Source organism: Zea mays, chromosome 4 (assembly GCF_902167145.1).
Source record: "Zea mays cultivar B73 chromosome 4, Zm-B73-REFERENCE-NAM-5.0, whole genome shotgun sequence".
NCBI lineage: Eukaryota > Viridiplantae > Streptophyta > Magnoliopsida > Poales > Poaceae > Zea > Zea mays.
This window is the reverse complement of record NC_050099.1, coordinates 90,458,576-90,530,382: the sequence shown is the minus strand read 5'-3', so window position 1 is coordinate 90,530,382 and position 71,807 is coordinate 90,458,576. Positions and strand designations below refer to the sequence as shown.

Sequence of the window (71,807 nt, the reverse complement as noted above, 5' to 3'; positions counted from 1 at the left end):
GCAGTCTTGGTTAGCCTATCCACAATGACCCAAATAGAATCATGGTGTCGGGAGGTGTTGGGCAATCCCACAGTGAAATCCATGTTGAGGTCCTCCCATTTCCAAGATGGTATGGGGAGAGGTTGTAAGGTACCTGCTACCTTCAAATGACTATCTTTGATTCTTTGGCAAGTGTCGCACTCAGATACATACTTAGCTATCTCCCTCTTTATCCTGGTCCACCAATACAACGATCTGAGGTCGTGATACATCTTGTTACTTCCGGGGTGCATGGAAAATTTGGAAATATGAGCTTTGTCCAAGATTTTCTTCCTGAGTTCTGCGTTTTTGGGAACGACGAGCCTATCCTCAAACCATAGAACACCCTTGCGGTCCTGACGAAAGCATTCATACTTAGCCACTTTTCGATTGAGCATTTCCTTAGTGACTTGAACACCCTTGTCACCAGTCTGTTCCATGACTATTTGTTCTTGTAAGGTTGACTTAACTGAGATATGGTCCAAGGTACCTGGGGAAACAACTTCCATGTTCAGCTTGCGCAATTCGTCACACAGAGCGGCGATCTTAGAGTCCATGGTTACACAATTGCACTGGGCTTTTCGACTTAAGGCATCCGCCACAACATTTGCCTTGCCAGAATGGTAATGTACCTCCAAATCATAATCCTTGATCAATTCCAACCATCTCCTCTGCCTCATATTAAGATCAGCCTGAGTGAAAATATACTTGAGACTCTTATGGTCAGTATAAATATTACAATGAGCTCCCATTAGGTAATGTCTCCATATCTTCAGAGCATGAACTACTGCTGCTAACTCCAGATAATGGGTGGGATAATTCTGCTCATGAGGCCTGAGTGCTCTGGATGCGTAGTCAATAACACGGTTGTCTTGCATCAAAACACAACCTAGTCTAGTACCCGAAGCATCGCAATATACATCAAATGATTTGGTGTTGTCACGTTGTGCTAGCATGGGTGCTGTTGTCAGATGCTGCCTCAATGCATGAAAGGCATCTTCACACTTCTAACTCCAATCAAATTTCACTCCTTTCTTCAGCAATTCTGTCATTGGTTTAGCAATCTTGGAGAAATCCAGAATGAATCACCGATAGTATCCTGCCAATCCCAGAAAACTCCGAATCTACCGCACGGTGGTAGGAGGCTTCCAATCCATCACTTCTTGTACTTTCTCAGGATCAACTGATATCCCATCTTGAGAAATGGTGTGACCCAAGAACTTGATCTCCTTTAGCCAGAACTCACATTTGGAGAGTTTGGCATACAAATGATGATCGCATAGCCGCTGAAGTACTGTGTGCAAATGCTTGGTATGTTCGTCTTCACTCTTTGAATATAACAGAATATCATCAATGAAGACCACCACGAATTTGTCCAACTCTAGCATAAATACTAAGTTCATCAAATACATGAAGTATGTCGGCGCATTGGTCAGCCCGAATGACATCACAAAGTACTCATAAAGTACGTATCTGGTGGAGAAAGTCGTCTTTGGAATATCACTGGCCCTGATCTTGATCTGGTGATATCCAGAGCGAAGGTCTATCTTGGAAAACACCTTGGCTCCGACCAACTGATCAAACAAAACATCAATACGAGGTAAAGGATACTTGTTTTTAATAGTCACCGCATTGAGAGGGCGGTAATCGACACATAGTCTCAAACTCTCATCCTTCTTCTTCATGAACAAGGCTGGACATCCCCATGGTGAAATACTTGGGCGAATGAACCCCTTGTCCAACAATTCTTGTATCTGCTTCTTCAGTTCTGCCAACTCTACTGGAGGCATCCTATAGGGTCTCTTGGATATAGGTGCAGTCCCAGGTTGTAGCTCTATGGCAAACTTTATGTCCCCGTCTGGTGGCATCCCTGGCAACTCGTCTGGGAAGACATCAAGGTACTCACAGACCACTGGAATCCTCTCTACGGGTGACTCTATCAGGGCGAGTGCACAAGAATGGGTACAACCTTGTTCAAGGAGGTACAAGGTGATTTCCCCACAAGTAGGTGAGTGTAATTCAATGGCTCTTGCTGCGATGTCAATCAAAGCATGATGTCGTGATAACCAGTCAGTTCCCAAGATGATATCCACGCTCTCCAATCCCATGATAAGGAGGGTGGTTTTAAATATAAGACTACCCAATTTTATGGGCACATGCCTGTTGAGTTGATAGGTGGCAACCTTGCCTCCCAGTGTTGCAATCATAATGCCCCCATTTGTGTGGTGAAAAGGTAGCTGACATTTGGCACTAAATTTTGTGCTGATGAAGCTGTGTGATGCACTAGAATAAAAAAGAATGATTGTAGGGTAATTCAAAACAGAAAATATACCAGTCATGACGGGTGCGCCCTCCGGAATGTCAGCCAATGTGGTGAAGTTCAGCCTGCCCTGCCTCACTTGCACCCTCTGCCTCTTGCCTTGGTTCTGATTTGCATTCTGCCCCTGCTTCTACTGGTTCCTAGGAAAATTCTTGGCATAGTGTCCGGTGTTGCCACAAGTGAAACACCTGTTGTCATTGCCCTGACGATACTGTTGTTGTGGCTGGTTGTTGTTCCTCTGAGCAGGAAACTGGGAGCGGTTGGGTGCCTGCTGCTGCTGTTGTGGTCAGATCACCCATCGCCCCTGCTGCCGTAGAAGTCCTCTGCTCTGAGTGTCAGACACAATCCTGAAGCGCTAGGGCTGTGCTGATGGTCCTGCCATAGGGGACTTTCTCTTCTTCTCTGCCTGACGGGCTGTGATACAATCCTCCTGAGAGATGGCCATGTTGACTAACTCATTATAGTTGTTGGCCTTGACTGTGTTGAGACGGTCATGGAGCATAGTACTGAGGCCCCTCCTAAATCTATCTCTCTTCTTCTCATCAGTGTCAACATGGTAGCCTGCGTACTGACACAGTTCATTGAAAGCTTGGGCGTACTGCAACACGGTACAACTTCCTTGAGTGAGTGCTAGAAACTCATTGAGCTTGCGATCCATGATGCCCGTTGGTATGTGATGCCCTCTGAATGCTGCCTTGAACTTTCCCCACTCAACCATGTGGTCCACCGGCTGCATAGCGAGGAAATGGTCCCACTAGGTCCGAGCGGGCCCACGAAGCTGCTGGGCGGCGAAACGAACCTTGGCCGCATCTGAACAATCTCCATTTAGTAGTGGGAATTTGGATTCCACCGCCCTGAGCCAAACGTCAGCATCGAGTGGATCTTCCGTCTGAGTGAACAACGGCGGCTGAGTACTGAGAAACTCCTGGTAGGTGGCCGCTACCGGGGCGTGCTGGTGATGATCACCACCCCCATAGTGCTGAGGCAGTGGCTGACGTTGAGTGAGCTGCCGCAGGATCTCATTCTGCTGAGCCATCAACTCCTGCATGGTAGGAGGGTGCGGTGGAGGGATGCGCTCATTCTATCCACGGCGCGCTCTCCCTGCCATCTGAAATTTAGGAGGTTCGTTTGTTAAACACCCCGGGCTTCAAGGGACAAAGATGGGTACATCTCATACATGCGCCAAAGAAGACAACATATATAATAATAGAGTGTATAGAGATAAATGTCATAATATAATCATAGTACTTATTACATAGCGGAAGTCTTACAAAATAAAAGATAAATATAAAACAAACTAAGGATCGTCCTTGGCGCCATAAAGTCAACTAGGAGACGCCACCTAGATCGAATCGAACTCCTCGTTGTGGCTCCTCATGAACCACCTGTTCTTCTCCTATGGGGGGTGTGAGACAGCAAGGGTGAGCTCACACATGTTCATCGCTCAACAAGTTGTGGGGAATAATGTGGCATGAACTCACCAAAGGTGGGAGTTCAAGTGACGTGTAAAGCTGAACAACAACAGGGGTTAAAGCTGAGCATTGCTTTTAATAAGTTGGTCAAAATTTTATTAGCAGTTACTAAATGTAAGTGAATACCAAACCATAATAAAATAGTAGAACAAAATTAATAACAAATCCCATGCAATGCATATGACAAATTGAGTTTAGGTTCCATAATTTAATCATGCGAGAGTCCTGAGCTGCTCTTGACCGTGAGCTCGGCTAGTATACCAGTTTTACACTCTGCAGAGGTTGTACCCTATACCCACAAGTCGTGTATCCCATGTCGCCAGGGTTTGCAAGGCCCTTAGACACTACCGAGGTCAATGGCTAGGGATCCAATACGAGGCCTTTACAAAGTTCTACCAGGTTCCGAAAACTCGCTACAGTTTATGGGAAGAGCACTTGCAAGAATCCCTCGTCTGACCGCCATCGCAGCAAAATCAACCCGAGAACCTCCTTGCATGCAACTCCCCTACTGTCCTTGCCCCTTTTGGGTAAGGTAGTCTTGCACTAGCTTTCCTAATTAGTTAGCCAAGGGCGTCCCATTCCACCCTTGTGGTGGCACATGTTTATCAAGTTAAGCTCCATGTTCCAATTAACATTAATGATCTTGACATGAACATAAATAGAATGACAAAATAATTGGAACATGGATATAATGAAATATTATCCTAAAACGATGTAAAGCAATAACATAACTACCCAATTGATTCAGGGGTAAACAAGGGAAAATGATAAACAGACTAGGGTGACCTATTGGGTCCCATCAAAATTAAACCTATGCATTGAATAGTGATAATAAAGAATATTATTGGGTAACAAAACTAGATCAAGGGCACAACTTTCCTGGTACTTGAGAATCCAGGTACTAGAATGATTCTTTAGATCCTCATGACCTCACACTAGTCGTAGCAATACAAACAAACATGGTATAGATAAAATTAACATCACACCAAACATAAGTATAAACTGAATAATAATGATCTACGTGTTGCTACGAGATCGTGGGAACGAGAATCACTAAGATAAGAGTTACGGTTACTGAGTTGTGATTTACGGGAGATCTATGTGATGAAGCAATTAAAACTAGATCTTGAGTTGATTTTATAAAGATAAGCTAATGAAATAATCAATTCATCTTTAATTTTAATCATAACTTTACTAAAGATTACATTTTAATAAACTTATAATCATAAGATCAGAATATTATATTAATATGTAGAAAAGTTAATCCAATAAACATAGATTGATCTGATTAGTTACTTAATTATAAAAGTATGGGACATCATATAATCAATAATGCTACTGCGTAGTAAATATTGATACGAGGCTAACACAACTTGAACGGGTTGAAATAGGGCTAAGATAAATTAGTTATGATTTTCTGAAGTCTGTATGTGCTTGATACAAAATTAATTAGGTGATCCAATTTAATATGGGTTTCATGTTAAAATAGTGGTACTAAATGATAAACAATATTAAAACAAAATTATAGGAACTGGAATGGGTCAATTTAGACAAAATATGAATTTTCTAAAGATTAAATAAGATTCTAGAATTGTTTTTATATAAAGTAATTCATTTTATAAATCATTTTCTCTAATTTTCCATTCCCCTAGACTGCGCGCAATATTATTAGGAAACTTGGGGTTCGGTCTGTAAAAATACAGGGCCTGGTCGTAATTATTGAACACGGTGCGCGGACGGCGGGTTAATTTGTAAGTACCACGGGGTCTCTTTAGCAATCCAGCCAAGGCGAAGGGGTATGGACCAAAGATATCCGTTGGATCGCCCACGGACGGCATAGATTAGATTGTTATTTAATCGAATAACTCTTTAGCACGACCCATCCGATCAAATATCTACGGTGGAGATTTTACGAGGGCTAATCCAGTATCGCCCGTCCAATCTAAACGGACGGTGATGAACTCCCAGATCAAAGCGTCAAGAACCGACCCAATCTTGGTCGTTCGTTGGCCAATCAACGATCCGAACTCTATCTCCTACCTTTGGCAGACTGGGCACGACAGCGCCCACACCCACCGCGGCCATGACCCGCCGAAGAAACGCCACCTAACGCGCCCGCAAATGAAACCCGGCTTTGACCAGAGCTACGCATAGAGGACGGTAAGGTGAACTTAGCAGGGGCTCACATACCGAGAGTCGAGTTGCGTAGCACCTAGGCTACCGAACACAGCACGAGTCTGTGGTGGCAAGCTTCACTTCCGCCACCCGCCACATCACCCACTGCCCCCGTCCGTAGAGGATGAAGACACCAACCATGCATTCTGGCGTGCCACGAGACTTTCTCTAACGCCTCGCTGAAGATATGGACGCACCACGATCCCTCATCCTGGTTCGCACTGTTCCCCGGCGACCATGGCTTCTCTCAATCCAGTGGCATGGTGAACATGGCGAGATGAGGCGAGGTGCGAAGGGCGGCTTTAGATATATATGGCCAGGGCTACGGCGAGCCATGGGTTTATGCGCCATGCGCGGAGTCCGTTCGATGGTGCCCAGCACGCAAGGTCAAGCGGATCTAGGCACGAGAATCTTGGGCAAATTCTGGTGGTACGAGCGATCCGGCCGCGGAGTATGCGCTGAATTCGGGAGAGGGTGGACCTGGCCATCAGGCCCCATTGGCTGAGAATGAACGCGGAGCTGCGCACGCAAAAACACCCCCAGCCGGATCCGCTGCGGCCATAACAGTCCACCCGAAGCCTTTGAAACAAGGAAGAGGAAGAGTAGTCGGGGTCCCACACGTCGGCCGCTAAAGAGTGCCTGCCGTTTCCGCGGGCGCACGTGATGAGGAGCGGTCCCGCGGGTCCACACGCCATTGTCCTAGAGAAAGAGAGAAGGGCGGGGCCAAGTTGGGCTGGAGTGGTGCGGCATTCTGGGACGAGACACGTGGACGAAAAAGAAAAGGAGTGGGCCGCGAGATGGTAAAGCCGCCTAGTACAGGTTTGGCCTTTTTTATTCCAGTTTTCCTTTATCTTTGTATTATCTTTAGTTTTCACATTCAAATCAGATTTTGCACTTCAATACATTTAGAATGAACAACCAAGCAAGACCCAATATGATGCAAAATAAAATTATTGCTTTGTTTATTTAATTATCATCTCATTTTGTCCATTATACAATTGCTTCCTGATATGTAATTTATATACCCAAAATATATGTTTTAAGAAAATACTTCTTACTACATATATTTTCAAAAGATAGGTTAACTAAGGGTGATTTTATATAAGTATCTTTTATTAGCAAACACTTTTATTTAAAGGTTTTCTGGACTATTTTAAAAGTATGTAATTTATGAGGAGAACAAATCAATGGAGTATCTTCTATTATTTATTTTCCCGAGTTTCAATTTTATGTGTTACATTTAAGAAGAAAATCTAGTCTAGATTTGAGTCATCCAAATTTAATGCACATTTAGACAAATGCTTATAGTGTATCATTTAATGAAATAAAGAACCATTTGGTCGAATAGAAAACCTTTCTATTACTTCCTTTCCAAATTAATTGTTGGTTTCAAAATTCAGTCCTCAAAATTCAAAGCTCAAGTATAATTTTAAGATTTTTTTCACTTTACTATTTTATTTCTTTTTTATTTTATTATTTTTCCCTTATACAAATTTTGGGCATTACAAATCCTACCCCCGTTAACAAAAATCTCGTCCTCGAGATTTATAAGAAAAGGGATATAGAAGGACTGGTTTGTAATTCATCTTTTAGTCTATAATTGGTTCAACAATCCAAAGTCTCTTTTTTATAGTCAATAGTGGGTGATTGGCAGAGCATAGGTATCTAGCTACATATTATGTAGGATATAAGCCGGACAGGTGGAGATAAGAAAGATTGTGGCAAGGAAAAGAATTTATCCAAAATGTTTAAGTCTTGATTTGTCACGAGATTCGCTTTGACTGTTATATCCTTCCTTGTCGATGTTGATCTTTTCTTCTCCGGTCTTGATCTCATTGATTCGATGTTAGTGTATATTATCGGAATTAGGGAATATGGGTGAGATAGACTACATGATATAGGTCAAAATTTTATTTGATGTTAGGTGGGGATAGACAGATTATGCAATCCATCATAACTCTATTGGTTGAGTTAGCTCTTTTGCTCATGGGTGAGTTGGCTTAATGTGCTAAGTTAAGTTAACATCTGGTTAGTAGGGTCCAAGTACCACTAATATCACTGCTCTGCTTAAGTAGACCACATTAGATTGGATCACATTAAATTATATAACCCCATTTAAGGATATCATTTAGTTGAGCATACCAAGCTGACTTTATCTTTATGAACTTCTAGTGTGTGTGTGTATATATATATATATATATATATATATATATATATATATATATATATTAAGTGGAACCTCCAATTAGTAATTTTTTTTATACACCTAAAATTCTTCATGTCATTAGCAGGTGTAACATAGAAAATAAGGGTACCCCAGGTTTTAGCTTTTAGGTGAGCGTAGACATAGAATGAGTATAGAGAAGATTTGGGGAATAAGGAAACATTAGGTAAGGGAGACTTTTATTCTGGATGGTGGATCTTGATTCATCGAAAGATCTGTTTCAACTCATATCCTTCATTGTCGAGGTTAACTTTCTTCTTGGGTCTATTTTAAGAACCATCGGTTGTGGTGTTAGATGTCATTATCTGAGTTGAGATAATAATGCTCGTACATGGGGTAGATAGGTTAAACAGAGTTTCACTTTGCTTTTGGGATAAATGGGTTGGACAACCTATAACATAGGCTAGGTCATGGTTTCACGAACAAGTTGGTTTAAGACACCAATTTAGATTTAAACCCATTTATAGGAATATGGTTTAGTTAATACTTGAGGTAGATCAGAATTTTCCGTTTAAATTAAAACAGAGGAGTTATGCAACCATCGGATGGTTAAGGTAGTTGCATAAGGTCGAGTTGGTCCGTTATTCTTAATTTAGTGCCGAGTGAATCACGTTAGAACAGGTGGATAGGGTCTAATCCATGTTACAAGTATTAACTAACCTGTTTGAGTGGGTCACATTGGGTTAGTTCAGATTAGATGGAAACTAGATTAGTTTAGCATAACTAGATTTGACTAAATAAGACCTAATTAATTTTGGATCAGTTTAGGTTGAATGAGGTCTAGGCATGACCAGATTAATCTAGATAAGATCTACTTATTTTATTTTAGAATAGATTATGTCGGTCACACCATTATGAGATGAGCAAAGTTGTGGAGATAAGTATGCTTATTAGGACAAGATGAGTCTCTAAGAATAAAATAGAATCTTTTGAGATTGGTTAGATCTATTGGGATAAGATGAGAATCCTTTCGAGAAGAGATGAGTCTAATAAAGTAAGAGAGTATCTTTTAAGATAGGATGGATCATTTTAAGATAAGAGAGAGTCTTTTAAGATAAGAGGGATCTCTACGAAATAGATACATTTTAATGCAGGATAATCTAAGTTGTTTAGTTATCTCGTGAATTTTATTTATTTGTATTTATGCCTATACGTATATGTAGATGTAATTGTGGATGTTACTCCACAGCTAATCACACTCAATCAAAGATCCAAATTAGGTAGGTATCATAAAAACAAACACTCAAGCGCGTGGATACCTATAAAAAATAGTTTTGTTTTTGTTCCTAAGATTAGGTCTCCTATTCCTAAAGTCACTTTAGGCACAGGATTTCAAAGTGTGAAATCCACATTTTTGTTTAGAAGGAAAAGGTAAGAATAATCAGAGTAAAGCGGAAATAGATGAGAAAAGGTTAAGATAAGTTGAGAAAAGAATCAGAGTAGAAGAGGTAAGGTTAATAATAGTAGAACAGTAGAAGATGAGACTGGATCAAGAAAAGTATAGAAAGAATCAGAGTAAGGTAAGTAGGTTACTGGCATTGTGATTTTTCCAAGTGCTACAATCTGCCTTCCTCCGAAGCCACAAAGGGGATGTGTGGCATCATGGATCTTGTCTTAGGGCTCTTGCATCTGTCTGAAGGCCTTAGCAAATATGATATCAGCTGCACTGCCTGTATCAACCAAAACATTATGGACCAGAAATCCTTTGATCACACAAGAGATAACCATAGCATCATTGTGTGGGTAATCCTTGAGCTGAAGATCCTCTTGAGAGAAGGTAATTGGAATGTGAGACCATCTTGACTTGATGAAGGGTCCTTGTACCCCTACATGTTGTACTCTTCTCTGTGCCTCCTTCTTCTGTTTCTTGTTAGCCGACTCTGAGCATGAACCGCTTGTTATTGGGACAATCAGCTTCGGAGCCGAAGCAGTTCCAGCTTGGTTCTTGAACGAAGCCATTGTCTCAGGAAAGTGGAAGTGAGTTCACCGGAGGTGGGCGCCAATGTTGGGGACTTGTTCTCAAATGCTTTTCCTTGACAGATAACAATTCCCGAGCAATGCGTTTGCAATTACAGGAATCCGTGAACAGTAAATGAATATTGTTCACTATTTATAGACACAAGACACAGCCTGTAAGGAATTACAATCATGCCCCTTATAAAAGTTTACAATAATGACTCAGACCCTTATGGGCTAAAAGGTCATTCTATCTTTAAGTTGGTTCGATCCTTCGTCTTCGGACATGCTATAACACCGAAGCTTCATGAGTGGTAGCTTCGGTCATCATGTATAAGCAGCTTTGCTGAAGCTGTTTCTTCCTGCGGGACCTTCGGCGACGAAGCATGGTCCCAACACTAACGCAACTTGAACGGGTTGAAACAGGGCTAAGATAAATTAGTTATGATTTTCTGAAGTCTGTATGTGCTTGATACAAAATTAATTTGGTGATCCAATTTAATATAGGTTTCATGTTAAAATAGTGGTACTAAATGATAAACAATATTAAAACAAAATTATAGGAACTGGAATGGGTCAATTTGGACAAAATGTGAATTTTCTAAAGATTAAATAAGATTCTGGAACTGTTTTTATATAAGAAATTCATTTTATAAATCATTTTCTCTGATTTTCCATTTTCCTGGACTGTGAGCAATATTAGGGCCTGTTCGTTTTTCTCTCAATCCATGTGGATTGAGTGGGATTGGATGGGTTTCAATCCCAAATAAGTCAAAACCTTTCACAATTTTTTTCCAATCCCATCCAATCCACATGGTATAGGAATAACCGAACAAGCCCTTATTGGGAAGCTTGGGGTTCGGTCTGTAAAAATCCACGGCCTGGTCGTAATTATTGAACACAGTGCGCGGACGGCGGGTTAATTTGTAAGTACCACGGGGTCTTTTTAGCAATCCAGCCACGGCGAAGGGGTATGGACAAAAGATATCCGTTGGATCGCCCACGGACGGCATCGATTAGATTGTTATTTAATCGAATAAGTCTTTAGCACGACCCGTCCGATCGAAGATCTACGGTGGAGATTTTACGAGGGCTAATACAGTATCGCTCGTTCGATCTAAACGGACGGTGGTTGTTGGGGACTCGTTCTCAAATGCTATGGATTAAGAACAAGGCAACATAAAATGTTAAATGTTAATGCCCTTCATCCAATGAAGCATTATTCCTTTAAGGATTAATGAACCTCGGACGAAGGTAAAAAAACAATACAATTACGAAGGTTAAATCTTCGTAATTGAACTCTAATAAATTATATAAAGTAATACGAAATATAAAGCATCAAAGATAAATAAATTATAAATGGACAACATTACTTTCATATTATATCAACTTAATGTATTCAAGTATTAGATACAATTATACCTCTGCCTTGGCAAAGATTGATTCCCGAATGATGTGATTGCAATTACAGGAATGCGTGAACAGTAAAGGAATACTGTTCACTATTTATAGGCACGGGACACAGCCTGTGAGGAATTAAAATTATGCCCCTCATAAAAGTTTACAACAACGACTCAAACATTTATGGACTAAAAGGTCATTCTACTTTTAAGTCGGTTTGTAATTCCGAAGCTTCATGAAGAGGAACCTTCGATCATCACATGCGGACAGCTTCAGCCGAAGCTGTTTCTTCCTGCAGGACCTTCGGCGACGAAGCATGGTCCCAACAGTAGCCCCTTCGCGGTGCTAGATCGTTTTTCGTAATGAGCTTGATCCGTGAAAAAGTCTCTTAGGCTTCAGGAAGCTGAAGGTCCGAAAAACACCTTCCCTGAGCTCGTTGTCGAGAAACGATTCAGTTTCCGAGCGCGTAGCGATCCCACCCTGTAGAGTTACTATTTGGTCTCTGCGGTCCACCGCGCAGCGGGTGCAAGCAACTGTTCGCCTGGTGTAAAAATCCTGACGATTCATCTTCTTACCTGCAGCACTATATAAACAGATGGGTAGGTGTGAAGTTACCACATCATTCATTGCTATTGCACTGTTTTGCTGCCAAAATTTTAACCATAGCCGAAGCTTGACTCTCGCAACCAGACGAAGCTCCAGCTTAAAACCTACTTCGTCAGAAGAAAAAGTTTCGGAAGAAAAAGTTTTTAGTTCCCAAAAAATTCAGAATTAAATGGCCAGAGTGCGCTCTACCGCTAGGGTTGAGCGTGAGGGAGGTGAAGCTGAAGGATCGGAGACTATTCCTATCTCCGAAGCGATGCAACGATCTGGACTGGTGACCTCGGAAGCAATCCGTACTGCCGAGACAGAGCAGACTGTTGTCGGGACAGAAGAAGTTGTTGTCGAAGCGGAAGAAGGAAATATTGAGGAAGCTGATCCCGATGACGATTACCATATTGTCGTGCCAAGCAAACCCAGCCAGTTGGACTTCGGAAAATCGACTGTCTCCAAGGCTGATCTCTCCAAGATGGTGAAGTCAGGTTATTTCAGTGAGAATGAGAAGAAGCTACTTCGCTTCGGGGGGGAAGAAACTACCCCGAAGCCAGAAAAGGATGAAATAGTCATCTTCAAGAGCTTCCTAAGGGCTGGGTTGAGATTTTCCTTGAATAGGATGATTTCTGATGTGCTGCAAAGATTTGGCATTTATTTTCACCAACTGACTCCCAACGCGATTGTCAGGCTCAGCGTCTATATCTGGGCTCTTCGAAGCCAGGCAGTGGAGCCATTTGCCGACAGCTTCTGTCGAGTTCACGAGCTGCATTACCAAACAAAAGCCAGAAAAGATGGATTGCATGAAAATTTTGGTTGCTATAACTTTGCTTATCGGAAAACCACGAAGTTTCCCGTGATCAGCTAACGAAGCAAATGGCCGGCAGGCTGGAAATCAGAATGGTTTTATGTCAAAATTGACGAAGATAAAGAGAAGCTGGTTCAGAGCCCTCTTGAACTAACCTTCGGAGAAACAAGACCCCGATGCAGAATGGAAGTAGAAGGTCCAACTTGGGCTGCACTGGGCGAATTCAAAATTATTGCATAACATATTGGCACTAGAGATTTAGTGCAAGAATTCCTGGCTTTCAGGGTTTTTCCGACTATGAAAGAGTGGACAATGCCGAAGCTTAAAGGGGAAAAGAAAAAGGGGGAACTCGTTCGACTGCCCTACCATTATAAGTTCAAGAAATACTTCAAAGTACCCTGCCAAGAATGGCTTGATACAATTGAGATAATGAGCAATGAAATTCTTGGGAATTACTCTAAAAAAGAGGACCAACTAATGACAGCGGCCTTCGGCACTCGGCCAAAACGAAGGCTAAACAGAGTACTTAATTCCATAGGATTTGAATATGCTGACTACGGCCGACTGGGTGGAGATACTGGGGGCCCAAAGCGAAAAAGGATTGCTAGTACTACTGACGAAGAAGTCGTCAAGGCAGCAAAAAAGAAAAAGAAAGATTCTGATAACATTAGCGCTGAAGAGTTAAATCCTGAGCCGAAGGTACCCATGGCAAAAAAGAGAAAAAGTGCATCCCCAGAGCCGGAAACGCCGGTCCAAGAAGAAGACACTCCTGCTTCTCCTTCTGCTATTGAAGTAGAAGAAATTATGAAGGTAATGACTGAACCTTTGCCCTTCAGGCTAAGTCCGCTGGCACTGGAACTGACGAAGTTTTTTCAGAAGGACAAGGCAGCTTCGGCAGTAGAAAGTCCCGTGAAGCCAAAAAAGCGAAGAATTATTCAAGTAACAGATGTGATCCATCAGACGCCGCCACCGGCAACGGTGTTAAAAACTGTTTTTGCTGAAACTGCCGAAGCCGAAGCTACTGAAATGAAAACTGCTGAAGCTGAATCCGGCGAAGCCGAAACTACCGGGGCCGAAGCCGGGGCCACCGAAGAGTTGAACCTGGAAACCACACTTGAGGTTATTGACAACATACTGCTGAAAATGGCTGAAGAGGAAGCTACCGTGGCTACAATGGATACGGCAACTGAGAAGGGGAAAGAACAAATTGATGAGATTTCAGAAGAAGATTTTAACTTCCAAGATTTGCTCGGACAAGAATTAACGGACGCCGAAAAAGAGGAGTTGAAAAAAATATGCCATATCTTGCGGATACAAATCAGGGGCTATGCTTTTTGGTGGGGTCAACGAAGGGAAATTAAGATGCCTTCGGAACCGCACCGAGGCCAAAATTGTTAGAACCCTTTCCAAAAGCATTGGCTTGCCGAAGCTGGAAGCGGACTTATGCCGTTACCAACGACAACACATCGCCGGAAGTTTGCTTTATGCTAACTTCAAGGTAACGAATATTTTTATTATTTTATTACTATTATTATTTAACTTTTTGGGTCGTGTTCTGACGAAGATCATTTCGACAGAGCATATTATTAAGCAAAGTTCTGAAGATGCAACAAGATCTGGAGGAAGAGAAAAACAAAACCGTCATTCAAGATTTGGCTGAAAAAGTTGAAAATCATGAAGCCAATCTGAAAAAGAAAGACTTCACAATTCAAGATCTTGAAATTATGGTCAAAGAGCACGAAGGTGCACTAGAAAAGAAGGATTTCATTATTCAGACCATGGAGGGCTCTTTGGCTGAAGTCCAAACTGAAAATGACAAATTAAAGAATGAATTGCTCCGTCAAGCAGAAAAATTCGAGCATGATAAGAAATATTTTGAAGCGAGCCTGAAGACTGAAGTGGATAAATACTCAAATTTGCAGAAATCCTTTACAGAACTTCAGGAGAAATGCTTAAGCTTCGGCATCCGATGTGTGCAGCGGCTGAAGGACGTGTTTCACTCTGTCGGAGCTAGCTCTTTGAAATTTACACCTTCAGCTGAAAACCTGCCAAGAACATTAGAACATATTGAAGGCGAAGTTGATGCCCTTGACGAAGTTATTGGTGCGCACGCTGACTTCTGCGCCCTGGTAGCTTCTCGGGGCACAGCTGCTGCTTTTTTGAAGGCTGGCTGCACACATGGGAACATTGTGAACAGACCAAACTTCAGCTTGTCAGCTTCAGATTTGTTAGATATCCCAAGCTTAGCCAGAAGCATCGGGAATAGATTTATGACCCAGATCTGGGTAAGTGGCGGGCGAAAAATGGCAGGCGACGAAGCTCGAAGCCATCTTAAGCCGGTAAAAAACTTATGTTTGTTACTTTTACCTTCTCCTTTAAAATTTGTATCTTTCTTACTGTGCTGTTTGATATGTACAGGATGACGAAGCTGAAGATTGACAATGCTGAAGTTTGACAAAACTTGAAAACAAAGCCTTAGCTGAAGCTTGAAATTGCTTATACTGTGCTTATCTGCAAAAATTCTTGGAGAAACTCTTGTAATATAGATATGGAATAACTTATGTAAATTTGTACATACCTTGTATAATATATTTTGTCTCCTTTAACCGTATCCAGTCTGCTTTGCTGTGGACGAAACTTGTCTTTTGAGCCGAAGGCGAAAAACACCTTCCCTTCTTTTCGTACACAACGAAGCATAGAAAAAATCTTTCCTTCGAATCTTTTCTGAAGTACCTATCTTTTTTGTGTAGCATGATGATGATTCTATATATGTCTAAATGGATGTTTATGAATGCAAATGACATGATGATATGTTACGTGCAAATGAATATTAAGACACTTTCAAAAAATCATAAGCACAGCCCTTCGTCCCCTCAAGAATGATAAAAATCTTTTTGCCGTTTACTTTTCGGCTTCACCGTTTACTTTTCGGTATATTAGCATTGACTTTTCGCTGTAAGCCTCCCTTAGGAGCTTCTTCGCCTTTTACTTTCAGCGGAATCAGCGTTTATTTTTCACTGTAAGCCTCCCTTAGGAGCTTCTTCGCCTTTTACTTTCAGCGGAATCAGCGTTTATTTTTCGCTGTAAGCTCTGCATTCCCTTAGGAACGACTTTTGAGCTTCTCCCTGTTTTCTTTTCTTTCTCTTTGCACTCGAGGGTGCGTTTTCAACTTTTACATTTACATTTTTGGGGGATATCACTCTTATAGAATTGAAATGAGGAAAAGAAAAATTACATGTTGTGGCCCCATTAAAAACCTTTCTCCCCCTTTGGAAAGGAAAAGGGTGCCACGAAAAAGAATATAAAAAATTACATCAAACTAAACATAATATCTCCGAAGCTCATCCGCATTCCACGATCTGGGAATGTCATTACCGTCCAAATCCTTCAACCTGTAGGAACCAGGTCTTGACGAAGATACTACCAAAAAGGGACCTTCCCACTTCAGCTGTAATTTGCCTACTATTTCAGGGTTAGCTATTCTTCGAAGTACCAAGTGCCCTGGTTCAATGTTCTTCAACTTGACCTTTCTATCTCGCCATTTTATTGTTTTAGCTTGATACTTATTGATGTTTTCCACAGCTTGGAGTCTGATCCCTTCAATAGCATCTTTTTCTATGGAGCAATCAGCTTCGTGTTCGCCCTCTGCCGAAGCTACTGTCCTTATTGATCCTGTTTTAGCCTCTTCTGGGGTTATTGCTTCATCACCAAACAATAGTTTAAAGGGTGTAAAGCCTGTTGATCTTGAGGTGGTTGTGTTATGACTCCACACCACTTTAATTAACTCGTCTGGCCAATTTCCCCTCGGCTGATTGAAGATTGACTTCATTATTCCTGTCATTATGATCCCATTGGCTCTTTCAACAAGTCCATTTGATTCTGGGTGTCGGACTGATGCAAAATGGATCTTCGTGCCGATTTGATTACAAAATTCTCTGAAGGCTTCAGAATCAAACTGTGTCCCGTTGTCCATTGTGATAGCCTTCGGCACTCCGAAGCGACAAACAATGCTTTGCCAGAAAAACTTTTGAATAGTAAATGAAGTTATTGTGGCTAAGGGCTTCGCCTCAATCCATTTGGAAAAATATTCCACTGCCACCACCACATATCTTAAGTTCCCCTGTGCTGGTGGTAATGGACCTAGCAAATCCAGACCCCATCTTTGCAATGGCCAAGTGGGTTGTATTAATTGAGTTAAAGACGAAGGTTGTTTTTGATCTCTTGCACATTTCTGACAACCTTCGCACTTTTGAACTAAATCCGCTGCATCCAAAGCTGCCTTTGGCCAATAAAATCCTTGGCGAAAAACTTTCCCAAGCAAGGGCCTAGATCCAATGTGAGATCCACACAGGCCTGCATGTATGTCCTTCATTAACTCTATACCTTCGGATCTGGATAAGCACTTGAGCAATGGGGAACAGACCCCGCGCTTGTATAACTCCCCTTCTATTATAACATATGGTCGAGCTCTTGCTTCTATTCTCCTGTTATAAGCTTCGTCATCTGAAAGGAAATTACCCTGAAGGAAAGAGATGATCTCAGTTCTCCAATCTTCACTATAAACATGGGATATATTAAGAATTGCTCTTTCAAGAAGCTCGACCGAAGGTGCTTTTATAGTTTCAAAAAATACTTCCGAAGGTATAGGTAGCCCCTGGGCTGCTGACTTAGCCAATAGATCAGCGTATTCATTTTCTCCACGAGGAATATTTTTGACAGAGAAACCTTCGAAGGAAGCCTCAATCCTTCAGACTGTATCTAGATACTTCTCAAGCTTCGGGTCTCTTGCTTTGTAACTTTTGTCAATATGGCCAGCAATAACTTGGGAATCAGTTTTAAGGATGGACCTTCTGATTCCCATTGCCTTTAATTTCCAAAGATCCAAAAGCAGAGCTTCATACTCGGCGATGTTATTTGTGCAACTAAAATCAAGTTTTGCCGCATAACAAGTTTTAACTTTGGAAGGTGAAACCAACACAGCAGCTGCTCCTGCTCCGAAGGTTCCCCAAGACCCATCGCAAAACACTGTCCATGCTTCGGCGTCTTTATTTGTTTCTTCCTCCTGAGCCCCTGGCGTCCAATCAGCAATGAAGTCTGCTAACGCCTGGGACTGAATCGAAGATCTATGAACATATTCAATACAAAATTCATTGAGCTCTGCAGCCCATTTTCCAATCCTTCCAGTAGCTTCTCGGTTCCTCATAATATCCTTCAAAGGGTGTGAAGAAGGAACAATTATGTTGTAAGCTTGAAAATAGTGCCGAAGCTTCCTGGAGGCCATCAAGACAGCATACAGTACCTTCTCCAACTCTGTATAATTTTTCTTTGACAAACTAAGAACCTCGGATACAAAATATATTGGAGCTTGCCTCTTAACTTGACCTTCAAGCTTCTCCTGAACAAGTGCTGCACTTACTGCTGACTGCGAAGCTGCCACATATAATAACAAAGGAGCCCCTCGCGTAGGTGGAGTTAGTGTTGTCAGATCTATCAAATACTGTTTCAGCTCTTCAAAAGCCTTCTGCTGGATTGGTCCCCATTGAAAGACTTCGGCTGACTTCAGCACTTCGAAGAATGGTAAGTTTCTTTCTGCTGATCTGGATATAAATCTATTGAGAGATGCCAGCCTTCCTGTCAATCTTTGAGCCCCCTTTTTTGTACTTGGAGGCTCCATTCGAAGTATAGCTTCGATTTTGCTTGGGTTGGCCTCAATTCCCTTTGTTGAAACTAAGCAACCAAGAAATTTCCCCTTCTTTACTCCGAAGACACATTTTTCTGGATTCAGCTTTAAACCAGCCTGTCTAAAATTAGCAAAGGTCTCTTGTAAATCAGCAATGTGGTTATCCTGCTTCGTGCTCTTTACAATGATATCATCAACATAAGTTAGTACATTCCTGCCTATCTGAGAATGGAGAACCTTTGCTGTCATTCTGCTGAAGCTTCCTCCAGCATTCTTAAGCCCTTCAGGCATCCGAAGGTAACAGTATGTCCCACTAGGGGTTATGAAGCTGGTTTTTGGTTCATCCTCCTTCTTCATCCAGATTTGATGATAACCTGAATAGCAATCTAGCAAACTCATAAGTTCTGATGAAGTTGCTGCATCGACCAGAGAATCTATCCTTGGCAATGGGAACTCATCCTTCGGACAGGCCTTATTGAGATCAGTAAAATCGATGCACATTCTCCATTTACCATTTGCCTTCTTCACCATAACAGTGTTAGCCAACCATTCTGGGTATTTTACCTCTCTAATAACTCCGGCACTGAGGAGTCGTTTCACTTCATTCCGAGCCCCTTCGGCCTTGTCATCAGACATCTTCCGAAGCCTCTGTTTCCTGGGTCTGAAGGATGGATCTACGTTGAGCGAGTGCTCAATAACATCCCTGTTAACTCCGCAAAGATCATTAGCTGACCAAGCAAAAACATCTTTTTTGTTGAACAAAAACCTTATCAAGGTTTTCTCCTGCTCTTCGGACAATTGAGATCCCAATAGCACCTTCTGTTCTGCTATATCCTCACATAAGAGCATGGGTTTCGGCTGGTCAGCCGAAGCAGCTTTTTCCCTTCTGAACTTGTATTGCTCACAAGCTTCAGTTCCATCTATATTATGGATGGCTTTTGAGTCTGTCCAATTTCCTTCGGCCCTTCTGGCGGCTTCTTGACTTCCATGAATAGCAATAGGCCCTTGGTCCGAAGGTATCTTCATGCAAAGATAAGCTGGATGCAGAATTGCTTCAAAGGCATTAAGAGTACCACGACCAATGATTGCATTGTAAGGGTACTCCATGTCAACAATATCGAACATAACTTGCTCAGTCCTTGTGTTGTTGATGAATCCGAAGGCCACTGACATTGAGATTTTGCCGAGTGCTACAATCTGCCTTCCTCCGAAGCCGCAAAGGGGATGTGTGGCATCAAGAATTTTATCTTCGGGCTCTTGCATCTGTCTGAAGGCCTTAGCAAATATGATATCAGCTGCACTGCCTGTATCAACCAAAACATTGTGGACCAGAAATCCTTTGATAACACAAGGATAACCATAGCATCATTGTGTGGGTAATCCTTGAGTTGAAGGTCCTCTTGGGAGAAGGTAATATGAATGTGAGACCATCTTGACTTGACGAAGGGTCCTTGCACCCAGACATGTTGTACCCTTCTCTGTGCTTCCTTCTTCTGTTTCTTGTTAGCTGGTTCTGAACATGAACCGCCTGTTATCGGAAGTACCAGCTTCGGAACCGAAGCAGCTCCAGCTCGAATATTGAACGAAGCCATCAGTTCAGAAAAGTGGAAGTGAGTTCACCGGAGGTGGGCGTCAATGTTGGGGACTCGTTCTCAAATGCTATGGATTAAGAACAAGGCAACATAAAATGTTAAATGTTAATGCCCTTCGTCCAATGAAGCATTATTCCTTTAAGGATTAATGAACCTCGGACGAAGGTAAAAAACAATACAATTATGAAGGTTAAATCTTCGTAATTGAACTCTAATAAATTATATAAAGTAATATGAAATATAAAGCATCAAAGATAAATAAATTATAAATGGACAACATTACTTTCATATTATATCAACTTAATGTATTCAAGTATTAGATACAATTATACCTCTCCCTTGGCAAAGATTGATTCCCGAATGATGTGATTGCAATTACAGGAATGCGTGAACAGTAAAGGAATATTGTTCACTATTTATAGGCACGGGACACAGCCTGTGAGGAATTACAATTATGCCCCTCATAAAAGTTTACAACAACGACTCAAACATTTATGGACTAAAAGGTCATTCTACTTTTAAGTCGGTTTGTAATTCCGAAGCTTCATGAAGAGGAACCTTCGGTCATCACATGCGGATAGCTTCAGCCGAAGCTGTTTCTTCCTGCAGGACCTTCGGCGACGAAGCATGGTCCCAACAGTGGTGAACTCCCAGACCAAAGCGTTAAGCACCGACCCAATCTTGGTCGTTCGTTGGCCAATAAACGATCCGAACTCTATCTCCTACCTTTGGCAGACTAGGCACGACAGCGCCCACACCCGCCACGGTCGTGACCCGCTGGAGCAACGCCACCCAACGTGCCCGCAAATGAAACTCGGCTTCGACCAGAGCAACACACAGAGGAAGGTAAGGCGAACTTAGCAGGGCTCACATACCAAGAGTCGAGTTGCGTAGCGCCTAGGCTACTGAACGCAACACGAGTCTGTGGTGGCAAGCTTCACTTCTGCCACCCGCCACATCACCCACTGCCACAACCTTCGCATTTTTGGACTAATTCCGCTGCATCCGAAGCTGCCTTTGGCCAATAAAATCCTTGACGAAAAACTTTTCCAAGCAAAGGCCTAGATCCAATGTGAGATCCACATAGGCCTGCATGTATTTCCTTCATCAATTCTATACCTTCGGCTCTGGATAAACACTTGAGTAACGGAGAACAGACCCCACGCTTGTATAGTTCCCCTTCTATTATAACATATGGTCGAGCTCTTGTCTCTATCCTCCTGTTATAAGCTTCGTCATCTGAAAGAAAGTTACCCTGAAGGAAAGAGATGATCTCAGTTCTCCAGTCTTCACTATAAACAGGGGATATGTTGAGGACTGCTCTTTCAAGAAGCTCAACCGAAGGTGCTTTTATTGTTTCGAAAAATACTTCCGAAGGTAATGGCAGCCCCTGTGCTGCTGACTTAGCTAATAAATCAGCATATTCATTTTCTCCACGAGGAATATTTTTAACAGAAAACCCTTCAAAGGAAGCCTCAATCCTTCGGACTGTGTCTAAATATTTTTCGAGCTTCGGATCTCTTGCTTTATAACTTTTGTCAATATGACCAGAAATAACCTGGGAATCAGTTTTAAGAACCGCCCTTCTGATTCCCATTGCTTTTAGCTTTCGAAGACCCAGGAATAAAGCTTCGTACTCAGCAATGTTATTTGTGCAACTGAAATCAAGTCTTGTTGCATAACAAGTTTTAACTTTGGAAGGTACGACCAACACAGCAGCTGCTCCTGCTCCGAAGGTTCCCCAAGATCCATCGCAAAATACTGTCCAAACTTCGGCATCTTTACTCGCTTCTTCTTCCTGAGCCCCTGGCGTCCAGTCAGCAATGAAGTCTGCCAATGCTTGGGATTGAATCGAAGATCTATGCACATAATCAATACAAAATTCATTGAGTTCTGCAGCCCATTTTCCAACCCTTCCAGTAGCTTCTCTATTTCTCATAATATCCTTCAACGGTTGTGAAGAAGGAACAACTATATTGTATGCCTGAAAATAGTGCCGAAGCTTCCTGGAGGCCATCAAAACAGCATACAACACCTTCTCCAATTCTGTATAATTTTTCTTTGATAAACTAAGAACTTCGGATACAAAGTATATTGGGGCTTGCTTTTTGACTTGGCCTTCAAGCTTCTCCTGGACAAGCGCTGCACTTACCGCTGAGTGCGAAGCTGCCACATATAACAACAGAGGAGCCCCTGGCGTTGGTGGAGTTAGTGTTGTTAGGTCTATCAAATATTGCTTCAGCTCTTCGAAGGCTTTCTGCTGAACTCGTCCCCATTGAAAAACTTTGGCTGATTTTAGCACTTCGAAAAATGGTAAATTTCTCTCTGCTGATCTAGATATAAATCTGTTGAGAGATGCTAGTCTTCCTGTCAATCTTTGAGCCCCCTTTTTTGTACTTGGTGGTTCCATTCGAAGGATAGCTTCGATTTTATTTGGATTAGCCTCAATCCCTTTTGTTGAAACTAGACAGCCAAGAAATTTCCCTTTCTTCACCCCGAAGACACATTTTTTTGGATTCAACTTTAAACCGGCATGTCTAAAATTAGCGAAGGTTTCCTGCAGATCAGCAATGTGATTATCTTGCTTCGTGCTTTTTACAATGATATCATCAATATAAGTTAGCACATTTCTGCCTATCTGACAATGAAGAACCTTTGTTGTCATTTCGCTGAAGCTTCCTCCAGCATTCTTGAGCCCCTCGGGCATCCGAAGGTAACAATATGTTCCACTAGGGGTTATGAAGCTGGTTTTTGGCTCATACTCCTTCTTCATCCAAATTTGATGATAGCCTGAATAACAATCCAGCAGACTCATAAGCTCTGATGAAGCTGTTGCATCAACTAGAGAATCTATCCTTGGCAATGGAAACTCGTCCTTCGGACAGGCCTTGTTGAGATCAGTAAAATCAATACACATTCTCCATTTACCATTGGCCTTTTTTACCATAACAGTGTTAGCCAGCCATTCTGGGTATTTTACCTCTCTGATAACTCCGGCACTGAGGAGCCTTTTCACTTCATTCCGAGCACCTTCGGCCTTATCATCAGACATCTTCCGAAGCCTCTGCTTTCTGGGTCTAAAGGATGGGTCAACATTGAGCGAGTGTTCAATAACATCCCTGTTGACTCCGCAAAGATCATTAGCTGACCATGCAAAAACATCTTTGTTGTTGAACAGAAATCTTATCAAGGTTTTCTCCTGTTCTTCAGACAGTTGGGATCCCAATAGCACCTTCTGCTCTGCTATGTCCTCACATAAAAGCATGGGATTCGGCTGATCGGCCGAAGCAGCTTTCTCCCTTCTAAACTTGTACTGCTCACAAGCTTCAGCTCCATCTATGTTATGGATTGCTTTTGAGTCTGTACAATTTCCTTCGGACCTTCTGGCAGCTTTCTGGCTTCCATGAATGCCAATAGGTCCTTGGTCCGAAGGTATCTTCATGCAAAGATATGCTGGATGAAGAATTGCTTCGAAGGCATTGAGAGTACCACGACCAATGATTGCATTGTAAGGGTATTCCATGTCAACAATATCAAACACAACTTGTTCAGTCCTTGTGTTGTTGATAAATCCGAAGGTTACTGGCATTGTGATTTTTCCAAGTGCTACAATCTGCCTTCCTCCGAATCCACAAAGGGGATGTGTGGCATCATGGATCTTGTCTTAGGGCTCTTGCATCTGTCTGAAGGCCTTAGCAAATATGATATCAGCTGCACTGCCTGTATCAACCAAAACATTATGGACCAGAAATCCTTTGATCACACAAGAGATAACCATAACGTCATTGTGTGGGTAATCCTTGAGCTGAAGATCCTCTTGAGAGAAGGTAATTGGAATGTGAGACCATCTTGACTTGATGAAGGGTCCTTGTACCCCTACATGTTGTACTCTTCTCTGTGCCTCCTTCTTCTGTTTCTTGTTAGCCGACTCTGAGCATGAACCGCCTGTTATCGGGAGAATCAGCTTCGGAGCCGAAGCAGTTCCAGGTTGGTTCTTGAACGAAGCCATTGTCTCAGGAAAGTGGAAGTGAGTTCACCGGAGGTGGGCACCAATGTTGGGGACTTGTTCTCAAATGCTTTTCCTTGACAGATAACAATTCCCGAGCAATGCGTTTGCAATTACAGGAATCCGTGAACAGTAAAGGGATACTGTTCACTATTTATAGACACAGGACACAACCTGTAAGGAATTACAATCATGCCCCTTATAAAAGTTTACAATAATGACTCAGACCCTTATGGGCTAAAAGGTCATTCTATCTTTAAGTCGGTTCGATCCTTCGTCTTCGGACATGCTATAACACCAAAGCTTCATGAGTGGTAGCTTCGGTCATCATGTATAAGCAGCTTTAGCCGAAGCTGTTTCTTCCTGCGGGACCTTCGGCGACGAAGCATGGTCCCAACACTAACGCAACTTGAAAGGGTTGAAACAGGGCTAAGATAAATTAGTTATGATTTTCTGAAGTCTGTATGTGCTTGATACAAAATTAATTTGGTGATCCAATTTAATATAGGTTTCATGTTAAAATAGTGGTACTAAATGATAAACAATATTAAAACAAAATTATAGGAACTGGAATGGGTCAATTTGGACAAAATGTGAATTTTCTAAAGATTAAATAAGATTCTGGAACTGTTTTTATATAAGAAATTCATTTTATAAATCATTTTCTCTGATTTTCCATTTTTCTGGACTGTGAGCAATATTAGGGCCTGTTCGTTTTTCTCTCAATCCATGTGGATTGAGTGGGATTGGATGGGTTTCAATCCCAAATAAGTCAAAACCTTTCACAATTTTTCCAATCCCATCGAATCCACATGGTATAGGAATAACCGAACAAGGCCTTATTGGGAAGCTTGGGGTTCGGTCTGTAAAAATCCACGGCCTGGTCGTAATTATTGAACACAGTGTGCGGACGACGGGTTAATTTGTAAGTACCACGGGGTCTTTTTAGCAATCCAGCCACGGCGAAGGGGTATGGACCAAAGATATCTGTTGGATCGCCCACGGACGACATCGATTAGATTTTTATTTAATCGAATAAGTCTTTAGCACGACCCGTCCGATCGAAGATCTACGATGGAGATTTTACGAGGGCTAATCCAGTATCGCTCGTCCGATCTAAACGGATGGTGATGAACTCCCAGGCCAAAGCGTCAAGCACCGACCCAATCTTGGTCGTTCGTTGGCCAATAAGGCCTAGTTTGGAAGCCCACTTTCCCGGGTGGATTCGGCCTTTTTCCCGGTGAGAAAACCCCGCGTGAGAATGGGCCACGAGTAATTTTGCCGGCCTGTTTGGAGCCCGGTTCCCCGGGTCAGTGTCTCCCACGAATTGCCAAAACACCAGGGGAACGCTCCCCCGAGCCGCGACCCCGGGCAGGTTTCCCCATGGACGGGGCATCCGACCGCGACGACCTCCCGCCGCCACCGCGACGAATCTCTGGCCTCCCACTGCCGCCGCGACGTCCAGCTTTGCTCTACTCCAAGGTCCAGCTCTGGCTTGCCGTCCTCCGCCCGTACTCCACGCTACTGGATCTCTAGCTTGCTCGTACGGGATCTCTACGGGATCTTTGTACTCCACGCTACTGGCTTGAGGTATTCAAACTTTGCGACACTACAGAGATTAAAGTGGCAGTATCTCTGTTTTATCTTTCCGGAAGCCTGCATGCGGTCAATCAAGTCAGTTCTTGCAAATCAAACTTTGCGACACTTCAGGCACTCCTCAAGCATTTCTATGTTGTTGCAAATGAAAACCAGCATAAGTAGTCAAATGATATGTTGCTTCTGTTCTGTGATTTACACCATTTTAAATGAAACTTCTGGACCTGTTGGGTTAATTGTCGCGAATTCCATTAGTATCCTTTGATTTACCACTGTCCAATCTACCTTCCTAATTTTTCTGAATGCATTTTCCCTGTGCAACTTGATTTATTCCTTGACTAACTATAAAGATATGTTGCTAAAAATAGGTATTCTGCAATATTTATAAAAGATTATTTCTAGCTACATAACTTTGTTCATATCTGACATTGGGATCTCTCACGTTGTCTGTTTTTTTAATGGAAGTTAGTAGCTGATAACATTCTTTACAGGGCTAATTCTCTTTTCCTAATTTCTAGTCTGACCACTGTTTTCTCTAAGAGGGTTTTCTTGAATGGAATGAGGTTCAAGCAGACTGCTCCCATTCAAATAGCGATTGGCATCTCGCCACTGGAGATGTAATCACCAGATCACTGCATAAATATGCGTTTGCTCTGTTTTTTTACTTGTGATAATCATTCTATTGTGACCTGTTTGAATAGATACCGTGGTGAAAACTGAGAAGGCAGTTCTTGAGTCGGATAATCATAACTTTGAAGCATTATGACAAAAGTCTATTTGAATAGATACCGTACTAGCAAACTTGCCCGTGCTGAAAGAAGATGTGTTATAATCATTCTTTTCAGTTGCATGTCTATTGCTTTGCTATGAGAGTTCAGACGATGTAATGTACAAGATATGCACTATGCAGTTTACATGGTAACTCGTACGAAACTTTTGCACTAACTGCTTGCTAACACTGTCTTGTGTTCTGTTATCATGCTTTTTGCTATGATTATGTGTTGCTTATGTAGTTTCTCAATTTCTCTAGATATGGGTTCTTAGGAAGAGCTAGCTAGGTAGCTTTTATTGGAGGAAGAAGAAGATGATGAGGAGTTTTTCTTTATTCTTCTCCCTGCTATACTTCCATTCCTCTTTGAAGAGAAAAGGTCTATCCATACCTCCTCTCTCTTTGGTGCCCAGAAGGTTAAGGAGATTCTTGAAGGGCATGAGAGTTGGTGCAAGTCTGAGTTTCGAATGGAGCCAGAAATATTTAGAGCCACATAAGATTTCCTTAGAAGAGAGGGTTTGTTACGTGATACACGAGGAGTTAACGTCGAAGAGCAGCTTGGGATGTTTATGTATATGATCTCCCACAATGCCAGTAACCAAATGCTTCAAAAGGCTTTCCAACATAGTGGAGAGACTATCCATCAAAAAATATCAGAAGTTTTCGATATAGTTCCCACTCTAACTCAGCGATTCGTGAAGCTTCCCAATTCTATCCAGACGCATCCAAAAATTATAACAGATTCTAGGTTCATGCCCTTTTTCCAGGTGACCTATCAATAGTAAACATGATTTCCTTAGTTTTTTCCCTTTAACATGCCCTAAACTTCCTCTCCTTTTATACATGTCGGGGACCATAATTAGGGGTACCCTCAAGACGCCTAATTCTCAGCTGGTAACCCCCATCAGCATAAAGCTGCAAAGGCCTGATGGGTGCGATTAAGTCAGGAATCAGTCCATACGAGTGACTCGATCACGCTTCGCCCGAGCCTAGCCTCGGACAAGGGCAGCCGACCTCGGGGGACTTCCGTCTCGCCCGAGGCCCCCCTTTTAACGGCGGACACATCTCCGGCTCGCCCGAGGCCTTGGCTTCGCTAAGAAGCAACCCTGACTAAATCGCCGCACCGACTGACCGAGTTGCAGGAGCATTTAACGCAAAGGTGGCCTGACACCTCTATCCTAACGCGTGCCCCCCGGCAGAGCCGAAGTGACCGCCGTCACTCCGCCGCTCCACAGACCGGTCTAACAGAAGGATAGCGCCGCCTGCGCCACTCCGACTGCAGTGCCGCTCGACAGAGTGAGTCTGACAGGCAGTCAGGCCTTGCCAAAGGCGCCATAGGAAGCTCCGCTCCGCCCGACCCCAGGGCTCGGACTCGGGCAAAGACCCGGAAGACGGTGAACTCCGCTCCGCCCGACCCTAGGGCTCGGACTCGGGCAAAGACCCGGAAGACGACGAACTCCGCTTCGCCCGACCCCAGGGCTCGGACTCCGCCCTGGCCTCTGCCGAACGACCTCCGCCTCGCCCGACCCAGGGGCTCGGGCTCGGCCTCGGCAACGGAAGATAGATTCGACCCCAGCTTCGGAGGAGCCCCCATGTCGCCCGGCCTCGGGCGCGGGCCCGCCACGTCAACAGGGAGCGCCATCATCACCCTACCCCGAGCCGACTCGGGCCGCAGAGAACAAGACCGGTGTCCCATCTGGCCAGCTCCGCCAGATAGGCAATGATGGCGCCCCGCGTGCCCTGTGACGACGGCGGCTCTCAGCTCCCTTACGGAAGCAGGGGGACGTCAGCAAAGACTCGACCACTCCGACAGCTGTCCCTCCGCCAAGCTCCGTTGCTCCTCCGACAGCCACGACATCACACCAGCAGGGTGCCAAGATCTCTCCGGCTGCCACATTGGCATGTACTTAGGGCGCTAGCTCTCCCTCCGCTAGACACGTAGCACTCTGCTACACCCCCATTGTACACCTGGATCCTCTCCTTACGCCTATAAAAGGGAGGACCAGGGCCTTCTTAGAGAAGGTTGGCCGCGCGGGACCGAGGACGGGACATGCGCTCTCTTGGGGCCGCTCGCTTCCCTCACCCGCGTGGACGCTTGTAACCCCCCTACTGCAAGCGCACCCGACCTGGGCGCGGGACGAACACGAAGGCCGTGGGATCTCCACCTCTCTCACGCCCGTCTCCGGCCACCTCGCCTTTCCCCCCTTCGCGCTCGCCCACGCGCTCGACCCATCTGGGCTGGGGCACGCGGCACACTCACTTGTCGGCTCAGGGACCCCCCGGTCTCGAAACGCCGACAGTTGGCGCGCCAGGTAGGGGCCTGCTGCGTGCTGACGAACAGCTTCCCGTCAAGCTCCAGATGGGCAGTCTCCAGCAACCTCTCCGGCCCGGGACGGTGCTCCGTTTCGGGAGTCTTGAGTTCATGTCTTTCGACGGCAGCTACGACATGATACTCCTTCCACCGCCGCGCGACAACGACAATGGCGGCTGACATCCCGACCGCCGGCGGAGGAACCGACGACATCTTCCCCGCGCGGTGGAAGAATAACATTCGAGCTCGCTCCGTCCTCTCCCCCGCCAACGGAGAAGGAGGCGGGGCAACCAAGGCCAAGCGGGAGGCCGCGCTTCGTCGGCCGTCGAGCGAATCGACGCCCCCGACGCCCCAACGGAAGGCACGCCGAGCGTCGACCTCGCGCTCGAGACGAAGGCAAGCGCCGTCCCCCCGCGACACGCTGATCCCGAGCAAGAAGACGACGCCAGCGCTCTCGCGGAGAGCTTGCAGGACGTCTCCCTCGTACCTGAGACGACGGTGCAACCAGTCCCCGATGTGACTACGTCGCCCCTCGTCGACCAAAAGGTACTGACTAACTCCCATCTTACGTCATTTCGACTCGGCCTCAACCCGCCTAGCAACCTTGCTTTGGCGGGCGCTCTCATTGAGGCGAGTGCAAACCCACTGGGGTTTCGTATGCGGTCGCCTTGGGACCGATTGACGAACGTCTCGACCTACGGGCCCTCTGGGTCCGAGGAAGATGACGATCCCAGCATCTGTTGGGATTTCTCTGGATTTGGCAACCCCAGTGCCATGCGGGACTTCATGACCGCATGTGACTACTGCCTCTCCGACTGTTCCGACGGTAGCCGCAGCCTTGACGACGAGGACTGCGGCCCAAGCCGCGAATGTTTCCACGTCGAGCTAGGGGATCCCTCCGAAGGCAACCATCTTGGCATGCCGGAGGACGGTGATCTTCCTAGGCCGGTGCCTCGTGCCGACATCCCGCGGGAGCTAGCTGTGGTCACCGTTCCGGCGGGGGGTCACGACCCACAGCTCGAGCAAGTCCGCGGGGCTCAGGCCAGGCTCGACGAGGGAGCAGGAGCGCTTGAGCCGATCCGTCGGGACGTCGGGCAGGTATGGGCGGGCCAACCCCCGGCCAGAGAAATACGTCACCTGCCCCAAGGTCTCCAGCACCGCGTCGCCAACGACGTCAGGGCCAGGCCGCCGCCCACATCCAGCGGGGTCGGTCAGAACCTAGCAGCCGCGGCGATGCTCCTCCGCGCGATGCCGGAGCCGTCAACCACCGAGGGTCGGCGAATCCAGGGAGAGCTCAAGAATCTCCTGGAAGGCGCTGCGGCCCGACGGGCAGAGAGCACTGCCTCCCGAAGGCAGGGATACCCCTCAGAACCTCATGCCGCGACTTCCCGATTCATGCGGGAAGCCTCGGTCTACACCGGGTGCACGCGCAACACCGCGCCTGCGGCCCCGGGCCACCTCGGCAACGAGCACCATCGTCGCGACCGTCGGGCTCACCTCGACGATAGGGTGCGCCGAGGCTACCAACCTAGGCGTGGGGGGCGCTACGACAGCGGGGAGGATCGGAGTCCCTTGCCCGAACCGCCCGGTCCGCAGGCCTTCAGTCGGGCCATCCGACGGGCGCCATTCCCGACCCGGTTCCGACCCCCGACTACTATCACGAAGTACTCGGGGGAAACGAGACCGGAACTGTGGCTCGCGGACTACCGCCTGGCCTGCCAACTGGGTGGAACGGACGACGACATCCTCATCATCCGTAACCTCCCCCTGTTCCTCTCCGACACCGCTCGCGCCTGGTTGGAGCACCTGCCTCCGGGGCAGATCTCCAACTGGGACGACTTGGTCCAAGCCTTCGCCGGCAATTTCCAGGGCACGTACGTGCGCCCCGGGAATTCCTGGGACCTTCGGAGCTGCCGGCAACAGCCGGGAGAGTCTCTCCGGGACTACATCCGGCGATTCTCGAAGCAGCGCACCGAGCTGCCCAACATCACCGACTCGGATGTCATCGGCGCGTTCCTTGCCGGCACCACCTGCCGCGACCTGGTGAGCAAGTTGGGTCGCAAGACCCCCACCAGGGCGAGCGAGCTGATGGACATCACCACCAAGTTCGCCTCTGGCCAGGAGGCGGTCGAGGCTATCTTCCGAAAGGACAAGCAGCCCCAGGGCCGCCCATCGGAAGAGGCTCCCGAGGCGTCTACTCCGCGCGGCGCCAAGAAGAAAGGCAAGAAGAAGTCGCAATCGAAACGCGACGCCGCCGACACGGACCTTGTCGCCGCCGCCGAGTACAAGAACCCTCGGAAGCCCCTCGGAGGTGCTAACCTCTTCGACAAGATGCTCAAGGACTCGTGCCCCTATCATCAGGGGCCCGTCAAGCACACCCTCGAGGAGTGCGTCATGCTTCGGCGCCACTTCCACAGGGCCGGGCCACCCGCAGAGGGTGGCAGGGCCCGCGACGACGACAAGAACGAAGATCACCAAGCAAGAGAGTTCCCCGAGGTCCGCGACTGCTTCATGATCTACGGTGGGCATACGGCGAATGCCTTGGCTCGGCATCGCAAGCAAGAGCGCCGGAGGGTCTGCTCGGTGAAGGTGGCGGCACCAGTCTACCTAGACTGGTCCGACAAGCCCATCACCTTCGACCAGGCCGACCACCCCGACCACGTGCCGAGGCCGGGGAAATACCCGCTCGTCGTCGACCCCATCATCGGCGACGTCAGGCTCACCAAGGTCCTGATGGATGGGGGCAGCTGCCTCAACATCATCTACGCCGAGACCCTCCGACTCCTGCGCGTCGATCTGTCCTCCGTCCGAGCAGGCGCTGCGCCCTTCCACGGGATCATCCCTGGGAAGCGCGTCCAGCCCCTCGGATGACTCGACCTCCCCGTCTGCTTCGGAACGCCCTCCAACTTCTGAAGGGAGACCTTGACGTTCGAGGTGGTCGGGTTCCGAGGAACCTACCACGCGGTACTGGGGAGGCCATGCTACGCAAAGTTCATGGCCGTCCCCAACTACACCTACCTGAAGCTCAAGATGCCGGACCCCAACGGGGTCATCACCGTCGGCCCCACGTACAAACACGCGTTCGAATGCGACGTGGAGTGCGTGGAGTACGTCGAGGCCCTCACCGAGTCCGAGGCCCTCATCGTCGACCTGGAGAACCTCTCCAAAGAGGTGCCAGATGTGAAGCGTCATGCCGGCAACTTCGAGCCAGCGGAGACGGTTAAGGCCGTCCCTCTCGACCCCAGTGGCGACACCTCCAAGCAGATCCGGATCGGTTCCGGGCTCGACCCCAAATAGGAAGCAGTGCTCGTCGACTTTCTCCGCGCAAACACCGACGTCTTTGCGTGGAGTCCCTCAGACATGCCCGGCATACCGAGGGATGTCGCCGAGCACTCGCTGGATATTCGGGCCGGAGCCCGACCCGTCAGACAGCCTCTGCGCCGATTCGACGAGGAGAAGCGCAGAGTGATAGGCGAGGAGATCCACAAGCTAATGGCAGCAGGGTTCATCAAAGAGGTATTCCATCCCGAATGGCTTGCCAACCCTGTGCTTGTGAGGAAGAAAGGGGGGAAATGGCGGATGTGTGTAGACTACACTGGTCTCAACAAAGCATGTCCGAAGGTTCCCTACCCTCTGCCTCGCATCGATCAAATCGTGGATTCCACTGCTGGGTGCGAAACCCTATCCTTCCTCGATGCCTACTCAGGGTATCACCAGATCCGGATGAAAGAGTCCGACCAGCTCGCGACTTCTTTCATCACGCCCTTCGGCATGTACTGCTATGTCACCATGCCGTTCGGTTTGAGGAATGCGGGCGCGACGTACCAGCGGTGCATGAACCATGTGTTCGGCGAACACGTCGGTCGCACAGTCGAGGCCTACGTCGATGACATCGTAGTCAAGACAAGGAAGGCTTCCGACCTCCTCTCCGACCTTGAAGTGACATTCCGATGTCTCAAGGCGAAAGGAGTCAAGCTCAATCCCGAGAAGTGTGTCTTCGGGGTGCCCCGAGGCATGCTCCTGGGGTTCATCGTCTCCGAGCGAGGCATCGAAGCCAACCCGGAGAAGATCGCAGCCATCACCAGCATGGGACCCATCAAGGACTTAAAAGGCGTACAGAGGGTCATGGGATGCCTCGCGGCCCTGAGCCGCTTCATCTCACGCCTCGGCGAAAGAGGTCTACCTTTGTACCGCCTCTTAAGGAAGGCCGAGAGTTTCGCTTGGACCCCCGAGGCCGAGGAAGCTCTCGGGAACCTGAAGGCGCTCCTTACAAAGGCGCCTATCTTGGTGCCCCCAGCTGATGGAGAAGCCCTCTTGGTCTACGTCGCCGCGACCACTCAGGTGGTTAGCGCCGCGATTGTGGTCGAGAGGCAAGAAGAAGGGCATGCATTGCCCGTTCAGAGGCCAGTCTACTTCGTCAGCGAGGTACTGTCCGAGACCAAGATCCGCTGCCCACAAGTTCAGAAGCTGCTGTATGCTGTGATCCTGACGAGGCAGAAGTTACGACATTACTTCGAGTCTCATCCGGTAACTGTGGTGTCATCCTTCCCCCTGGGGGAGATCATCCAGTGCCGAGAGGCCTCGGGCAGGATCACAAAGTGGGCGGTGGAAATCATGGGCGAAACAATCTCGTTCGCCCCTCGGAAGGCCATCAAGTCCCAGGTGTTGGCGGACTTCGTAGCCGAATGGGTCGACACCCAGCTGCCGACGGCTCCGATCTAACCGGAGCTCTGGACCATGTTTTTCGACGGGTCGCTGATGAAGACGGGAGCCGGCGCGGGCCTGCTCTTCATCTCGCCCCTCGGGAAGCACCTACGCTACGTGCTACGCCTCCATTTCCCGGCGTCCAACAATGTGGCTGAGTACGAGGCTCTGGTCAACGGGTTGCGGATCGCCATCGAGCTAGGGGTCAGACGCCTCGACGCCCGCGGTGACTCGCAGCTCGTTATCGACCAAGTCATGAAGAACTCCCACTGCCGCGACCCGAAGATGGAGGCCTACTGCGATAAGGTTCGACGCCTGGAAGACAAGTTCTACGGGCTCGAGCTCAACCACATCGCTCGGCGCTACAACGAGACTGCGGACGAGCTGGCTAAAATAGCCTCGGGGCGAACAACGGTTCCCCCGGACGTCTTCTCCCGGGATCTGCATCAACCCTTCGTCAAGATCGACGACGCTCCCGAGCCCGAGGCACCCTCGGTACAGCCCAAGGCACCCTCGGCACAGCCCGAGGCACCCTCGGCACAGCCCGAGCCGCCCTCGGCACAGCCCGAGGCGTCCGCGGTCCAGCCCGAGGTACCCTCGGCCCCCGAGGGCGAGGCACTGGACGTCGAGGAGGAGCAGAGCGGGGCCACGCCTGATCGAAACTGGCAGGCCCCGTACCTGCGATATCTCCGCCAGGGAGAGCTACCCCTCGACCAAGCCGAGGCTCGGCGGGTAGCACGACGCGCCAAATCGTTCGTCTAGCTGGGCGATGAGGAGGAGCTCTACCACCGGAGCCCCTCGGGCATCCTACAGCGATGCATCTCCATCGCCGAAGGTCAGGAACTCCTGCAAGAAATACACTCGGGGGCTTGCGGCCATCACGCAGCGCCTCGAGCCCTTGTCGGGAATGCCTTCCGGCAAGGCTTCTACTGGCCAAAGGCGGTGGCTGACGCCACTAGAATTGTCCGCACCTGCGAGGGGTGCCAATTCTATGCGAAGCAGACCCACCTGCCCGCTCAGGCTCTGCAGACGATACCCATCACCTGGCCCTTTGCTATATGGGGTCTGGACCTCGTCGGTCCCTTGCAGAAGGCGCCCGGGGGCTACACGAACCTGCTGGTCGCCATCGACAAATTCTCCAAGTGGATCGAGGTCCGACCCCTGAACAGCATCAGGTCCGAGCAGGCGGTGGCGTTCTTCACCAACATCATCCATCGCTTCGGGGTCCCAAACTCCATCATCACCGACAACGGTACCCAGTTCACCGGCAAAAAATTCTTGGATTTTTGCGAGGATCACCACATCCGGGTGGACTGGGCCGCCGTGGCCCATCCCATGTCGAATGGGCAAGTGGAGCGTGCCAACGGCATGATTCTGCAAGGGCTCAAGCCCCGGATCTACAACGGCCTCAACAAGTTCGGCAAGCGATGGATGAAGGAACTCCCCTCGGTGATCTGGAGCCTGAGGACAACGCCAAGCCGAGCCACGGGTTTCACGCCGTTCTTCCTGGTCTACGGGGCCGAGGCCATCTTGCCCACTGACCTGGAATACGGCTCCCCGAGGACGAGGGCCTACAACGATCAAAGCAACCAAGCTAGCCGAGAAGACTCACTGGACCAGCTGGAAGAGGCTCGGGACAAGGCCTTACTACACTCGGCGCGGTACCAGCAGTCCCTGCGACGCTACCACGCCCGAGGGGTCCGGTCCCGAGACCTCCAGGTGGGCGACCTGGTGCTTCGGCTGCGGCAAGACGCCCGAGGGAGGCACAAGCTCACGCCCCCCTGGGAGGGGCCATTCGTCATTGCCAAAGTTCTGAAGCCCGGAACATACAAGCTGGCCAACAATCAAGGCGAGGTCTACGGCAACGCTTGGAACATCAAACAGCTACGTCGCTTCTACCCTTAAGATGTTTTCAAGTTGTTCATATACCTCGCACCCACGCAAAGTTTAGTCATCAAGGAAGGGTCGGCCTCGCCTCGGCAAAGCCCGACCCTCCCTCGGGGGCTAAAAGGGGGGAGACCCCCTCTGCGTCGAATTTTTTCCTCGAAAAAAGATCTCTTTTTAGCAGAATTTCTTTCGTGCTTTTTGACTACTTCGAAAAGCGGATCCTGGAAACGACGGAGTACACGTAAGCAGCCAAGGCTGACCGAGCCGAGGGACTCCTACGCCTCCGGGATACGGATACCTCACTCATCACCTTCTGCGATAAGTAACTCGCGTTCGGATAAAGTGAATCCGTGGACCGGACAAGTCTTTACTTTCGGAAGCTCTTCTGCCGAAGCGGTCCTTCAAGCTTTCTCGACTGAGTCGGAGACAGGGCCTCATGGACGGGTGAAAATACGCGTAAGCGGCAAGGCCGACCGAGCCGAGGGACTCCTACGCCTCCGGGATACGGATACCTCACTCATCACGTTCCGCGAAAAGCAACTCTCGCCCGCACAAACATCCCTGTTACCGACGAAAAAGTCCAGATGCTCGGAATAAGAGGAAAAAAGGCGCAGCTTTACAGCGCAGCGAGGGTGTGTTTTCTGGCCTCAGCGGCCGCAGAAGGCACATGCTACAAGGCGATCTGATCCTGCAGGCTCGGGTCTTCACGCTGGAAGGGGGCTAGCACCCTCGGCATCGACGACACCTTCAGCGAAGATCCGACCAGGCCTCGGATGGCGACATGGTCCAGGGACTTCTCCGGGAATCCGGCCCGAGCAGGCGGCTCGGCCGGTTACCCCTGGGACCTCGGCCGACCATCTTCCAAGGGCGCCAGCCCGACCCGAGGCCTCGGCTGATCGACTCCGGCGTCGGCCCCGCTGACGGACAACCCGGCTAGGCTCCGGCCAACCAGGTTCCCATTTTCGAGCCAACTCCGCCTTTGTTCGAGCTGATATCGCTACCCCTGGCCTCGGCTCATCGAAGAGCGGCCGAGGGGTCTCTTTAACTAAGCTAGAGGAGCCTCAGACAACAAGGCCGATCGAGCCGAGGGACTCCTACGCCTCCGGGATACGGATACCTCACTCGTCACCTTGACACGGGGCGACTCATGCTCGGTGAAGCGGTTCAGATAATCAACAGGCGAGACTTAGCGCTCGAAAATGAGGAAAAAACACGGCTCCGTGCCGAAATTACATACATGTTCAGGCCTCGACAGCCACAATGAACAAAAACACTGGCATTCGAAGTGCCATTACAAACGGAACTCCGGTTCCCCCTCCGCAGGTACGAACAACCCCACTCCGAGGGGGAAGGCCTGCGGACCAACGGAAGGCCGACGAACGGCGCGCCGTCACCTGCTCCAGCAGCGGCGACGACGACGACTTCTGCTCCGGGGGGTCGAACAGCGGCAGCGCTGACCTCAGGGCAGATGTCGCTGCCAGGAAGCCCCCGCCCATGCCAAAACTTGTGAGGCAAGGGCGGGCAGAAGGCCGAGAAGTTGGAGGTCAGCCCGTGGTTGGCCCCGGCTATCGCGCCGGCGGAAGAACCTCTTCCGGCTGCCGTGGCAGACGCCGGCGCCGCGAGCGGCTCTGAAGCCACTCGCATCTGAAGACCGGGCACGCTGCAGCTGCCAGCGCCACGGACAACAACCGCTCCTCCCCCCATCACTGAGTGAAGGAGCGGGCCACCGCCCGCGCAGGGGCCGACCCCAACTCGGCACTCTCCCCTCCCCAGCCTTGGTGATGAAAATCCTTGAGGCTGAGGGAGGGGCAGAGGCCGCAGCCCGGCTCGTTTCCCCCACCATCAAGCTGGAGGTCACCATCTTGGGTGACCGCCGGTGGAGGGGTGCAGCCGGGCTGCATGATGAAAATCCTTGAAGCCGAACGATGGCTGAAAGGTACCAACTCCCACGGAGTTGCGTTCCTCCAACGAGGAGGCGGAAAGACGGCGGGTACCCCCCATCCGGGGGCTTGGAAGATGGAAAGACACGACGCATAAGGGAGGAAGAAGACATGGTTGCCTTCCGAAAGGGGTCGCCCTCCTTTTAAATGCAACTCTCCCTACGTGCGCCCCCAAACGCCACGGGCTGAGTCTTCTCCAACACGCTCCAAGGCCCTTCCCTGTGGCTCGGGGGCTGGGTCTCGCATGTCATGCAAACCGGCTCAGAGCAGAAGAAGCCAAACCGCCGCGCGTGGTGCACACAACCGCCCAGCGGTTACAAGCGACCCCCCCACTTTTGCCCAGACCAACGGGCGGAAGGGGCGGGCAGCCATGCAGGCGGCATGCAACTGCGCCAGGTGGACGCGCTTCTCCGACTTCTGACACGCCAGCTTGGAGGCCCAGGCCCATGCGTCACGCAACCGGCGCGCCGGATGCTGCATACAGGCAACTGCACCGCCACTTGCGCCACCGCCGCGCCTCTTCGGTTGCGGAACTGATGTCGCGACTCGAGGCGACCCAGCGGCGCCAGCCTGGCGTGACGGTCAATACGGCCGAAAGTGGGCCGGCAGTAATGACGGTGGCAGGCGGGCGGGAGCAGCGGTCGCGTCGTCAGCCAGGCTCACGTCCCATCAAGGGGCAGCAAGAGAGCCTCCTCTCACGGTATGAAGACGGCGCACCCGTGATCTGTCCCTCGAACGGCTCGCGCACGCGCAACGGCCGCCCCGCCAACCACTCGCCCCGTCGCATTAACTCCGCGGCGGAACAGGCGGCGTTTCTGGCAGGAGAAGCGGGCGACGCTTCGCCTTCGCCGTGATAACCGCGCCAAAAAAGGTACGCCACGTCGTTCGATTTCGTATCCTTTTCCTTTTTCCTCTTTCTCTATCTCTTGCAACACGAACCGGGAAAGGGGATACCCCGAAAAGGATCCTTCTCTGTGAAGGAACCGGGCTCCGAGCCCCCCCTACTGATCAGAGGTTCGAAGGCTGGCCCTCCGAAGGGTTCAACAGTCGCCTCAGATCACGTGGGCCCGACACCCACTACTGGTCAGGGGTTCGAAGGCTAGCCCCCCGAAGGGCTCCATGGCCGCCTCAGGCTACTCGGGCTCCGCGCCCATTACTGATCAGGGGTTCGAAGGCTGGCCCCCGAAGGGTTCACAGTCGCCTCAGACGCCGAGCGAGGGATGACCAGGGGTACGTTCGATACATAACCGAGGCTCGGGCTGCGCTCCCGAGGTACCCTAGGACATTTCCGAGACCAGCGGGAACGATCTTGTAACGGAATCCCATCGGAGGGAGGCATCGAGCCCTCGGACCCCGTCGCCAGGGGACCGGGTCCGGCAGATCACCCGCAGGTACTTTTGGGCGTGCCTCTGGGCCCCTAGCCGACCCCCAACGAACGGGGCACGGACGTCCACTCGGATTACCCGCTTGCAGCTCACCGGAGACACCATGTTCGGTGCCCATCGAGGGTAACATGGCACACTCCCCCCCTCCTCCTTGCGGAAAGGCGACGTAGGGGCGTATGCAAAAAGCCGAGTGTGTCCCCGATCGCCCTCTCGCCCTGTGCGGAGGCTCGGGGGCTGCTCTCGCAAACCCGGCTCCGGCCAGACCGTTGACAGCGTCAACATACCAGCCCGAGAGCTTGGGCCCCGACCGTGCACCCGGGCTACGGCCAGTTCGCATGAGGGAACAACCAGACCAGCCGAAGCATTACGCAAGGCATTAAGACCTCGAAGGAGTGAAACCACTCCTCCGAGGCCTCGGGGGCTACACCCGGCGGGTGCGCTCGTGCGCACCCACCGGAACAAAATGCAACCGAGAAAGGCTGGTCCCCTTGCAAAAAGTGCGACGAAAGCCTCCAAGCGAGTGCTAACACTCCCTTCGAGGCTTGGGGGCTACTGTCGGGGACCATAATTAGGGGTACCCTCAAGACGCCTAATTCTCAGCTGGTAACCCCCATCAGCATAAAGCTGCAAAGGCCTAATGGGTGCGATTAAGTCAGGAATCAGTCCATACGAGTGACTCGATCACGCTTCGCCCGAGCCTAGCCTCGGACAAGGGCAGCCGACCTCGGGGGACTTCCGTCTCGCCCGAGGCCCCCCTTTTAACGGCGGACACATCTCCGGCTCGCCCGAGGCCTTGGCTTCGCTAAGAAGCAACCCTGACTAAATCGCCGCACCGACTGACCGAGTTGCAGGAGCATTTAACGCAAAGGTGGCCTGACACCTCTATCCTAACGCGCGCCCCCCGGCAGAGCCGAAGTGACCGCCGTCACTCCGCCGCTCCACTGACCGGTCTGACAGAAGGACAGCGCCGCCTGCGCCACTCCGACTACAGTGCCGCTCGACAGAGTGAGTCTGACAGGCAGTCAGGCCTTGCCAAAGGCGCCATAGGAAGCTCCGCTCCGCCCGACCCCAGGGCTCGGACTCGGGCAAAGACCCGGAAGACGGCGAACTCCGCTCCGCCCAACCCTAGGGCTCGGACTCGGGCAAAGACCCGGAAGACGGCGAACTCCGCTCTGCCCGACCCCAGGGCTCGGACTCGGGCAAAGACCCGGAAGACGGCGAACTCCGCTCCGCCTGACCCCAGGGCTCGGACTCGGGCAAAGACCCGGAAGGCGGCGAACTCCGCTCCGCCCGACCCCAGGGCTCGGACTCGGGCTAAGACCCGGAAGACGGCGAACTCCGCTTCGCCCGACCCCAGGGCTCGGACTCGGGCTAAGACCCGGAAGACGACGAACTCCGCTTCGCCCGACCCCAGGGCTCGGACTCCGCCCTGGCCTCTGCCGAACGACCTCTGCCTCGCCCGACCCAGGGGCTCGGGCTCGGCCTCGGCAACGGAAGACAGATTCGACCCCAGCTTCGGAGGAGCCCCCACGTCGCCCGGCCTCGGGCGTGGGCCCGCCACGTCAACACGGAGCGCCATCATCACCCTACCTCGAGCCGACTCGGGCCGCAGAGAACAAGACCGGTGTCCCATCTGGCCAGCTCCGCCAGATAGGCAATGATGGCGCCCCGCGTGCCCTGTGACGACGGCGGCTCTCAGCTCCCTTACGGAAGCAGGGGGACGTCAGCAAAGACTCGACCGCTCCGACAGCTGTCCCTCCGCCAAGCTCCGTTGCTCCTCCGACAGCCACGACATCACACCAGCAGGGTGCCAAGATCTCTCCGGCTGCCACATTGGCATGTACTTAGGGCACTAGCTCTCCCTCCGCTAGACACGTAGCACTCTGCTACACCCCCATTGTACACCTGGATCCTTTCCTTACGCCTATAAAAGGGAGGACCAGGGCCTTCTTAGAGAAGGTTGGCCGCGCGGGACCGAGGACGGGACAGGCGCTCTCTTGGGGCCGCTCGCTTCCCTCACCCGCGTGGACGCTTGTAACCCCCCTACTGCAAGCGCACCCGACCTGGGCGCGGGACGAACACGAAGGCCGCGGGATCTCCACCTCTCTCACGCCCGTCTCCGGCCACCTCGCCTTTCCCCCCTTCGCGCTTGCCCACACGCTCGACCCATCTGGGCTGGGGCACGCGGCACACTCACTCGTCGGCTTAGGGACCCCCCGGTCTCGAAACACCGACAATACAGAATTGCATTGGAGCAATTGACGGAACCCGTGTACCTATCACCATTGCAGAAGATAAGGCTCCTCCTTACCGAAATAGGAAAGGGTCACTTTCACAAAACGTGATGTTGGCATGTGACTTCGATCTGAATTTTATATTTATTTCATGTGGGTGGGAAGGCTCGGCCTCAGATGCAGGGGTCCTTCGATCCACTATTATTAAAGGGTTCAGTGTGCCAGAAGGAAAAATTTATCTTGTAGATGGTGGGTATGCAAATACATCATCCTTTATTGCCCCATACCGAGGAGTTAGGTATCACCTCAGCGAGTTTAGAAGGCGCCGTTCATCACAAGCTAGTTATGTGAACTACAAAGAGCTATTCAACCATCGTCATGCCATTCTTCGCAACCACATTGAAAGAGCCATTGGTGTTCTGAAGAAAAGGTTTCCAATTCTCAAAGTAGGCACATTTCATCCTATCCAAAATCAAATCAAGATAGCAGCGGCAGCTGTTGATTTTCACAACATAATTAGAGGGCAAAATGGTGATGAAGGTTGGCTTGACCACCAACCAGATCATATATCTCCAAGCCAGTATGTTGAAGTCCCAGAGGGAGACAACAACTACCCCAATGATATAGACTCAAGTGATGGAAGCAACCTGAGAGATCAGATTGCTCTCCAAATGTGGGCTGCCTACAATAGTTAGTTTATGATCTCTTATATTTATTATATAGTAATAAGGACTTATGTTTTATTATGTAGTAGTAAAGTCTTATGTTTTATTATGTAGTAGTAAAGTCTTATATTTACTATGTTTTGTTGGGAAATATAGCCATGGCAAAGAATGTTTCTAGGGCATCTTGGAACACTGTGTATGAGAAAGGTCTGGTTGATGTGCTCCTTGAACATAAGGACAACCCAAAGTTCAAAAGTCAAAATGGTTGGACTGTTGAGGGATGGAACAATATCACAAACAAGTTCAATGAGAGGTATCCTCTTGCCCATTACTCCAAACAACAAATGCAAGACAAAGATAAGGAGCTTAAATCTCATTACAAGGCAGTAAGAGATTCAAGGAAAGAAAGTGGGGTGGGTTGGAATGATTCCCTATGTATGATAGTGGCTGAGCCAGAACTTTGGGAAAAGCTCATCCTTGTAAGTCATTTCCTCAATATTTAATATGTTTTCTTAATATTGCACATGTAAGCTCATTTTTTATTTCATCTTGCACATATAGGCTCACCCAAAGGTAGCGAAGTACCAAAAGAAGCCATTTCCATTGTACTACTCTTTGGAAGCCCTCCACGAAGGTATTTTAACTCATAACTTCTATCTTTTTACTACTTATCAGAATGTATTTTTACTCATCTTCTCTCTTTTTAGGTAGTGTGGCCACAGGAGATTTGAATTTCACATCCACTCAGCAAATGCCACCTCCTTCTTTCATTCCTGTTCGTCCTCTTAATGCCCCTCCTGGTGGCCCTCTTGCTGCCCCTCCTAGTGGCCCTCTTGCTACAGCTTTCGCTTCTGCTACTGCTCATTCGAACAGGAGTACCTCTGAACAAAGCCACTCTCCCTTGCACCCCAACAGAAACCCATTCTCCATGGATTTCCAAGAAATATCAAATGAAGCTCAATCAAGACATGTAGAAGGTGGAAATGGGAGAAAGCGCAAGCAAAGCCAAATTGGAGCAGCCATTGAAAGTTTTGTGGATTTTAAGAAGAGCGCCACATCCAAAACGCTTGAAGGTATTGAAGAAGTGTCTATGGAAAAGTGTCTAGACAAGTTGGATAGAATTGATGGGTTCACATATGAGGATAGATCATATGCAATGGAGGTCTTTGAATCTGCGATAAACCGAGAGGTGTTTATGAAGTCAAAAAACCACAATGCTAGATTACTTTGGTTGAAGAGGAAAATTAGGTAAGTTCTAGTTCTTAGTTTCTATGCAATTGAAGTTTGTTTATATAATTATTGCTGATTATTTTTCTCCACAGTGCTTGTAGAGCGCTCACTACTATCATGTGATGTGAGGTGAATGTGGCGATGAAGAGATAGGCTTACAGGTATTCACTGAATAAAACAATACGCTTGTTCTTGCACAAGAATGCCAATATGTTTCTTATCTTATTGTAATGAAAAGGTCGTTTTGATATTATTGAGCTGTTCAAGTTTTTGAAAAGGAACTGTATGAGCTTAAGAAATGATTGTCTAGGTTACATTGAAACATAGAACTGTATGGCTGGTACAAAGGAAATGTGTGGCTGGTACAAGTTTCTAAAGTCTTGTTCCTGGTGCTGACAAATTAATGAAGTATTTGCTATTTTTCTAAAGACTTGTTCCTGGTGCTGACAGATTATCCTGGTGCTGACAGATTAATGATATATTAATGAAGTCTTCTTCTTGAATTCTGTTTCAACTTTCATTAGTGGAACTAGAATAAAAGGAGGAGCCTTTGCTATTTTTCTGATTTTAGTGCATTAACACAAGTTTTTTTACATAATTTATTCAATGAATTTATTCAGTGGAAGCAACACATATGATATTCTAGTTTTTTCAGTGGAAGCAACACATATAGTTTTTTCTATGTTACTAGCATTGAACTATATAATTGTGTAACCATATAAACTAAAATGTGTGTCAATTGGTGTTACTTGCAGTGTGTTAAGTGGAAACAACACATGAAGCGGATATGGAGAAGGAAGCTGGCATGAAACTAAAACACATTAAGTTGACACGTGGCGTGCATGTTTTAGATGTCTTATTCTACTGCCAAACTTCCTAATACTCTATTTTTATATTATAATGTCTATCTGTACGTGTGAATGGAGATAATGATATTATGTGATGTGATGATGGATGAATTAGCTTCTTTGAATATTACATGATATTATGTGATGGTGATATTAAGTGGACATTGCAGTGTTGATACATGCTTCATATTTCTGGATTTTTAGTGATGTTTTATTGTTTATGAGTTTTCTAAATATTCCTTATTTTTGTTTGATTTTTTTCTGAATTTTTGATGTATTTTTGCTTAAGAGGGGTATTTAGCCCCTTACTTCCCAAACAACGCCAAAAAAGTACACCCGAGAGGAAAGATTCTCTCTGGAAAATAAGGTGTCATCAAAAATCCCCTCGTGGGTTGGTTTCCAAGGGAATTTTTTCTCTTCGCTGCCAAACTAGCCCTAAACGATCCGAACTCTATCTCCTACCTTTGGCGGACAGCGCCCACACCCGCCACGGTCGTGACCCGCTGGAGCAACGCCACCCAACGCGCCCGCAAATGAAACCCGGCTTCGACCAGAGCAACACACAGAGGAAGGTAAGGCGAACTTAGCAGGGCTCACATACCAAGAGTCGAGTTGCGTAGCGCCCAGGCTACCGAACGCAGCACGAGTCTGTGGTGGCAAGCTTCACTTCTGCCACCCGCCACATCACCCACTGCCCCCGTCCGTAGAGGATGAAGACACCAACCATGCATTCTGGTGTGCCACGAGACTTTCTCTAACGCCTCGCCGAAGATGTGGACACACCACAATCCCTCATCCTGGTTCGCACTATTCCCCGACGACCATGGCTTCTCTCAATCCAGTGGCATGGTGAACATGGCGAGATGAGGCGAGGTGCGAAGGGCGGCTTTAGATATATATATGGCCAGGGCTACATCGCGCCATGGGTTGATGCGCCATGCGCGGAGTCCGTTCGACGGTGCCTAGCACGCAAGGTCAAGCAGATCTAGGCACGAGAATCCTAGGCAAATTCTGGTGGTACGAGCGATTCGGCCGCAGAGTATGCGCCGAATTCTGGAGAGGGTGGACCTGGCCGTCTGGCACCATCGGCTGAGAATGAATGCGGAGCTGCGCACGCAAAAACACCCCTAGTCGGATCCGCGGCAACCATAACAGTCCACGCGAAGCCTTCGGAACAAGGAAGAGGAACAGTAGCCGGGGTCCCACGCGTCGGTCTCTAAAGAGCGCCTGCCATTTCCGCGGGCGCACGTGATGCGGAGCAGTCCCGCGGGTCCACACGCCATTGTCCTAGAGAAATAGAGAAGGGAGGGGCCAAGTTGGGCTGGCGTGGTGCGGCATTCTGGGCCGAGACACGTGCACGAAAAAGAAAAGGAGTGGGCCACGGGATGGTAAAGCCGCCTAGTACAGGTTTGGCCTTTTTTTATTCCAGTTTTCCTTTATCTTTGTATTATCTTTAGCTTTCACATTCAAATCAGATTTTGCACTTCAATACATTTAGAATGCACAACCAAGCAAGACCCAATATGATGCAAAATAAAATTATTGCTTTGTTTACTTAATTATCATCTTATTTTGTCCATTATACAATTGCTTCCTGATATGTAATTTATATACCCAAAATATATGTTTTAAGAAAATACTTCTTATTACATATATTTTTTAAAAGATAGGTTAACTAAGGGTGATTTTATATAAGTATCTTTTATTAGCAAACACTTTTATTTAAAGGTTTTCTGGATTATTTTATAAGTATGTAATTTATGAGGAGAACAAATCAATGGAGTATCTTCTATTATTTATTTTCCCGAGTTTCAATTTTATATGTTAAATTTAAGAAGAAAATCTAGTCTAGATTTGAGTCATCCAAATTTAATGCACATTTAGATAAATGCTTATAGTGTATCATTTAATGAAATAAAGAACCATTTGGTCGAATAGAAAACCTTTCTATTACTTCCTTTCCAAATTAATTCTTGGTTTCAAAATTTAGTCCTCAAAATTCAAAGCTCAAGTATAATTTTAAGATTTTTTTCACTTTACTATTTTATTTCATTTTTTTATTTATTTTATTATTTTTCCCTTATACAAATTTTGGGCATTACAATTTGTTATACTTACAATCTGTGATTGCATATGATAAAAGAACTTAAACAACGAAGTTTGCATGATTCCAAACATTGTCTCCCTTTTCACAACCGGTACCAACAGGATATAATGTCATTCATTACCTTAAAATAGGAACCATCTATCATTCATCATGCCAAAAGAGTTTTCCAACAGTTACAGCAGTGCCCAAAATACTCAACTCTCTAGCCTAGTACCTCTAAGGTGCAAAAGCTAAGCTAGTTTCGAGGAGTTCTACTGCTGCACACTTCTACCCTAACGCTGAAATCTAATGAGCAATCGAGGCAACGCTAGACTTGGGTGAAGGTGGTCTTCCTGAGCCAGCAGTGTCTAAGCTAGATGCAGGCTCTGGCTCCTCTCCTCCCTTGATATCAACGTCCTCATCGGCCCCTTCTGCCTCCATGTCCTCAATCTCTTGATGGTGCGGATCCAAATGTTGGTTGGCTTCCTCAAGCTGTTGCTGGGTGGTCTGGAGCTGATCTTCTAGAACCTCGATAGTGTTCTTCCTGGCCTCCACCTGATCTTCGAGCTCTTGGATTTGATTGGCCATCTGCTCCACCTGAAGATCCTTTTCCACCAGCTCAGTGGACAAGTCGACAACAAGGTCCTCCCGGTTATCCAGGGTGATCTTGGCAGACTCCACTAGGCCCATAAGCTAAGACATCGCCTCACCTCGCAAGGCCTGCAGACGATATAGGGCACTCATGCACCGAATCGTTAGGTGAGCGGTATGCCCAGGGTAGAGAGCCCACACATCCTTGGCGTGCTCAACCCGATCCTTCCACATCGGGTCATCCTCCTTCTCAACGGGGAACAAACCGATGGGGTGGGTTGACAACTCCAAGGGGTGAAATCCGCAGAAGGTGGTCAGCACATGCAGAGCCGTGGACTCAATAGTATCCTCAGCCCTGAAACCGAAAGACTCTGAGTCCAAGGAACGCTAGCCGGGCTACAAGGGGTGGGGTTCCAAGGTCATCCTCACCCTACAGCGGGGTACTCGGTGCTCCTCGAACAGCTGCACCGCATACTGGGGAGTCGTAGTGCAACCTGCTCCCTGCAGTGCCTCCCAGAAAATACGGGGAAAGCCCTCTCGGGCAAGACCGTCTGTGTGGGAATGTGTGTTTCCTCCGTCCGTGGGTACGTGAGAAGTCATCTGTGCAAGGGCAAGTGTAAGCGAAAATGAAAAAGAATCCCAAAAATAAAAGGAAGCTAGTGCAAAAGACTAGAGAAAAATTTCTGAGGACTTGGCTTTTCTAGGGTTAAGTTGAGATCTTTGATATAGATTTAAAATTTTATTACGGGTGTCTCTTTGTTTATGTAGTTTCTTATTAGTAATGACATTTTACTAAGAGGATAGAAAAATAATGCATGCATGCTCGTCCTAAGCGCCCTCACATCAAGTATATAGGGATATAGAAATCCCTCCATCTATATCGTAGCAGCCTGTATGGCATACTCAATTAGCCACCTAGCTACCAATCTAGTATCCTAAGGCTTCACGTCCTAGGTCTATCCTTATCATCCTGACAGCTATCCAACTTGGTTTCTAAGCAAGTTTTACTTTTGAAAAGTGTCGGGGACCATAATTAGGGGTACCCCCAAGACTCCTAATTCTCAGCTGGTAACCCCCATCAGCATGAAGCTGCAAAGGCCTGATGGGTGCGATTAAGTCAGGGATCAGTCCATCCAAGCGACTCGATCAAGCCTCACCCGAGCCTAGCCTCGGACAAGGGCAGCCGACCCCGGAGGATTTCCGTCTCGCCCGAGGCCCCCCTCCAACGGCGGACACATCTCCGGCTCGCCTGAGGCCCTGCCTTCGCTAAGAAGCAACCCTGACTAAATCGCCGCACCGACCGATCGAATCGCAGGGGCATTTAACGCAAAGGTGGTCTGACACCTTTATCCTGACGCACGCCCCCCGGTAGAGCCGAAGTGATCGCCGTCACTTCGCCGCTCCAATGACCGGCCTGACAAAAGGACAGCGCCGCCTGCGCCACTCCGACTGCAGTGCCACTTGACAGAGTGAGACTAACAGGCAGTCAGACCCTGCCAAAGGCACCATAGGAAGCTCCGCTCCGCCCGACCCAGGGCTCGGACTCGGGCTAGGTCCCGGAAGACGGAGAACTCCGCTCTGCCTGACCCAGGGCTCGGACTCGGGCTAGGTCCCGGAAGACGGCGAACTCCGCTCCGCCCGACCCAGGGCTCGGACTCGGGCTAAGTCCCGGAAGACGGCGAACTCCGCTCCGCCCGACCCAGGGCTCGGACTCGGGCTAAGTCCCGGAAGACGGCGAACTCCGCTCCACCCGACCCAGGGCTCGGACTCGGGCTAAGTCCCGGAAGACGGCGAACTCCGCTCCGCCCGACCCAGGGCTCGTACTCGGGCTAAGTCCCGGAAGACGGCGAACTCCGCTCCGCCCGACCCAGGGCTCAGACTCGGGCTAAGTCCCGGAAGACGGTGAACTCCGCTCCGCCCGACCCCAGGGCTCAGACTCGGGCTCAGCCCCAGAAGACGACGGACTCCGCTTCGCCCGACCCCAGGGCTCGGACTCGGCCCTGGCCTCTGCCGAATGACCTCCGCCTCGCCCGACCCAGGGGCTCGGACTTGGCCTCGGCCACGGAAGACAGACTCGACCTCGGCTTCGGAGGAGCCTCCACGTCGCCCAACCTAGGGCGCAAGCCAGCCACGTCAACAGGAAGCGCCATCATCACCCTACCCCGAGCTGACTCGGGCCACAGATAACAAGACCGGTGTCCCATCTGGCTAGCTCCGCCAGATAGGCAATGATGGCACCCCGCAAGCACTGTGACGACGGCGGCTCTCAGCTCTCTTACGGAAGCAGGAGGACGTCAGCGAGGACTCAACCGCTCCGACAGCTGTCCCTCCGCCAGGCTCCGTCGCTCCTCCGACGGCCACGACATCACACCAGCTGGGAGCCAAGATCTCTCCGGCTGCCACATCGGCATGTACTTAGGGCGCTAGCTCTCCCCCGCTAGACACGTAGCACTCTGCTACACCCCCATTGTACACCTAGATCCTCTCCTTACGCCTATAAAAGGAAGGACCAGGGCCCTCTTAGAGAGGGTTGGCCGCGCGGGGACGAGGACGGGACAGGTGCTCTCTTGGGGCCGCTCGCTTCCCTCTCCCGCGTGGACGCTTGTAACCCCCTACTGCAAGCGCACCCGACCTGGGCGCGGGACGAACACGAAGGCCGCGGGATTTCCACCTCTCTCACGCCCATCTCCGGCCACCTCACTTCCCCCCTTCGCGCTCGCCCACGCGCTCGACCCATCTGGGCTGGGGCACGCAGCGACATTCACTCGTCGGCTTAGGGACCCCCCGGTCTCGAAACGCCGACAGTTGGCGCGCCAGGTAGGGGCCTGCTGCGTGTTGACGAAGAGCTTCCCGTCAAGCTCCAGATGGGCAGTCTCCAACAACCTCTCCAACCCGGGACGATGCTCCGTTTCGGGAGTCTTGAGTTCATGTCCTTCGACGGCAGCTACGACATGATACTCCTTCCACCGCCGCGCGACAACGACAATGGCGGCCGATAGCTCGCCCGCCGGCGGCGGAATCGACGACATCTTCCCCGCGTGGTGGAAGAACGATGTTCGAGCTCGCCCCGTCCTCTCCCCCGCCAACGGAGGAGGAGGCGGGGCAACCAAGGCCAAGCGGGAGGCCGCGCCTCGTCGGCTGTCGAGCGAGTCGACGTCCCCAGCGCCCCAACGGGGGGCGCGTCGGGCGTCGACCTCACGTTTGAGACGAAGGCGAGCGCCGTCTCCCCGCGACACGCCAATCCCGAGCAAGCGGACGACGCCAGTGCGCTCCCGGAGAGCTTGCAGGACGTCGCCCTCGTACCTGAGACGGCGGTGCAATCAGTCCCCGACGTGACTATGTCGCCGCTCGTCGAACAAAAGGTACCGACCGATTCCCATCCTACGTCATTTGGACTCAGCCTCAACCCGCCTAGCGACCTTGCTTTGGCGGGCGCTCTCGTGGAGGCGAGTTCAAACCCTCTGGGGTTTCGCATGCGGTCGCCTTGGGACAGGCTGACGGACGTCTCGACCTACGGGCCCTCTGGGTCCGAGGAAGATGACGACCCCAACATCTGTTGGGATTTCTCTGGATTTGGCAACCCCAGTGCCATGCGGGACTTCATGACCGCATGTGACTACTGCCTCTCCGACTGTTCCGGCGGTAGCCGCAGCCTCGACGACGAGGACTGCGGCCCAAGCCGCGAATGTTTCCACGTCGAGCTAGGGGATCCCTCTGAAGGCAACCATCTTGGCATGCCGGAGGACGGTGATCTCCCTAGGTCGGTGCCTCGCGCCGACATCCCACGGGAGCTAGCTGTGGTCCCCGTTCCGGCGGGGGGTCACGACCCACAGCTCGAGCAAGTCCGCGGGGCGCAGGCCAGGCTCGACGAGGGAGCAGGAGCGCTTGAGCCGATCCGCCGGGACGTCGGGCAGGTATGGGCGGGCCAACCCCCAGCCGGAGAAATACGTCACCTGCCCCAAGGTTTCCAGCACCGCGTCGCCAACGACGTCAGGGTCAGGCCGCCACCCGCATCCAGTGGGGTCGGTCAGAACCTGGCTGCAGCAGCGATGCTTCTCCGCACGATGCCGGAGCCATCAACCACCGAGGGTCGGCGAATCCAGGGAGAGCTCAAGAATCTCCTGGAAGGCGCTGCGGTCCGACGGGCCGAGAGCTCTGCCTCCCGAAGGCAGGGATACCCCTCGGAACCTCATGCCGCGACTTCCCGATTCATGCGGGAAGCCTCGGTCTACACCGGGCGCACGCGCAACACCGCGCCTGCGGCCCCGGGCCACCTCGGCAACGAGCACCATCATCGCGACCGTCGGGCCCACCTCGACGAGAGGGTGCGCCGAGGTTACCACCCCAGGCGTGGGGGACGCTATGATAGCGGGGAGGATCGGAGTCCCTCGCCCGAACCGCCCGGTTCGCAGGCCTTCAGCCGGGCCATCCGACGGGCGCCGTTCCCGACCCGGTTTCGACCCCCGACTACTATCACAAAGTACTCGGGGGAAACGAGACCAGAACTGTGGCTCGTGGACTACCGCCTGGCCTGCCAACTGGGTGGAACAGACGACGACAACCTCATCATCCGCAACCTCCCCCTGTTCCTCTCCGACACCGCTCGCGCCTGGTTGGAGCACCTGCCTCCGGGGCAGATCTCCGACTGGGATGACCTGGTCCAAGCCTTCGCCGGCAATTTCCAGGGCACGTACGTGCGCCCCGGGAATTCTTGGGACCTCCGAAGCTGCCGGCAGCAGCCGGGAGAGTCTCTCCGGGACTACATCCGGCGATTCTCGAAGCAGCGCACCGAGCTGCCCAACATCACCGATTCGGATGTTATCGGCGCGTTCCTTGCCGGCACCACCTGCCGCGACCTGGTGAGTAAGTTGGGTCGCAAGACCCCCACCAGGGCGAGCGAGCTGATGGACATCGATACCAAGTTCGCCTCTGGCCAGGAGGTGGTCGAAGCTATCTTCCGAAAGGACAAGCAGCCCCAGGGCCGTCCATCGGAAGATGTCCCCGAGGCGTCTACTCCGCGCGGCGCCAAGAAGATAGGCAAGAAGAAGTCGCAAGCGAAACGCGACGCCGCCGACGCGGACCTTGTCGCCGCCGCCGAGTACAAGAACCCTCGGAAGCCCCCCGGAGGTGCCAACCTCTTCGACAAGATGCTCAAGGAGCCGTGCCCCTACCATCAGGGGCCCGTCAAGCACACCCTCGAGGAGTGCGTCATGCTTCGGCGCCACTTCCACAGGGCCGGGCCAACCGCGGAGGGTGGCAGGGCCCGCGACGACGACAAGAAGGAAGATCACCAAGCAGGAGAGTTCCCCGAGGTCCGCGACTGCTTCATGATCTACGGTGGGCATGCGGCGAATGCCTCGGCTCGGCATCGCAAGCAAGAGCGCCGGGAGGTCTACTCGGTGAAGGTGGCGGCGCCAGTCTACCTAGACTGGTCCGACAAGCCCATCACCTTCGACCAAACTGACCACCCCGACCACGTGCCGAGCCCGGGGAAATACCCGCTCGTCGTCGACCCCATCGTCGGCGACGTCAGGCTCACCAAGGTCCTTATGGACGGGGGCAGCTGCCTCAACCTCATCTACGCCGAGACCCTCGGGCTCCTGCGCGTCGATCTGTCCTCCGTCCGAGCAGGCGCTGCGCCCTTCCACGGGATCATCCCCGGGAAGCGCGTCCAGCCCCTCCGACGACTCGACCTTCCCGTCTGCTTCGGAACGCCTTCCAACTTCCGAAGGGAGACTCTGACGTTCGAGGTGGTCGGGTTCCGAGGAACCTACCATGCGGTACTGGGGAGGCCGTGCTACACGAAGTTTATGGCCGTCCCTAACTACACCTACCTGAAGCTCTAGATGCCGGGCCCCAACGGGGTCATCACCGTCGGCCCCACGTACAAACACGCGTTCGAATGCGACGTGGAGTGCGTGGAGTACGCCGAGGCCCTCGCCGAGTCCGAGGCCCTCATCACCGATCTGGAAAGCCTCTCCAAAGAGGTGCCAGACGTGAAGCGCCATGCCGGCAACTTCGAGTCAGTGGAGACGGTCAAGGCCGTCCCTCTCGACCCCAGTGGCGACACCTCCAAGCAGATCCGGATCGGTTCCGGGCTCGACCCCAAATAGGAAGCAGTGCTCATCGACTTTCTCCGCGCAAACGCCGACGTCTTTGCATGGAGTCCCTTGGACATGTCCGGCATACCGAGGGATGTCGCCGAGCACTCGCTGGATATTCGGGCCGGAGCCCAACCCGTCAAGCAGCCTCTGCGCCGATTCGACGAGGAGAAGCGCAGAGTGATAGGCGAGGAGCTCCACAAGCTAAAAGAAGCGAAAAGCGTCAAGCTCAACCCTGAAAGGTGGGTCCTCAGGGCGCCCCAGGACATGGTCTTGGAGTTCATTATCTCCAAACGGGGCATCGAAGCCAACCAGGAGAAGACCCCGACCATCGCACAGCACCCCGAGCCCTTGCTGGGGATACCCGGGGGCTGCACGCACCCCCGGGAAAGGCCGCTTGTCACCGCCGACGTTCTGGAGCCCGGAACGTACAAGCTGGCCGGCGGTCAAGGCGAGGTCTACGGCAACGCTTGGAACGTCCGACAGCTACGTTGCTTCTACCCTTAAGATGTTTCCAAGCTGTTCGTATACCTCGCTCCCACACAAGTCTCAGTCATCAAGGAAGGGTCGGCCTCGCCTCGGCAGAGCCCGACCCTCCCTCGGGGGCTAAAAAGGGGGAACCCCTCCATGTCAAGATCGGGTGTGCCTCTCCGCATCCAAAATTTTCGATCAAAAAAGGCTTTTGCGTTCTCCCGGCTATGTCAGAAGCAGGGCCCCAAGGAGCGAACGTGGGTGCATGTAAGTGGCGAGGCCGACTGAGCCGAGGAACTCCTACGCCTCCGGGTTAGGGACACCTCACTCATCACCCGCCACGAAAAATGACCCTACTCGGGAAGCCACCCTATTATTGACAGGCTAAGCCGGACACGCAAAATAAAAGGAAGAAGAGTATGACTTCATGCAACGAAAACAAAGTGTTCAAGCCTCAGCGGCCGCAGTAAGACACACGCACATCCAACAGGAACTGTTCCAACAAGAGTTAGGCGTCGCCTTGGGAAGGAACCGCGCCTTCAGCTCCGTCCCCGCCTTCGGTAAGGTCCATCTCGGCTTCCGGCGACGGCGCAGGGGGAAGGATCTCCGCCTCAAAGGTGGTCGCCAGCACTGCGCTCGGACCCGCGGCGACCGCGTCGAGCCGCTGAACTTCTGCCAGGGCAGCTTCGTCTTCGTCAGGAAGACAATACCCCTCACTAACCCGCTCCAGGTCCACAACGTAGTGGGAAGCGAGCACGGCGAAGGCCCGCCTGACGTCGTGGTGTAGCGCCTCGCGGACTCTGCCGCGCGCGTGATCACCCAAGGCTTGAAGGCGGCTTTGAAGGGAGCTTCCTGAAGGGACGTCGCCAGAGCCAAGGATCCGATAAACGTCCGAGACGGCCTCGGACATGGCCGCGAGGTCGGCGTCCCTCTGCTCGGCAGCTCCGGCAAGCGCCTCGGCAAGCGTCTTGGCGGACTCGTCAAGGGCGGACTCGAGCTCTGCGAACAGCCAGAAGAAAGATCTCAAACACAAGCAGAGGAAACAGACAAGAACAAGAACCAGGGACGGCCAAGGCGTACCTCCGGCTCGGGCACGCTGCTCCGAGGCCGCGACCTGGGCTGCGGCTAAGTCGGCTGCGAGGGTTTCAGCCCGGCTTTCGGCCTCGGCAGCCCGGCCCCGAGATTGGTCCCGCTCCTCGACGACCTGGACGAACTCCGACCGCTGCCGTTGCGCCTCCGCGCGCACTGCTGCCGCCTCGGCTCTCAGGTCAGTGCAGAGCAACTGGAGGTCCGCTACCTTGGCACCTGCTGAGAAAGGCGCGCCGTAGCCCCGGCGAGTGAGGTCCTCAGGGATCGCAGCGAGCCCCAGACATCGACCTCGCGGCGGATGAACGACGACTTGGTGGTGCTCCGATCCGTCAGATCCTGGGGGAAGGAAACGGGGCGTCACGAAGAACGCCTCGTTCGCAGAAAAGAAAAGGTATGCCTGAAACCGTTACCTGGAAGATTTTGGGGACGTCCCTGCAGAAAACCTCCAGCGACGACCGGAGCGACCCCACCGTCGCTTCAGCACGCTCGCGGAGCTCATCCCAGGACCGGTCCTCCTGTTCATCGTCGAGAATGAAGACAGGGTCCGAGGCCTCGCGGGTCCGAAACCGAAGCAACTGGCGCCGGGCCCCGGGGCTCCGCCGCACAGCGATGAGGCTGCCGCCCGGCTGGACGGATCGCGCCTCCACGCCCACCTCTTCCGAGGCACTGGGCGCCGACGCATCAGCCGTCTCGATGCCGGCAGCAACCGGTCGCTCTCCGACTGGGACGGCGGCGACTTCGGTAGCGGCAGGCGCCAGCATGGCCGGCACGTCAAGTGGGCTCGGGACCACGTCAGCGTCAGCCGCCTCCCCTATCACGATGGCCGCCTCGGCAGAAGAGCCAGCCTCGGGAACCTGCTCCACATCGACAGGTGCCGCCCGAGCCCCCTGCGGTGAAACGTCCTGCGAGAGGGTCGGCTGAACGACAAGGCCCGGAGCGGCGCTGGCCGCACAGGCCGGCGCCGTCTTAAGGGCCTTCCGGGGTGCCAGGTCGGTCTGGCCATGGCTTCGCTTGCTGAGGGAAAAAGGAAAATCACGGCTGAGACATATGAATGGAAAGCCAGGACGACGACATTCCGAGATACCTACCCGCTCCGGGCCATGATCCACCGCGCCTGGGGGGAAGTTTCTTGGACCCCAGCTCCCGGAACAGCCGCCGAGGTCCGCATCGCCGGCAACTTCGGCGCCACCCTTGCTTTGGACACCCGGGGAGCAGATTGCCCGGGCACTGTCACGATGACTTGAGGGTCACCTCCTTGCGCTGCCGGCACGAGCGGCGGCTCTTGGGGAGCAGACGCCCTGACCTGGCCCCCCGGAGTCACCTCGGCCCTCCGGCCGAGGGGTCAGGTATCCTCTCGGGTTGCCCCCGTGCCTCGGACCGGGACCCCGACACCCTGACTCCGGGGACTGACGGCGTCGGCCCGCTCGGGGGCTGGCTCGACGGCTCCTGGCCACACCCTGAGACGGGGCTGAGGCCGAGATGGGCGGCCATGTCGTCCTCCTCCTCCTCATCATCATCGTCGTCGTCGTCGTCGGGCGTTTCCGGCGATGGCTCCCTCGGGAGTCCCTCCCTCTCCTGCTGGCGACGGCGCTTTTCCAAGGCGTCTCAGGCCCGCCTCCGCTCATGGGCCCGGGCCTTCTCCGTGTCCTTCTTCCTCTTCTTCTCCTCCGTGGCGACCCGCCGCGCTGCTCGGTCCACCGCATCCTGCGGGACCCGTGGCCGGGAAGGCTTGTGCCACCCCACCTCCTGAAGAAGGGGGGGAAAGAAGCCTGATCGTAAGGACCAGGAGCAACCCAATGTATGAAGAAGGAAGGAGCGAACACTCACCAGAGTCACGCACCCCTGGTCGGGGCGCATCCGAAGCTGGGAGAAGGCGTGGGGGTCCGGCTTCCCCAACGCAGCGGACACCCGCCATTGGAGGGCGTCGAAGGGAAGAGGATCAGGGGACATCCGCGAGCCCTCCCAGTCAGCCTCCGGGGTCATCTCCCAAAGCGACAGCCGTCGCTCCGCCAAGGGAAGCACCCTCCGACGGTGGATGGCGGCAATCACTCCCGCAGCGGTGAGTCCCCCCTCCCGCAATGCCTCCAAGGCCTGGAGAAGGGGTCCGAGATTCTTCTGCCTTTCGTGCGGGGTCCCGTGACGCCAGGCGTCGGTGGCGGCGGTGACTACTCGCTGGGAGAACGACGGGAGCAACTCACCGTCGTTCCGGAGGTAGAACCACCGGCGCTGCCACCCCTTGTTTGAGGACGCGAGGATGGCAGGAATATACTGCGACGCCCGCGACTGCCTCAGCAGGAGGGTGCAGCCGCCGGCCCGCACCGCTGCGCGGACCTTCCTCTCCCCCGTCGGCGAGGCAAAAAGCTCGGCGAAAAAGAGATGGGTCCACAAATCCCAATGGGGGGCGATCCCCAAATACCCTTCGCACACCGCTACGAAGATAGCGGCCTGCGAAATGGAGTTGGGGGTGAGGTTGTGCAACTCCACCCCATAGTGGTACAGGATCACCCGCATAAAGCGGCCCGCCGGCACACCGAATCCCCACTCGTGGAAGGAGACGAAGCTCACGACGTACCCCGGCGGTGGGGATGGAGCGGCTCCGCCCACGGGAGGAATCCATTCTGGTCGCTGCTCATCGGTGAGAGGGCGAAGCAAACCCTCGCCGACCAGCTCCTCCAGATCGCTCGCCGTCACCGTGGAAAAGGGCCATGGATCGCGTGGCGAGATGATGGTCACCCGGTCAGCCATCACCAAACGGAAGGGATGGCGGCGCAAGGGGCAGGAAGGGCGGTTTTCTCTTCTCTGGCTAAAGTCTCTCGGGTTGCGAAAACCTAAAGAAGGAGGCAGGAAGCGGAACGAAGAACCATCACCAGACCCTCTCCCAGGTATATAAAGACCAAGGCGAGACCGTTTCCAGCGTTCCGCCCGGACCGGATGCAGGATTCAAAAACGCGAAGCAAAACAGCCGTTCCTCGAACGGCTCGCGCACGCGCAACGGCCGCCCTGCCAACAACTCGCCCCGTCGCATTAACTCCGCGGCGGGACAGACGGCGCTTCTGGCGGGAGAGGCGGGCGACGCTTCGCCTTCGCCGTAATAACCGCGCCAAAAAGGTACGCCGCGTCGTTCGATTTCATACCCTTTTCCATTTTGTCCTCTTTCTCTATCTCTTGCAACAGGGACCGGGAAAGGGGGATACCCCGAAAAGGGTCCTTCCCCGTGAAGGAACCAGGCTCCGAGCCTCCCTACTGATCAGAGGTTCGAAGGCTGGCCCCCCGAGGGGTTCAACAGCCGCCTCAGATCGCGTGGGCCCTACACCCACTACTGGTCAGAGGTTCGAAGGCCGGCCCCCCGAAGGGTTCCACGGCCGCCTCAGGCTACTCAGGCTCCGCGCCCATTACTGATCAGGGGTTCGAAGGCTGGCCCCCGAAGGGTTCACAGCCGCCTCAGACGCCGAGCGAGGGATGACCAGGGGTACGTTCGATACATAACCAAGGCTCGAGCTGCGCTCCCGAGGTACCCTAGGACATTTCCGAGACCAGCGGGAGCGATCTTGTAACGGAATCCCATCAGAGAGAGGCATCGAGCCCTCGGACCCCGTCGCCAGGGGACCGGGTCCGGCAGATCACCCTCAGGTACTTTTGGGCGTGCCTCTGGGCCCCTAGCCGACCCCTAACGAACGGGGCACGGACGTTCACTCGGATTACCCGCTTGCAGCTCACCGGAGACACCATGTTCGGCGCCCATCGAGGGTAACATGGCGCTTTCCCCCCCTCCTCCTTGCGGAAAGGCGATGCAGGGGCGTATGTAAAAAAGCCGAGTCTGTCCCTGATCGCCCTCTCGCCCTGTGCAGAGGCTCGGGGGCTGCTCTCGCAAACCCGGCTCCGGCCGAACCGTTGATAGCGTCAACATACCAGCCCGAGAACTTGGGCCCCGACCGTACACCCGGGCTACGGCCAGTTCGCATGAGGGAACAACTAGACCAGCCGAAGCGTTACGCAAGGCATTAAGACCTCGGAGGAGTGAAACCACTCCTCCGAGGCCTCGGGGGCTACACCCGGCGGGTGCGCTCGCGCGCACCCACCGGAACAAAATGCAACCGAGAAAGGCTGGTCCCCTTGCAAAAAAGTGCGACGAAAGCCTCCAAGCGAGTGCTAGCACTCCCTTCGAGGCTCGGGGGCTACTGTCGGGGACCATAATTAGGGGTACCCCCAAGACTCCTAATTCTCAGCTGGTAACCCCCATCAGCATGAAGCTGCAAAGGCCTGATGGGTGCGATTAAGTCAGGGATCAGTCCATCCGAGCGACTCGATCAAGCCTCGCCCGAGCCTAGCCTCGGACAAGGGCAGCCGACCCCGGAGGATTTCCGTCTCGCCCGAGGCCCCCCTCCAACGGCGGACACATCTCCGGCTCGCCCGAGGCCCTGCCTTCGCTAAGAAGCAACCCTGACTAAATCGCCGCACCGACCGATCGAATCGCAGGAGCATTTAACGCAAAGGTGGCCTGACACCTTTATCCTGACGCACGCCCCCCGGCAGAGCCGAAGTGATCGCCGTCACTTCGCCGCTCCAATGACCGGCCTGACAAAAGGACAGCGACGCCTGCGCCACTCCGACTGCAGTGCCACTTGACAGAGTGAGACTGACAGGCAGTCAGACCCTGCCAAAGGCACCATAGGAAGCTCCGCTCCGCCCGACCCAGGGCTCGGACTCGGGCTAGGTCCCGGAAGACGGCGAACTCCGCTCCGCCTGACCCAGGGCTCGGACTCGGGCTAGGTCCCGGAAGACAGCGAACTCCGCTCCGCCCGACCCAGGGCTCGGACTCGGGCTAGGTCCCGGAAGACGGCGAACTCCGCTCCGCCCGACCCAGGGCTCGGACTCGGGCTAAGTCCCGGAAGACGGCGAACTCCACTCCGCCCGACCCAGGGCTCGGACTCGGGCTAAGTCCCGGAAGACGGCGAACTCCGCTCCGCCCGACCCAGGGCTCGGACTCGGGCTAAGTCCTGGAAGACGGCGAACTCCGCTCCGCCCGACCCAGGGCTCGGACTCAGGCTAAGTCCCGGAAGATGGCGAACTCCGCTCCGCCCGACCCCAGGGCTCAGACTCGGGCTCAGCCCCAGAAGACGACGGACTCCGCTTCGCCCGACCCCAGGGCTCGGACTCGGCCCTGGCCTCTGCCGAACGACCTCCGCCTCGCCCGACCCAGGGGCTCGGACTCGGCCTCGGCCACGGAAGACAGACTCGACCTCGGCTTCGGAGGAGCCTCCACGTCGCCCAACCTAGGGCGCAAGCCAGCCACGTCAATAGGAAGCGCCATCATCACCCTACCCCGAGCTGACTCGGGCCGCAGAGAACAAGACCGGTGTCCCATCTGGCTAGCTCCGCCAGATAGGCAATGATGGCGCCCTGCAAGCACTGTGACGACGGCGGCTCTCAGCTCTCTTACGAAAGCAGGAGGACGTCAGCGAGGACTCAACCGCTCCGACAGATGTCCCTCCGCCAGGCTCCGTCGCTCCTCCGACGGCCACGACATCACACCAGCTGGGTGCCAAGATCTCTCCGGCTGCCACATCGGCATGTACTTAGGGCGCTAGCTCTCCCCCGCTAGACACGTAGCACTCTGCTACACCCCCATTGTACACCTGGATCCTCTCCTTACGCCTATAAAAGGAAGGACCAGGGCCCTCTTAGAGAGGGTTGGCCGCGCGGGGACGAGGACGGGACAGGCGCTCTCTTGGGGCCGCTCGCTTCCCTCTCCCGCGTGGACGCTTGTAACCCCCTACTGCAAGCGCACCCGACCTGGGCGCGGGACGAACACGAAGGCCGCGAGATTTCCACCTCTCTCACGCCCATCTCCGGCCACCTCACTTCCCCCCTTCGCGCTCGCCCATGCGCTCAACCCATCTGGGCTGGGGCACGCAGCGACATTCACTCGTCGGCTTAGGGACCCCCCGGTCTCGAAACGCCGACTAAAAGGTCAGTAATTTATGATTTATTGATTCCTCTGAGGTGGTACAAGCTCCGATACTGGCTGTGGCAGAACTGACCGAATTATTCCAACTTAAGTGCCCAAGTCCCGCCTTAGAGGCTAGACCACACTTAAATAGGAATAAACCGCCAATCCCTCGGATCTAGTCCGTCTAGGCCACTAACAGGATCAAGTACCACATACTCACTCGAAGGTGAGGCACAGAGCAAATACAATAAAGCAGAAAACCATAATTTAAAGAAGTGCTTAAAGTTATTACAACATCATCGGAGTTCTGCAAAAGTAGTAGTCATTGTTCGAGAATGCAGCGGAAATTAACTAACAATAAATAAAAGGGAGGATGGGGAAGACTGGCCCATCACTCCTCATGCTCCTCTCCTACTGAGGTAGGGTCCCACTGGATTGTCCAACCCGGTGGCAAGGTAGACGGCCAAGTTACTCCAGCAACCATATCCTCAAGAGAACCTGTAAAAATATATGCCACAAGCAAGGCTGAGTACACTAATACTCAAATAGACTTACCCGGTGTGAGGAGTCTACTCCTCTACCTCTAGACATGCAACTGTTTGGCTGAGGGGTTTGGTTTGCTAAAAGCACTAGCTGAGACTAAAATCAAGTTTTAGCTTTTCAAGCTTTAGTATGATACTTTTTAAACTAGATGAGTACCTAGCTATTCATACATGGTATCAAACATTTTATCAATCAATGTCTTTTTCCAGGCACCTCATTTCCACTTTTTACTCAATGTAGCAGCATGAATCAAGCAGTCTCATTAGATGCGAGAAGTAGACAATTCGAATCGAGTTTTAACCTTGCAAGATAAACCTAAACACACGACGTGGCGAGGCACTCCGTCCCCACACATATCAACTGTCCCCATCGATTCCTTGGCAACAGAATAGGGCTCACTGCCTTGGCGTACAATGTCTCACTGACCCTGACTGCCGTCGTGGAGTGACCGCACTTGTACCCACCATAACCGGAATGGGAGACCACGTCTCAGGTCGCGTGAGGGGTAAAGTCTGTGGGTAGGTTCACTCAGGTACTAGGCTTACCGATATACCATATTTCTCGGCATGTGTTTAGTACGTTCAAACGCTTGACACACGGTACGCCACCTTAATCCTTATTCCAATTCTCATCTCGTAGACAACGTATCCCCATGGATCGTTGTCTACAGACCATCATCATTCCGATATAAAAATGGATACAACCAATTCCTAACCTCGCGTGAGTGCTAGAAAAATCACTCGACTTCTACCGAGATCCCTCATTAGTAAAGCAGCTACTAGACCTAGCATACTAGTATCCATCTCAAAAAGGAATCCTAAGTTCATGAAACTAGGGTTTCAGTCAACTCCTACACTTAAGTGCACAATACAAACCTACAAACATTAAGTGTAGTAAAATAGCATATATAAATGGTTATGCATAAAACCGGGGCTTGCCTTCAAAAGCTGGGGCAGGCAGATCCTCGATGATAGGCTCTAGTGCTGGCTCCGGGACTACCTCCTGAGCAACTCCTTGCTCCGAAATGAGGACGTACTCTCCGTCAGCAAGATTACAATCTATCGAATGCAATGAATAAGATACATGTATATTAATGATATGTCAATTTAGTAAATACTAGGTATGATGAAACAATATTAAAACAGTGGGTAAACTAGGGTTTCTTTATCGGATGGTGCCTTAAGTGCTCTATACACACCTATCCTAGGGTCTTGAGTGAAATTAACATTTTTAATCATCCCCTTTATGTTTTATTGGATTCTTAGAGGGGTTTAGTTGTATAATATTAAATTCCTCCACAATTCTCCTTTTACTTTCTATTTATGCTTATTTTGAGTGCTCTTGAACTACCATGGTGATTTAGAATTTTCCAAAAATGTTGCGAAAATTTCAGTGGGTAAACATTGGTCTCTGTAGTTTATTCTACAAATTTGAGGTTAGAATTAATTTAGATACACGTTGGGCAAAAATAACAAAAGTGAGGGTAGATGGTCACTTTTCACTACAACTCTGATTTAGGTGAGGGTTCTCTACTAAAAATTATTTTTGTCAATATCTATGGGTAATGACAGGTCTCTGTGCCAAAAATCACAGATATTGGTCTAATGGTTATTTAGTTGTGATTTTCTAAAGTTGAATGTCAGAAAGGCACTTATAACTAACTTGTTGTTTGAAAAAATATCAAACAACATAATTTATATTTTTCCTAGATTCATACTAGCATATCAGTAGTTATCCCAAGGATTGGGGTGGTTTCTCCTTAGTGTTATTGTTCTAGGATTTTTCTAAGTTCTTACTGTTTTTATGAAATAAAATATGGTGCATTTCTTTTGTACTAACAGAGGGTTCAACAAAATTTTCTTATGAACTTTGTTACTTAAGCAAACTAGGAAAAATGTCATTACCCTCTGGTTCTTATTTTAAGTTCTCTTTTTAATTTTCTTAATGTTTGGACCAAAACAAGTTTTAATGGTTAATCCCTCCTTAACCTAGTATACTGAGGAGTTTAATATTTTTAAACAGGGTAGTTAGTAGTTAAGTATGTCTCAAATTTTTATTACCCTCAGTGCAAAAGTATTTCTATTTTTCCTCTATTTATTTAGTTTTGGGCAGTATACTTATTTAAATTAAAACACTAAAGGTTTTGCAAGAATCAGGGTGTTTATTATTTTTCCTAAATAGCTCATAATATTTAGGACCTAGAAAAATTGGTTTGACCAAATTTAGTTGGATAAAATTCAAGTTATGAATATTTCAATTTATGTACTCATTTAAATGAATAAATCTTAAAGGTTTAAGGAAAACAGGTTTGCACCGGGGCCCCTGGGCTGTTTTTAATCAAATCCTTAAATCTGTGCCCCTGGAAACTATTCACCAGAGTCACTGACATTTTCACAAACCCCCCTGACTTTTCTCTCTCTCAATCCGAGCTCCCTCCTCACCGGAACAGTAACCGCAGAGAGGAAAAATGGTGGCGTGGCTTACCGGCAGCGAGAGAGGTCCGATGGAGGGCCGGGAGGTCCTGGCGGTCACGTCGAGGGGCAGATCGTCGGTGGTGATGGCCGGAATAGGGCTGGCCGCGTGCGCAGGCGGTTGGGATCATCGGCGGCGCGTGCTCCGGCCTTCTCATGGCGGTATAGTTCAATTAAATGGCACGGGGAGCTCCACTGGAGGTCAAGGATGCCGTAGGTACAAGAAATCGACGAATGGCTTACCATGTGGCTCGGTCTATGTGCGACGATGGCCGGTTGAAGTCTGGCGACGTCAATCTGGCGTCTCCGGTGAGGTGGTGTTAGGTCTGTGGGCTCGGGGAGCTTCACTGAGCTCCAGGGATGCTAGCCAAGGGGTCAGATGGGGTGGAGGAGGGCTGGAGTGGCCGGTCCACGGTGGCCAGGGCTCGCACGGCCACTGGCACGCCGTTCTCTAGGCAAACGCCGATGAACTCATGCTCGGGCAGAATTGGGAGCGCGCGGGGGTGTACGGTCGAGACCGGGGTGGGCTTTATTGCCGCGGGCGTGGGCGTGGGTGCGGGGTTGACGCAGCGTGGCGCGACGCGCGTGGGTCCGAGCGTCGGGGCGTGCTCTGGTGTTGCTAGGGCGCGTCGAACACGTGGCCGTGTTAATCTGCCCGAGTTCTTGCACTTGTAGAGCTCCCAAATGTGCGAAACTTGCCATATGACTTGTGTAAGATTTCTTCCCTGCACCTAGAGCTATCTAGTTCATGTGAGTTCCAAGGGGAGATCTGGCCTAGCTTGGAAGATATGGTGGCACCAAGTCTTGTGTGTCTGCACTGTTTACAACGCAACAAAATGGATGCCAAACCATGACAAACGACCCTGGTTTGGTTTCAAATTTTTTAGGGATGTGCCTTGGGTAGTTTGGCTACTTTTTGTTATTTGGACCATGTGGTTTTGGCGACAGCAAAAGGGTGAACACTTCAGATCTTTAGACTAGGGCTGATTTTGGACTTACAGAAAAATAGGCTTGCTCTAGGGTGCTCTCCACTTGGGGCTAAATTTTGGGGTTTTTGTAGGCCCTTTTTGTAATACCTCCCTTACTATATTTTGTAGATTTAATAATGTACTTAAACTTTGGAAAAGGGTTCAATCCATGAATTGGTCATTTGCTTAATTTTTTCCCCTTTAATCTAATGTTTGGGGTTTAGTGGCTCAAGAGGGGAAATTAGGGTTTTAGAACCTTTTTCATAGGTGAAGATACATGAAGGCTAGGGTATCCCTCCCATCATGATCATCACTTAGTTTAGCCATGGTTCTAAAGCTTTGGGTGCCTTCTACTTTCCACTTAACACATGTGATAATAGGCCATAGGTGCAGATATTAAGCCAGGGCCTTGGGTAACACCTAAGGTGTTACACTGGGGTCACCGATGAGGGCTGGAACAGGATAGGAAGGTTCGACGAACTCACTAGCGAGACTCCGGCCGTGAGAACGGGACCAGAGAAGGGGGGACGGTGACGGGGAGATGCTCTGGGCGGGTCGAGCAACTCCGGCGAGGAATCCCGACCGCGGGGAGGGGTTTCGAGCGAGCTAAGGCCTGGAATTGCTTTCGGTAGGGTAAGGGGAACACTATAGACCAACGCAGGGGCACAGCGTGAGTCTAAATCGGCCAGTCACGATGCGGGGTGCGGCCAGACTCCGGTGAGGCCAACTTGGCTAAGACCAGGCGGAAATATGGTAAACCAAGCATGGGAACGAGTTCCTCACCTCGAAATGGTGCTTAGGGTGGTTTGGCGCGTTTCTAATCCTCTGCAGAGGTCGCACACTGTTACACCCCAGGTGTTACCCAAGGGCCTAGCTCAACACATTCACCTGTGACCTATTATCACATGTGGTTTAGTTTGGGAATGAAGCACCAAAATTTAGAAGTAATATCTTAATCAAGTGTTGAACATACTAGAAGGAGTATCTTAGCCTTTTCATGCACCTCCAATTTGGAAAAATGCTCAAAACCCTAGAAACACCCCCTTGAGCCAGTTGAGCTCCAAGATTGGGTTGGTGAGAGAGCTAAGTAAACTACCAATTCATGACCTAAACCTCTTAACAAAGTTGAAGAACATGTAAATACCTACAAGAAATAGTAAGGAAGTTATTACAAAAAAGTCCCACAAAAACCCCAAATTAAGCACCCAAATGGAAAGCACTTAAGAGCAACCTATTTTTCTCTAAGTCAAAATTCAGCCCTCTTTTAAAGATCAGATGTGTTCACTTAGTTGCTGGTGCCAAATCAATATGGTCCAATTGACAAAAGGCACCAAATTCCCCAAGGCAAACCTTGGAAAATTTTGAAACCAAAGCACAACCATTTGACATGAGTTTTGTCTTGTGTTGAACAGTGCCGACAACCCTGACTTGGCGCCACCATATCTCACAAACCAGACCTGATCTTCACTTGGAACTCACACAAGCTAGGTAGCCCTAGATGCAGAGAGGAGATCTTACATAAGAGTTTTTGCGAGATTCACACGTTTGGTGTAACACCCCAGGTGTTACCATGGCTAGAGCACACCTTGGCACTAAGGACTATGATCATATGTGGTAGAGGCTTAAGGCAACACATAAGAACTTTGGAGATCATGTGTTAATCAAAGTTGTCAATGACCTAAGAAGCATTACTCTAATCCTTGCACACTTACTACCTTGGATAAGAGGGGAGAAAAACCCTAGACCTCTCTTTAACCCTATCTCCCAAAACTATGGATAAGAAGGGAAAGAGAGTGAGCAAATGTGCAAAACATGAGTAATCTTTACCCAAACCTTAAGCAACCTTATAACCAGCAATTAGGGGAGGGAAATATTGCAAAAAGACCCCTGGAGAAACCCCAAATCAAATCTCCAAGTGGAGAGAGAGCTAGAGCTCTCTATTTCTCTCTAAGTTAAAAACTACACCTACACTAAAGATCAGTCGTGTTCACCTCGAAGCTGGCACCAAATCCACCTATGTCCTATACCAAAAATGTGGCATACTACCCAAGGCACCCACTGGAAAAAGCTGAGCCCGAGACTTGGACGTTTGACATGCCTTGGCATGGTTTTTGTCGCGAAGTGGGCAGTGTGACACACCCGATTTGGCGACCAGAGATCTCCCTATCTAGGCCATATCTGCCATGGCAGCTCACAGATGAGAGACAACCCTAGGTGCCAGGAAAAGACTCGCGCCGGATTTTTGCAAAGATTCGCACGTTTGCGACTTGGGTGAGCTGTGGAACACGGGCAGAATGAAAGCTCCACGTGTTTGACGCGCTCTGTGTGCGCCAGAGCACGCCCGCGCGCGCCCCGCGTCGCGCCAACGGCCAGCCGGCGCCCTGTCCCGCGCCCGCGCCTATAAAGCCCACCCAGGCGTCGGCTACACTCTTCCGCGCACGCTCAAACCTCACCGGAGCTTAGTTCACCGCCGTTTGCCCGTGCGCGACATGCCCGCGGCCACCCGAGCCACTGCCGCCATTGACCGGCCAGCCCAGCCTTTCCCAACCCCGTCCGACCCTTGGAGACGAGTGTACACGCCCCAGTGAAGCTCCCCGAGCGAGGAATCGAAGCCTACTTCGCCGGAGAGGCCAGTCCACGGTCGCCGGAGTGCGTGGACCGGGTAAATCACTGAGCCATTTCTCGATTCACTGCACAGATAGCCTCTACATCACCCCAGGAAGCTCACCGTGCCGTTGGATTGGACTAGGTCGCCATGGTTTGGCCGGTACACTCGCCGTCGACGAGAACATCCGTCTGCGCACGAGGACCGAGCGATTCCGGCCATCCCCGCCGTCGAGCCGTACATCGCTGTGACCGCCAGAGCCTCCCCGAGCCAACCCTGCCCTTCGCCGGACCTATCTCGCCGCCGGTAAGCCGCGACACCCTTTTCTTTCCCGCGGGTACTGTTTACATTGGGGGAAGGACTGCGGGTGAGAGGAAGAGAAGGTCAGGGGGCTTTTTGAACTGTAAGCGACTCAGGGGAATAGTGGCGCAAGGGTAGAACTGCGAAGATTGATTTAGCTTTAACCCAGGGACCTCGGTGTAAACAGTTTTTCCAGGAAACTCTTATTAAATTTGTTTTTAATTTGAACAGAAACTTTAAAAACTCATAACTTCTGTTTAGTTCATCCAAATTTGGTCAAACCAATTTTGCCAGACTCTAATTAGTGTGACCTACTTAAGAAAAATATAAAACCCCCTAGGTACTATAGAAAACTTTAAGGTTCTGATTTAATTATAGTTTTGGCCAAAAGCTCAATAATAGAAAGAAAAATAGTTGTGCTATTTGACTAGGGTTAGAAAAATTTGGAGAAGTTTATATCTACCTACTGACCTGTTTAAAAATGTTAAACCTCTCTGTCCACTCCATTAAGTTAGTTTTTACCCCTTATTCTATAATATGCTTAAGGTTAAGAAAAATAGAAAATGTGATTTAAATAATGAACTAGAGGGCACCCCTATTTTTGTTAAGGTACTTATTCAATGTAGTTCACTGGAAAAATCTATCATACCCTGGTTTAGTATAAAATAAGTGGGATACCTTTTATTTAAATAAAACAAGGAAAGTTTAGAAAAACCCTACAAAAATAACCCCAAGGTGAAAACACCCCCACTCTTGGGATAGTTAATGTTTTGTTATTAAAAACTTAGGAAAAATATGAAATCTGCTGTTTGACATTTTTCAAATGACAATGTAGTAGAAAGTGCCTTTTTGACATTAAACTTTAGAAAATCATAACTAAATAACCACCCCTTAGCCTTCTGTGGTTTTTGGCACAGAAGCCTATTATTACTGTTAGATGCCAACAAAAATAACCCTTAGGGCAGACCCCAGATCTAATTAAGAGTTGTAGTACAAAGTAGCTCATTTACCCAATTTTTATTCCTTTTGTCTTAAGCATAGCCTTTATATGTTGAGCCTCAAATCCTTAAAACAGGCTAGAATAGCAAATGGCAACCCACTGTAATTTTTACAGAATTTTTGGAAAATATTAAACCACTGTCGTAGTTCAAACCTACACTAGAAACCATAAGGAGAAATTAAAGAAAGGAAAAATGAATAATGGTAATTAGTGTCATCCTAGTAACCCTTGTAATTTGTCCACTGAAATGTATAAAGACAATACAAATCCACTATGTTATCCTCAATGAAAACCTATGCCTAAAAAGTAATAAGCATAACCCACTGGAAGCCCCACATGACTAAGAAACCCTAAGTTACTTCTTGACTTAGCTTCTTTTTAGCATAATGTTATTAAATCCTGCATAGTCATGACATACATGTTCATTGCATTCGATAGACTGCAACCTTGCTGACGGAGAGTATGTCCTCGTGCCGGAGCAAGGAGCTGCTCAGGAGGTAGCCCCGGACCCAGCACCAGAGCCTGCACCAGAGGACCTGCCTGCCACTGCTTTGGAAGGCAAGCCCCGGTTTATGCATAACCTGTTATTTATGCTATTTTACTTCACTTAATGATTGTAGGTTTGATTGTGCACTTAGGTGTAGGAATTGTTTGAAACCCTAGTTGCATGATCTCAGGAATCCTGTTGAGATGAATACTAGTATGCTAGGTCGAGTAGCTGCTTTATTAATTTCGATCGCGGTAGAAGACGAGTGATTTTTCTAGCACTCGCGCGAGGTCAGGAAATTGGCTGTATCCACTTTCTTATCATAATGAGGTTGGTTGGTGAACAACAATCCATGGAGATTGGTTGTTCACGGGATAAAAATTGGAATAATGATTAAGGTGTGGTACCGTGTGTCAAGCGTTTGAACGTACTAAACACATACCGAGAAATATGGTAAATCGGTAAGCCTAGTACCTGAGTGAACCTGCCCACAAACTTTACCCCTCACGCGACCTGAGACGTGGTCTCCCATTCCGGTTATGGTAGGTACAAGTGCGGTCACTGCACGACGGCAGTCGGGGTCAGTGAGGCATTGTACGCCAAGGCGGTGAGCCCTGATCTGTTGCCAGGGAATCGATGGGGACGGTTGATGTGTGTGGGGACGGAGTGCCCCCTGCATGTCGTGTGTTTAGGTTTACCTTGCAAGGATAAAAACTCGATTCGAATCGTCTGCTTCTCGCAGCTAATGAGACTGCTTGATCCATGCTGCTACATTGAGTAACAAGTGAAAATGTGATGAGTTGATGTAAGCTGTTGATTGCTAATAATGCTTGCTACTATGTATGAGCAGATAGTACACTTTTAGCCTTAAGAGAGTCACACTTAATTTGACAAAGTTAAAACTTGACTTAGAAACTCAGCTAGTGCCTTTGGCAACCAAACCCCACAGCCAAACAGCTGCATGTCTAGAGGTAGAGGAGTAGACTCCTCACACCGGGTAAGTCTAGCTGAGTATTAGCATACTCAGCCTTGCTTGTGGCATAATTTTTACAGGTTCTCTGGAGGAAATGGTTGCTGGAGTGACTTGGCCGTCCATCTTGCCACCGGGTTGGACTGTCGAGTGGGACCCTACCTCGGCTGAGGAGGAGCATGAGGAGTGATGGGACAGGCTTCCCCATCTCTCCGTTTAATTACCGTTAGTTTTATTCCGCTGCACTTCGAACAATGAAGACTACTTTTGCAAAACTCCGATGATGATGTAATAATTTAATACTCTTTCATGCATGGTTTTATGCTTTATTGTATTTGCTCTGTGACTCACCATCGAGTGAGATTGTGGTACTTGATCCTGTCAGTGGCCGTGTCGGACTAGATCCGAGGGATTGACGGGTTATTCCCATTTAAGTGTGGTCTAGCCTCTGAGGCGGGACTTAGACACTTAAGTTGGAATAATTCGGGCAGTTCCGCCACAGCTAGTATCGGAGCTTGTACCACCACAGAGGAATCAATAAAATGTAAATACCATCATTTTTCCAAAATAAAATTTGATAGAAACAATGTTGGATAGATAGTAGAACAAGCAGGATAGACCTAGGACGTGAAGCCTTAGGGTGATAGAAGGGTAGTTAGGTGGCTACGTAATTAGGCCCTATAGGCCACCTTAAGGGATGGGAGTTTTTCCCTATCCCCTTATATTGGTGAGGTCGTTCAGGACGAGCATGCATGCATGCTTAATTAAGCAAATGGATAACTGAGTAAGGACTTAAAGACAAGATAATAATCAACTAGGTCCCCAGTGCCTTTTTATTTAACTAGAGAAAGGTTGAGTTTTATTTTTCTTGTTCTTTTTATAATTATTTTTCTTTTACTTACGCTTAACCATACACAGATGACTTCCCACGGATCCTCAGAGGACGGAAATGCACTGTCCCACACTGACGGGCTTGCACGAGAGGGCTTTCCCCGCATTTTGTGGGAGGTACTTCAGGGGACCGGATACGCGACACCCCCTAAGTACGTGGTGCAGCAGTTCGAGAGGCACCGAGTGCCCCGTTGTAGGGTGAGGATGACCTTGGAGCCTCATCCCCTGCAGCCAGGCTGGCGCTCTTTGGACTCTGAGTCCTTTGGATACCGAGCTGAGGACACGATCGAGGCAATCGCTCTTCACGGGTTGACCACTTTCTGCGGATTCCATCCTTTGGAGCTGGCTACCCACCCCATTGGCTTGTTCCCCGCCAAAAGGGAGGACGACCCAATGTGGAAGGATAGGGTGGAGCATGCCAAGGATATCTGGGCCATCTACCCAGGACAGACTGCACACTTGACCGTACGGTGCATGAATGCCCTGTACCGTCTGCAAGTGATGCGCGGTGAGGCGATGTCCCATCTGATGGCATTGTTGGAGGCCACAAAGATCACCCTGTACAACAGAGAGGAGCTCGTGGTTGATTTGTCCACTGAGATGGTGGAGAAGGATTTGCAGGTGGAGCAGCTATCCACTGATATCCAGGAGTTGGAGGAATTAGTGGGCACCAGGGAGAACACCATCGAGGTTCTCTAGGATCAGCTCATTAACACCCAGCAGCAGCTTGCCGAGGCTAATGAGCACCTGGATATGCATCACCAAGAGATCCAGGACATGGAGGCCAACGAGGACGTCGACATCGAGGGAGGAGAGGAGCCTGCCTCTAGTGTGGACACTGCTGGCTCAGGGAGACCACCTTCCCCCGAGTCGAGTGTTGCCTCGTTCATTCACTAGGTGTTCAGGACAGAGTTAGAAGTCGGATGGTAGGACTCCTCGCAGCTAGCTTAGCTTTTGCACCCTTGGGGTACTAGGCTAGATAGAGCTGAGTCTTTTTGGGACAATTGATGTAATCATGATAAACTCTCTTGGAAGCATGTTTGATGGATGCTGTTATCAGTTTAAATTTGGAAGGAAAAATTTATGCCTTTTTAAATCCTTTTGTTGAAGTTGGAGTCTATCATTTTGCTTTTGACTCTTTTTCGCCGCGATTAAAGCTTGTACTTGGAGATATGGTGTTAAGTATGTATGTGGTTTTTCAGATGGCCGGGAGGCAGCGGCGTGGCCAGAATGAGCGCGTTCCTCCACCGCCGCCACCGCCTCCCACTCTACAGGAGCTGATGGCTCAGCAGAATGAGATCTTGAGGCAGCTAGCTCAGCGTCAGCCACCACCTCAGCACTATGGTGGTGGAGACCATCAGCGTCACCCCGCGGCAGCTACCTACCAGGAGTTCCTCAGTACCCAGCCCCCATTGTTCACAAGGGCAGAGGACCCACTTGATGCAGATGTGTGGTTGCGAGTGGTGGAATCC

General features: G+C 50.5%; 1 protein-coding gene and 1 pseudogene across 2 annotated transcripts; both read left to right on the top strand.

Moving 5' to 3' along the window:
* The first annotated feature begins 26,871 nt into the window (after positions 1-26,871).
* Positions 26,872-27,390, top strand: LOC109945771 (uncharacterized; annotated as a pseudogene).
* Positions 27,391-41,082: 13,692 nt separating this feature from the next.
* On the top strand, positions 41,083-43,926 carry LOC103655397 (uncharacterized). 2 transcript variants are annotated; one of them, XM_020551858.3, is made up of 4 exons: positions 41,083-42,213; positions 42,296-42,368; positions 42,442-42,982; positions 43,720-43,926. In XM_020551858.3, exons 1-4 carry the CDS (start codon positions 41,833-41,835, stop codon positions 43,742-43,744), a joined length of 1,020 nt encoding a protein of 339 aa, XP_020407447.1. In that variant the 5' UTR covers positions 41,083-41,832; the 3' UTR covers positions 43,745-43,926. The 2 variants fall into 2 exon arrangements, with proteins under 2 accessions (XP_020407447.1, XP_020407446.1); XM_020551857.3 differs by lacking the exon at positions 43,720-43,926 and adding an exon at positions 43,057-43,286.
* Positions 43,927-71,807: the final 27,881 nt, after the last annotated feature.

What these genes read in the sequence shown, in the direction of transcription:
- LOC103655397 (XM_020551857.3), top strand. Translation starts at nt 41,833, where the DNA reads ATGTTTTATTATGTAGTAGTAAAGTCTTATATTTACTATGTTTTGTTG. An exon ending in TTTGGGAAAAGCTCATCCTT is followed by an intron (nt 42,214 to 42,295) that starts GTAAGTCATTTC and finishes TTGCACATATAG; the next exon opens with GCTCACCCAAAGGTAGCGAA. An exon ending in TTTGGAAGCCCTCCACGAAG is followed by an intron (nt 42,369 to 42,441) that starts GTATTTTAACTC and finishes CTCTCTTTTTAG; the next exon opens with GTAGTGTGGCCACAGGAGAT.